This window comes from Kryptolebias marmoratus, linkage group LG22 (assembly GCF_001649575.2).
Source record: "Kryptolebias marmoratus isolate JLee-2015 linkage group LG22, ASM164957v2, whole genome shotgun sequence".
NCBI classification, from domain to species: Eukaryota; Metazoa; Chordata; class Actinopteri; order Cyprinodontiformes; family Rivulidae; genus Kryptolebias; species Kryptolebias marmoratus.
In genome coordinates, this window is record NC_051451.1 from 14,852,111 (window position 1) to 14,908,962 (window position 56,852).

The 56,852-nt window shown below is 37.9% G+C and overlaps 5 protein-coding genes across 9 annotated transcripts; 2 read left to right on the forward strand and 3 right to left on the reverse strand.

Annotated features, from left to right (window-relative positions):
* Positions 1-3,243: 3,243 nt before the first annotated feature.
* Positions 3,244-9,675, reverse strand: chst3a (carbohydrate (chondroitin 6) sulfotransferase 3a). 2 transcript variants are annotated; one of them, XM_037973731.1, is made up of 5 exons: positions 9,525-9,675; positions 9,141-9,379; positions 7,513-7,673; positions 5,704-6,246; positions 3,244-5,055 (listed from the first exon to the last, which is right to left on the reverse strand). In XM_037973731.1, exons 3-5 carry the CDS (start codon positions 7,590-7,592, stop codon positions 4,359-4,361), a joined length of 1,320 nt encoding a protein of 439 aa, XP_037829659.1. In that variant the 5' UTR covers positions 7,593-7,673; positions 9,141-9,379; positions 9,525-9,675; the 3' UTR covers positions 3,244-4,358. The 2 variants fall into 2 exon arrangements, with proteins under 2 accessions (XP_037829659.1, XP_017283806.1); XM_017428317.3 differs by having other exon boundaries at positions 9,141-9,644.
* A 6,974-nt stretch (positions 9,676-16,649) lies between these two features.
* cdhr1a (cadherin-related family member 1a) lies at positions 16,650-28,470 on the forward strand. Of its 3 annotated transcripts, none has more exons than XM_017427936.2 (18): positions 16,650-16,801; positions 17,361-17,456; positions 17,854-17,999; positions 18,092-18,142; positions 18,570-18,659; positions 18,799-18,885; positions 19,263-19,268; positions 19,407-19,517; positions 20,109-20,252; positions 20,617-20,695; positions 20,783-20,883; positions 21,027-21,230; positions 21,813-21,965; positions 22,093-22,257; positions 23,107-23,174; positions 25,505-25,733; positions 25,818-26,075; positions 27,817-28,470. In XM_017427936.2, the coding sequence occupies exons 1-18, from the start codon at positions 16,723-16,725 to the stop codon at positions 28,369-28,371; spliced, it is 2,622 nt and encodes an 873-aa protein (XP_017283425.1). In that variant the 5' UTR covers positions 16,650-16,722; the 3' UTR covers positions 28,372-28,470. The 3 variants fall into 3 exon arrangements, with proteins under 3 accessions (XP_017283425.1, XP_017283442.1, XP_017283435.1); XM_017427953.2 differs by having other exon boundaries at positions 27,079-27,928; XM_017427946.2 differs by lacking the exon at positions 19,263-19,268 and having other exon boundaries at positions 19,410-19,517.
* A 3,096-nt stretch (positions 28,471-31,566) lies between these two features.
* On the reverse strand, positions 31,567-37,110 carry lrit2 (leucine-rich repeat, immunoglobulin-like and transmembrane domains 2). Of its 2 annotated transcripts, XM_017428431.3 has the most exons (4): positions 36,929-37,110; positions 35,927-36,711; positions 33,482-34,227; positions 31,567-32,801 (listed from the first exon to the last, which is right to left on the reverse strand). In XM_017428431.3, the coding sequence occupies exons 1-4, from the start codon at positions 37,036-37,038 to the stop codon at positions 32,775-32,777; spliced, it is 1,668 nt and encodes a 555-aa protein (XP_017283920.1). In that variant the 5' UTR covers positions 37,039-37,110; the 3' UTR covers positions 31,567-32,774. The 2 variants fall into 2 exon arrangements, with proteins under 2 accessions (XP_017283920.1, XP_017283911.1); XM_017428422.3 differs by having other exon boundaries at positions 31,567-34,227.
* Positions 37,111-37,833: 723 nt separating this feature from the next.
* Positions 37,834-42,510, reverse strand: lrit1a (leucine-rich repeat, immunoglobulin-like and transmembrane domains 1a). Its single transcript, XM_017431656.3, has 4 exons — positions 42,133-42,510; positions 41,305-41,765; positions 40,193-40,498; positions 37,834-39,883 (listed from the first exon to the last, which is right to left on the reverse strand). Exons 1-4 carry the CDS (start codon positions 42,276-42,278, stop codon positions 38,817-38,819), a joined length of 1,980 nt encoding a protein of 659 aa, XP_017287145.1. The 5' UTR covers positions 42,279-42,510; the 3' UTR covers positions 37,834-38,816.
* Positions 42,511-44,622: 2,112 nt separating this feature from the next.
* Positions 44,623-48,206, forward strand: rgra (retinal G protein coupled receptor a). The gene is made up of 7 exons (XM_017431668.3): positions 44,623-44,999; positions 45,297-45,453; positions 45,804-45,925; positions 46,123-46,276; positions 46,510-46,627; positions 47,778-47,891; positions 48,046-48,206. Exons 1-7 carry the CDS (start codon positions 44,813-44,815, stop codon positions 48,187-48,189), a joined length of 996 nt encoding a protein of 331 aa, XP_017287157.1. The 5' UTR covers positions 44,623-44,812; the 3' UTR covers positions 48,190-48,206.
* The last annotated feature ends 8,646 nt before the right edge of the window (positions 48,207-56,852 follow it).

The following is a 56,852-nucleotide window of genomic DNA, read 5'->3' on the forward strand; positions in this document are numbered from 1 at the left end:
TAGATTTAACATTTAACATTTAGATTTAACATTTAGGATTTAGATTTAACATTTAGGATTTAGATTTAACATTTAACATTTAGATTTAACATTTAGGATTTAGATTTATATTTAGCATGTAGCTGTAACAATTACATTTAACTAGCTAAATGTAAAAAGTGACATCAGAAAATCCACACTACATTTTTAAACAGTGTTTGAAGCTAAATGTGACAAAATTTAGGCATGAATTTTGAGCACAAGCTCGTTTACAAACGGCGCCCCATACTAGTTTTATCTTTTAGAGTCTTACTTTTTTGACACAATTCGTTGAAAAAAGCATAAAATGTTTCAAGATTTTAGTCAAAGTTTCTGTTTTTAGGTTTGACTCATCTTCTTGGTGCTCCGCTTGCAGCAGGCTGACTGAAGCTTCTTTGAAGAGACAAACACAAGACCTCTTTCAGCAGCAGCAGAGCCATATGTGGACACTATGTGCTCCACCCCATCCACAGAATTTGTTTACCTGCCAAAGAGCTAGTAAGAAGAAACTTAGTGTGTTCTGAGAAAGGTGGAGCTGAACGGTGTTTGTATTTGTATTTAAAAGTGTGCCTTTGCATGGGGAGCAGGACTGTAGTAGCTTAGTCATGCTGTGATGCTGAATGACTTCAGATGGAAAGTGAATTCCATGATCCTAAAAGGCAGAAAAATACAGAAAACAAGTTTACTCAACATCACAGTCATCTTTGCAAAGAATTTTTTTTTGGGGGGGGGGAATAATCATTTTTAAATGACCTACTTCAAAAGTGTGATGAAGAGATGTTTCAGAGAGGAGGAACATAGATGGAAGCCAGAAATGCTAAACAAGGGAGGGTGGGTTTCCTGTTTTTTCAGCCCTCCCTTTCCCCTCCCTTACGCAGCACAAGTGGAGTCATTGAGTCGGTGTGCCTAAAAGCACTCTGTGTGCATCTGTACACCAGTTTCATATCATGACGGTTGAAGCTAGACTAACCCTTGGGGCAACGGGTACAAACGGCCTGTTAGACCAAACGTTCGCCGTACAGCACTGAGGCTTTCTCATTTTGGGCAACAAAAATGATCAAACCTAACATGTAACTCATGAGCCACAATGAAAAAATGTTGGCATGTCACACCAAGACTTATTGAATTTTGTGAACATAAATCAAACAGAAACTAATATTGACTGTTTTAGGGCAAAGAGAATGTTCTTTTTATTGATATTCTAATTATTAATGGCAGTCAAGGAGCTGAATATTTGAGCATCAGTAAAAGCATTGTATGGTAAACCTTTAGTTGCATCCAGATTTTGTGAATACAGTATTGTTGTTTAGATTTTCAACTTCCACAGCAGGATCAATTAACACAAAAAGTAAAGATGACACCTTTTGTTTTGGTGAGTTTAGAAACCATCACAGGCAGTAAATTGTTCGTTAATTTATTTCCAAGTTTAAAGCACACCAATCATGCTTGCTTTATCAGCTTTCACTTGTGACTCATTCTAAACTATTACCTCTAAACATACAATCAGGTTCCGGCGTCGAGCCGTGGCAGCTGCTACTTGTGATGGACTCACTCGTCGCTCCCAGACCTCCACAGCATCCCCAGCGGTCTTAAGGGGAACTTGGAGGGAAAAAAAAAAAGTTCAAATAGCTTTCTTGTTGTCAGCCTCATAGAAACACCTGCTGCGCTGCTGTGGAAATACCATCAGTGATGTGCTTGACCAGCAGCTGTTAACTCCAATGTGCCTTCCCTCAGCTGGGAGTTTATTCAGACAGAAAGAATGCAGATCTGAATGGGCTCCCTGTTTCTGCGTAATTCACACTCTGGCTTTGGGGGATCCTTGGCAACAGCCTGCATTTAAACAATCCCACATTAATCCCCATTTTGTCCGGGCAATTCTCATCCACTGTGTATTTCCAGGCTTGGAGTCTACAATAAACACGTGTTAAATTATCTTTTTTTGTTTGTTTGTTTGTTTATTCTTTTTGAAAGTCCATTATTGAATTGAACAATACTAAAATATCAAAACAACTAAGAAATTTTTATTTTTTTACCATCTGTCTTAATAGTGGTAGTGGTAACTCGGTTACATCAACAGAAGCATAAAAAACTATTAATTTTAACTAAAATGAAGATCTTCCAGGCAGTCACAATTGTAATAAAAATAATAATAATAATAATGAAAAAAATCATTTTATTATAAATCCTTGAACTGGTAATTTCTTTATTTGACAGAAGCTTTTGGTGAATTACGAAAACACCATTTTTTAACATCTAAAACACCTTTATTTACCATCTATCCATTTTCTTTCTCTTTTCCGGACCATAAGGAGTTGGTGCCTATATCTGGCAGTCACTGAGTGAGAGGCGGGGGACACCCTGGACAGGTCCCAAGTCCATCACAGGGACACTCAGAGACAAATGAGACAAACAACCATTCACACCTAAGAATAACTCAGAGACAACATGTTGCATGTTTTTGGTCTGTGCTGCCCTCCCTTTATTTCCCCCCCTAAAATTGATCTCATAACTATTCCAGGAAAATGTTTGCATCCGTGTGATACATTTGCAGTTGTTTAAGTAAAATCTATGAATTGGCTTCTTATTTCTTCACTAAAAATTAACACCACAAGAAAAAAAATAAAGAAAAAAATTGTTAAATGACCAGTCCATTATACTCCCTCCATTTCATGTCAAACTGCTACACAATAAAAACAACCCAATTAAGCAAAATTGGGATATATACATAAATACAAGTCTATCAACAAAATTATCATTACGAATGTCACAATAATTGAAATGTTCTTAGCAGAATACACATACTGACCATGGATGAAGAACAAAGATTTCCTATGGGCTAGAAACGTTTATTTGCATATAATTTAACTTACAACAACTAAAGACCATGATATATGTGATCACCTGAAGCAAAATATGAATTATTAAGACATAAAACATTTTGTGTTGACAAAAATTCGGAAGAAAAATGTCAGTTATGAGTTATTAAAGGCAATCAGAAATATTTACATTATACAAAGTTGAACTTGATGAACAAAGATTTCAACTAAGACTTATAAGGGTAAAAAGTGACACTCAAAACATAAAAACAAAAGCATTTTTTGTCTACATGAAAACTTTGAGTTCAAACTGATGTTAGTATTAAACTCAAGCTACTGGTGTTTGTACAGATTTTTTGGTGACTCTGACAACTCAACACCTTCTGAATGTATTTATCTTTTTTTTCTCTTTTTTTTAAACAAAACCAATATAAACTGCCTACTATATAAATCTAGGAGGCAAGGTTCTTTCCATGAGCAGCATGGCAGTCCCACTGGGGCCTCAGCCAAACTGAGCACAATGCTGCCATTGAACCATATATACAGTGGTTACCTTTATATACCATCAACACCACCTGGGAACTACTTAAAGTCACACACACTGTTGTCAAAAAACACACACAAGATAGATTTTTAAAGGGTGAATTTTGTTGGTCTTGTTATTTTTGATCATTTTTATCACTTGCATTCTGTAAACTGAAAATAAACTCACTTCCCTGAATACTGGTCTAACGGCAGCGTGGTGACAGGAGCAGCAGATCATCCGATAAGAAAGAGCTTTTGTCAACAACATGCTTGTTTATTTAGAGGTAGGACAGAAATGGAAGATATGGTATGGCACTATGGTGGCTCCAGTGTAAAGCAACGCTGGAATAGTTGAGGACTTACTTGAGGTAAGGCATATTCCATGAGACTCGCTTCAACAACTTTGGTCAAATTTGCTTTTTACACAGCTTGTTGCTAGAAACATAATAAAGCTTCCCATTAAGACACAGAAAAGTGCCACATTCAGTTTACCTGAGTAGGATTTGTAGAAAATACAACACATTATGTGAGGAATAATACGATGATTTGCCAGTAGTTGTCCAAGTATACTTCCAAAATATGAACATTTTAATTACAAAAATCCCCCTTTTAAATCTGCGAACACAAACACAACTTACACAAAAAAACATTACACTCTAAAAATCCCAACCCTGCAATCTACCAATGAAACCTCAGGTCAAACTTGACATCAATGCTTATTTAGTTTTAAATGAAATAAAAGTTAATGTAAAGTGTCAGGCTTTTTGGTGAACACAGTATGCAGATAAGTTATGTTCTTTATAAAGAGGTTTCTGATGTTAAAAATAGGCACTTCATCAGTGAGCATGAATATTACCATAAAGCCTAAATGTTGTAGTCATCTGTTAAACACTGAGTATGGCAGCCTTGCTTATTAGGTTTGGTTTGTGAAATTTTGGCTTCTTCAGATTCTGATCTGCTGTATGCGTTTTTGTTTGTTTTTGTAGATACGCCCCCTGATTAATAAAACGATTTATCTTCAAGCAAACTAATAGACTTATTGATCAGCGTCCTTTCGTCATCCACAAATTTGTACCCAAACAGTTTCATGGTGGGGCCACACACTTTCTGCACCACCTGAGCCAGTGTAAAGGGAATGCTAAATCTCCATTTCTCAGCCTGCTGTGATGAGTTTTTCTGAGTGGAGTATATTCCACTGGCCTCCTTCGTAGTCTGCGTGTTTGTCAGAATCCACTCCCTAGCTTGGAAACTAAATGGTATCCCAGCAAACTTGTACATCTCCTCAGCTTTCTCCATAGGGTACCGAGCAATATCCTCATAACGCACCAGCATGTAACGTCTCCTTAGCCAGTCTGGCTGGCTCAGTCCCATCTCTGCAGAGATCCTAACTTGATCACAGTTTCCTTTGAGCCTTTTCACCTCCTCATCATTTTCAGGTACCTGGCCACCCTGTGCCCAGGCCTTCCATGTCTTGTACTGTGAGGAGAAAGCCACCATACGAGATGCTAAGATGGCTCGTGGATCTCGAACCAGCTGGATAATTCTGACATCCAGGCGAGGGTCCTGCACCAAAGACTGCAGTGTGTCCAGCTGTCGCACACGGACAGTCTTTATAGTATGGTGTTGTTTAGATAGGCAGGACTGAGTCGCAAGTGTCAAGTTCAGTGGCCCACAGCGACGAATCTTACAGTGATACCTAAAAAGAAATAATATAGTTTTACATATAAAAAAACATATTTCAGAGTGTTGCAAACTAGGTAGTTATTTAGAACCAATAACTGATTATTATTGTAGAGTAACAGTGTCCCGATTAACACAGATATTTTGCAAAACAAGATTTTTTTACCGCTTTGTTTGCACATCTTAACACTTGCAAACAACAACATTTTTGGTGGGAAAAACAATTTTTACCAGCACTTCCCAAAGTGTGGGTATTAAAAAATAAATAAATAAATCTCTATTCTTAGTGAGTCTGTCTTTACAAATGGAGAATTTTGGCAAATGATGATGTTACAGTCTACTTCACATATGACCACTATGGCTTTATGTATTAAGCATGCAATAGAAACCACAATACCAGCACAATTTTACAGATTTTCTGTCTGGAGAGATTTGTTATGACGTTGTAACCAATAAAACTTACTTATGTGCTAAACAGGATAATGCTAGAAGGAAATAGTAAACAGTGTCAAATTGAAAGCAACTTTTTCAAATATATATTTTTTATATAATTATTTTAGAAATGCTAGAAATCTTTTGAACCTTCTTTTGTTGTAGTTTGACCAGTTATTGCTTTTGATGTTATTGGCCAAACAGCAAACACATAAAAGATTAAAAAAAATACCTCTCAATAACATCCTTGTTCACAGGGCTGCAAACAGGTTCGTCACAAAGCGATAAGCTTGACTCTCTGCGAAAAAGAGCAGGGGTGACGTGGTTATTTGGTGGAGGAGAGATGAACTTCTCTAGGGGTGAAAAATCACACAGGAAGAGCGCCTGGAGTACGTCCCGGTAAATCCATCCTAAGCCCGTCGCGTTGTTCGCTGCTGTGGCCAGCATGCGTTCAACGTGCCACAAAGGCTCAAACAAATAGAACATGTTCTCCCCGTGCTGGTTGAAAAACTCCCCCACAAACGATGATCCTGTTCGCGTGCTGGCCATGAGCAGCACGTGCTTACGGCCGCCGCTGTAGCTGTACATGTCTGAATCATCCAGTTCTTCGTCTTGCTCTTCAGAGAAGTTTGTGCGATTCCCTTGTGAAGCAGGCCGTTTAGAGGGCAGCACTTTGAGTACCGTCAGCAAGTGTTTTTGTGTTATGTTGCTCTCATCTTGAGGAGTCTGTGGGGTCTGGTGCGGACTCTGCCTCTTAATCAGCCTATCAGATACCCTGTGGAAACACAGAGTAGATCAAGAATTATCACATATGCACCTATGTGGTAGTGTTAAACGATATGGGTAATGGGTGACATGAGATTAATTCTAAATAAAGGCTACAGGAAGGTTGATTCCACAGCAGTTATCTAATGACACCTACACATATGAATGACCAGCTTCCAGATCCAAACTAGAAGTTTTAACTGTGTACACAACAACATTACAAAAATAACTTCTGTAAGATGATTTGTTTCTTTCCTAAGTCAGTATTTGTCACCTCTGACACTAAACTGGTCAGATCATGTCTCCTAATAAACCTGAGTTTCTTAAATCCAAGCTCTTTTTATTTTTTATCCTATTTCCGAGACTGAATGAAAGGAGGTTTCTGTGTTAATACCTTCCTTATTTACAGAGTGGTCACACCGTATCAGCACAAATATCAAGTTTGTTTTTTAAACCACCACTGCTGGTCTTTGCATTTTTTAACAGACCGAACAGAGGTAGCTTAGTCAGATGCATCTTGTGTTGCAACATGAGTCAACAATGTCGTTGAGTGGAGGAATGACTCAAAACGAGAGTGTGGCTGCCCCATTACACACATACAATGATTCAGCTCTGTGACAGCCTCTGCTGCCGACTCAGAAGTAATTAAAGCAGAAAGAGGATGGACCCGGGCAACGACCACAACTTGAAAATGTAATGCGTAAAAGGTTGGTTCACATGGGCAACAGCTTTGACAGTTGGTCCATTTGACTCAGTGTGAGATGATACTTGTTATGCTTTGAACACTATTGTTTAAGTCTATTATGAGTCTTCTGGCTTGTTCGTGTATTCTTGTATTTTTTGATTAAGTTCAAACATCCAACTACCTGGTCAGGCTTAGACAAAGATCCTATCAGTCTTTTATAGACAGTTATTAGGCTGATGCAATCTTCACAATGTTTGATCTTACAGGGTTAAAGGACTAAGATTGTTAAATGTTATTTAAATTAATTTAAAAAGCTCTCACATATCTACAGACCCAGGTCTTTACATGCTCATAACATTTGCTGATCTATTTAGAGACTAAAACCCGCAGGCTTCCTGTCTCTTTGTTAGTTTCTGTTTTGTTCGTTTTAGGAGGAACGGGCCATCATTCCTGCATGCTCATTTCAGATAATTTAATCTTTACCATAGCAGTTTTTTTTAAGGCATTGACCACAAAGGGTATGTAGGGAGATGAGGAGGGGGGTAGGAGTTACAGGAAGCTGGAAATACTAACATTTAGTCATCATCTTACCTTGAGATGATGTTGATTTCTTTTTCAATGATGACCAGGGCCACAAAACAAATAAAAACAATTGCATACTTGGTCTTCATTCTTGAGGTTCTTGCTGTTGCTGCAGAGGTTTACAGTCTGGACTTTGTGTCGGTCATAACCTCTCATGCAAAGGCTTCATTCTGCAGGAAAAAATACTATTACAGCTTGTAAGAAACTGACTTCTAAAAAGTATTGTCCACACAAAAGCATTATAGAGGATTAAATATAGGTTTTTGACTTACATTCTGTCTAATCTCTGTCTTATCTTTTTAACGTGACACCAGCTGCAACACTTTCTTAATAACAATGAAAGAGTAAATTGTGTTGCTGAACTGAGTCATCTTATCAGAAAATAGAACATTTATAAAAAAGTGGTATTTGCTCACATCACATATATGAGGTTTCAGGGAAACAAGCTTTGCACACAAGCCCCGGCAGGTTGGTAACAACTGATGTCAAACGCTAAACTTGCGCAACTTGATAACTGACATTCCTATGCTCCTGGGATTTTTTGATTATCATTTCCAAGTATAAACATTACGCAAACAGAAAGTAATAAAAATGCAGATAAATTTTGCAATACCTCTCATCTTATGATGTGAAATTATGCAGTTACATTTGCTTTGGTATTTCTGAAGTGAGAAAGCTCCTTGGAGCTATACCACTTTGCAGCTTTTGTGGAGGGCAAATAAAAGAACACATGTTGTTTGGCCCTGCCAAAAGATGTAATATCTATTACAGAATGCATCAGTAATAGAAAAGACACCTTTTTTGGAACAGTTGTAGAGTAACCGTGTCCTCTTTGAGTAAAATATGACCTGATTATCTGAGCCTTAATACAGCCCAGCTCTCAAACTGTCAGACTAAGGAGCTTGAGCTGAGTGTTTTATATTCAAGAGTCACTGAAGCGTTTGGCAAATCCGACAAGATAAGTATCAACACACATAACTCTGTGTATCATCCCACTGCAAATTACATTAATGACTGCCTGCAGGAGCAGCGATTTTATCCTCAGAGTCTTATCATTCCTCGAGGCTGCAGCTGGCAAATAAAAAAAAATATAAAATATTTTTAAAAACCAGCTGTTATAATTTATACAGGTCCTGATAATTCGATTTTAGCTTGGATGTCACTGCTGCTGACCCCCATTTGAGTGTGTGGTTTCATTTAAAAAAAAAAAAAAAGCATCCAGTCAGTCAGGGGGGAGGGGGCACTCAATTCGTCTCCTACATCCACTCAATCCGAGAATTTTATTATGCTATTAGGATCTAATGTGCAGGAATCAGAACTCGATGCTTTTTTATTGAATTAGAAAAACAGTCTATGTAAGTAAAAGTCAAGTATGTAAAAAATTAATAAGAGACCTAAAAGACCTAAAGCCTCCGCTTTCCGTTGTTCCATCGATCATCACACTGAAGCGCACTCAGAGCACCGATCAGAGAGACATCCAAGCATTTCAACGCGCACTGATGTTCCCACTGAGCTCCGTTTGTGCAGCGGTTGTTCGCCTCGCGCTGTTTCTGCGTCTGAGCGCTTTGCTCTGAAACCATTTCCTGCCGGGAAAGAGAAAGCACGCGGGGTTCGCCCGGGTCGCGGACGGAACAGACCTGCAGTTGTTCTCTCGGTCTTCTCGCGGTCGTGTGAAACATCTCTGGTCCTTCTGAGAAAGCGTTCGCCTCCTGGTCGCATCTCTCCGCGCCACCTCCTCATGCCGGTGCTCGCGGGCGCGCGGCGCGGCGAGGCGCGGCGCTCCGGCCGCAGCGCGGAGGCTCCGGCGGCGCGCGGCGCAGACGTCGATCGCCTCCACGCACACGGCAACACGAAGCTCGAGCGGAGAGGATGTGATCTGAGTTTAAAAGTCCACACGAATATTAAGTAAAAAAAAATCTCAGATAAAAAAGTCTCAGATAAGTAAGATTTTACATCACTTTAAACCTAAGCGGTGTATTTTTCTTGAGTAGATTCTGTCGCTCTACTTGAACTTTTCTCACGTTCTGTGCCGACACTGCACGAGAAAGCTGCGCGTGGCTCCAAGACACCCCTAACTCTTCCTGGAGAGGTCACGTGACCTAACTGTCGGCGATTCTGCACACAGAGCTCCTCTGATAGTGAGGAATGCACATTTTATGGCTCTTTGTGCCAAAGATTTTTTTCCCCCCTTAAGGTTTAGAGCGTAAAATGTTCCACCAACCCACTGTATTTCGCAATAAAGAAAAATAAACTATATAAACATGTATTGACAGGAGCGTTTTTATTAGTTGGAATGTTGCTTCAAGCATCACTTGTGTTGACAAATAAAGAGTAGGTTTGCACACTTTGGTACATCTTTGCAGACTAAATTTGTTATAAAAAGTTATTAAAATATTGTGGATGTGAAGAGAAAAGTGTGACAATAAAAAGCAGATTTTTTTTCTTTCTTTCTTTACTACTGAAAGAAAATGTGCTGTGTTCCACTTTGATTGTATCTCTAAAAGCACAGTAGTTTTAGTGGATGAAGAAAGTGGTTTAATATCGCATCATATAATTAATAAAAACCTTTCAGACAACAGCATTTCTTGCTCCAAACTTTGGCATTGCTCAGTTTTTTTCAAGAAAGTGGAATATCTCCATGTCACGTGCATCAAAACAATCTGTTTTTCATTACGTATAGTTAATGAAATGTGGATTATTTTATCATTTAAAAGCAGAGTTTTAAAGAATGTGTCTTTTCATAAAAGGCTAAACTTCTTCCCAACTTGTAAAACACTCATTCATCGTTTCATATCTACTGGAAGCTGTTCAACGTGTCCCTGGGCAAAACGTGGGATACAGTCTGAACAAGCTGCTAGTCTTTAAAATGTCTTTCACAGACACACACTCAATTTAAAATGAACCTAAACTGTGTATTTTGGACTGTGAGGTGGACCCAGAGTACAAAGAAAGAACAGTGCAGACACAGGTAGAACATGCAAATTTAACCCAGAGCATTACGCAGACTAGAAACTGAAATCTTTAATCACCACAGATCATGCACTCCTGTGATCAGGGAATGCAAATGCTCAATATAATGTAATTAGAAGGGTTTTTTTCATGCACCAACAGCATTCAACCACTTTGAGGAAGCAGGGTAAAGAACAGTACTCAAGTTACAGTCTTATTTTGAACTCCAGCATGATAAATTCCCTTATAAAATGTTTAATTTGCCCATTTTAACCACACATTCTTAGCCACAAAGGCTAAAAAAAAAATCAAATATGCTTTCTCTATATTGGTTGAAAAACTTCCCCTCAAATGTAGATGTCGTTCATATTTAGACCATGAGTAATACATGCTCACAGCCACCATTGTAGCTATACATGTCCAAATCATCCAGTTTGAGTACTGACAGCTAGTCTGGGATCAGTTTATCAGAAACCCTAAGGGGATACAGATAGATCAAATAAGTTACAACTACAGGACATGTGTCACTCTGGTAATCATTGACCTCCTATAACTACCAGTGACTGTCAGAATCTAAATGAAGACATTACAGGGTCATTACTAATAGCTATCTACATTTGGTCATATTGACATTTCCTCTTCTAGATTAGCCTGTTCTGCTTTTACTTTGCACTTTTCTACTTGTTCCACATGCTTTTGCCAGGGTCTTTCAGACAGACACACAAACACATACACACAGACACCAGCATTCACACACACACACACACACACACACACACACACACACACACACACACACACACACACACACATATATATATATATATATATATATATATATATATATATACCTAAAGACCATACCCTAAAGATCTCATAGGTCCAGACTGGCCCAACAAAAAACTTCTCTCAGACTGGAGTTTCACTTGTGGTTCTTGGTTTTGTTGCAGAGTGCACCACCAACATGTTCCCACTTGGGGGTAGCATGGTAAAAGAAGTGTATTAAAGTTGTACAGGAGGCAGCCTTAATTTGAATTATATTGTTTTGTCAAGAAATGTATTATATCAAATATACACTGAGAAGGTATTTTGCTCACTTTTTTACACAACACACATTTGTATTTGTAAATATGTAACTTTTATATTAAAAAAAAGATCAAATCAAAGGATATTTAGTGACAGAATTTTCATTAAATTTGCTGTTAAAATCGTCATTTATTTTGGTGTATTTGAATAAACCATACAGCTAGTCACTATATTCTTTTGGTATGAAAAGTTTGAATGGTAATTTTGAACCTTATTTGGATTGCTTATATTTATATTTATTGGTGTTAGTGTTAGTGGGTGGTGAGTAAAATCCCAAACAGGCTTCCAGGCAGGAATGTGAAGACACCAACTTCTCTTTCCCAAATTTGCTGCTACAGAGATCCCACAGCAGTTACAGAGTTCAAGGCACAAAACCCTGACAACTGCAAGCAACACACTGGTGAGGATCTGATAGAGAGCAGAAAAAAACAGGGAGAAAGGGTAAGAAATTATGCATTGTGGGTGAAATAATTAGCACAATGATGCTGGGAGTATAGGATAAGCAGAAACAGAATACCTACAAGGGAATGGAGTCTGGATACACAACAGAACAGAAAATTAGGGTTATTCTAACCCAAACCAATACAGATTCATAAATACAAAGGCTTGTAAATAAAAACAGCTTTAAATGTTGCATTTAAAGTTAAGCTTTATTTCTCCTGCAAGCTGACACATTGCTATGGAAACTGATGAGGATCCAGTAACAAAACTACAGATCTATAAAGGGCTGATTGCAAAGATGGAAACATGAAGTAGTATAGGAATAACATGCTTATGGATGATCACAACTCCACAGTGGACAGCTGCTAATAATCATTTCAGTTGAAGCAGTGTGTCATACCTTTTAGGGAGTGTATGTTCACTCTGCTTTAGCACTCTGAGGTTTATGAAAATAAAAGGCTGCTAACCTACAGTGTACTCTGCACGGAGAGATTAAAGACATGACCTAGTTTTAGAGTGGACCAGGACTAAAAGCGGACTTCTGCCCTTGGCAAACCACACAAGAGATTATCAATAATAATCCAAAATGGCAAAGCTGAATTGGGTATCTTGACAACAGGTGCTCATACAGACAGAGGGATTCTGCAGTGAGACAAGCACCGTTAAAATGATCCAAAGTTTCCCTTTCTGTATTTCGTAAATCTTTTTTTATCCAGGTAAATATTGAAATATTGTTTTCAGTGGAGGATAATCTATGGCCTTTTTTTTTACTTGCTTACCTGTCTATTTAAACAAGATTTAAGTAAAACATACTGAACATTTCATCAGACATTGCTTTGTTTAAAAGATATGCTCTCAATGATGATGCTTATCAAGAACTGCAAAAGAATTCATCGATATGCAAGTTTTGTTTTCTTTTTTACATGGAATTCATAAAGTCTAAGATATCCTTCGTGTCGTAGTGATAAACTGCTTCTTAGTAGTCAACATGTTTACTTGATATTTCAGAGCCACAGACAAGACCAAAGCCAAACTAATTCTACTTGCAGCTGTCCCTGTTAACATTGCTTTTTGATAAGTAGCCAGGAACGTGCGCTCAAATTCTGACAAATAATGTAATCTTTCACAGTGAACCAAGATGTTGCTAAAAAAACATTTTCTCATATAATCATTTCTTGTAGTAGCTACTCAGTCAATCTAGTTTTTAATGTTTGTTTGTTTGTTTGTTTTATGATTTCTCATCTGATTTTTTTTTGTTACTCTAAATGACCTTTTCTGTTTTTATATTTACTTTAAAAATTTCAAGTACACTATTTCTTTGAAAATATAAAAAAAGGTAACTTTATTTTCTGATGTTATGGATTAGAGGCGAGTCTTTGCCTCAGTTAGAGGAGTTTAAGTATCTGGGTGTCTTGTTCACAAGTGATATTAGAATGAAACAGGAAATAGATATACAAATTGGGACGTCATCCACAGTAATGAGAGCACTGATCTGGTTTGTTCTGGTGAAGAAAGAGCTGAGCCGAGAGGCAAGTCTCCTGATTTACTGGTCTGTTTGCGTTCCAGCCCTCACCTACAGTCATGAGGTGTGAATCATCACAAATTGAATGAGAACCCAGATCTAAGCGGCTGAACGTCCTCCATATGAATGGCAGGGTTCAGCATTAAGGTAGTATCTCACTGAGCTGGTGACGAGTTGGCACATGGCATTCACAATGTGGTCTTCACTATGTTTCAAAACATTTGATTCAACAAAAAGGCAACAAAATAATGTGCATTACTTAAAATTCAATTTTGCAAGCCATACACACAAAAATAAGCGTTTTGGGTTTTTTTTTCATTTGTTTTTTTAAGTTGGCCTATCAAAATATGGACAGACTTACTGGTTGGAAACATGCAGAATTAATTTTTCTATTTCCTCTTAGTTTTTATTTATTTATTTATTTATTTATTTTAATTTTAAGTCACCAGCTAGACTCCAACAGCTCCAGCCCAGTGAGATGAGGAGCTCCTTCATCCAGGGGGAGCTCCTCCACATCAAAATCAGTTGGTTGAGGTGGTGCGGACATCTGATTAAGTACCTCCTGGTCCCCTCCTTTTGGAGTTTTTTAAAGCCTACTGGGAGGAAACCTAGGACAGACACTCCTGATTTCTTGAACTGTGTTTGTTTTCATAATGCTGCTAAACGTTTTAAGGCCTGTAACGCTCATGCATGCCAGTAAATAAGTTCAACTACTTCAGGATAGACTGTGCCCAGGCAGATTCAGGGTTAGCCATGTCCATCTATCTAGGACATTAATCTAAATGTAATGATGCACATGCAGCCATATGCTGAAAAGATAAAACCGGCTCTAAAGTTTCCCCTAGGAGGAAAGGGCTTTGTCACCAAGAGGACAAGAGATCAGCATGTGTTGCAATGATTTAACTCACAGGATTAGAAACTAAGAAGATGGCTAAAAATGAGAAGTGTGTTGTTGGTGTTGTTTTGACTCACATCTAAAGGGTTAAACATTTGAATCAATAGTCACATATGTTATGCGAATTTATAAAAAGAATAAAAACTCCATCATGGTCACTGGGTTTTGAAACTCTATATTATTGCACACAATATGTTATGTTACCACATGTGTCTTTAGCATGAAAACATTGTGCGCGCTAATTGCGCGACGGATTGTATGACGGAGTCTGAGTTTCCACAGGGAGGCTCTGTGCATGACAAGATGAGGAGAGATTAGAGCACAGTGGGTTAATCTTCAGGCCCGCCATCTGCCAGTTTCATGAAAATAAAACCTGAAGGTACAGCTTCAACTTTACCCACAACATACAGAAAAAAAACATGACAGGTGACTGATACCAATAAATCAAACATGTTGTCATCATGAGGAGATCATGCAAATCCCCATTCATATTAAATGGAATCATTATTATGCCTTTGACAACTGCACACTTGTGTTACCATCATAGGAGCAGTCACTGTGATGGCTGGGGATTTGACTGCAACTGAAGGTCAAAGATCGTATATTAAACTCCAAAATAGGACTGTTTACCCATTTTCTGTGTCTGTGCTGTTTTCAGTATCCAAACTTAAAATTTAGACAATAAATAGACAATGGGAACATAACCCAGTAATGTACTTTTTACTGTGCTGCTCAAGTCACAGAGTAGATTTAATGTCTTTACAATAATAATAAGACATGGGTTTTCTCCAGGTACTCCGGTTTCCTCCGACAGTCCAAAAACTTACATGTTTAGGCTGCCTTCAGGCCCAGGCTTCACTTGAAAAAGAGATCTGAGATCTCAATGTGATATGTCTGGTTGAATAAAGGTTAAATAAAAAATATATGTATTAATGTTTAATATATTTGTAAATCCTCTTGCATGTTTTGACAGTAAAAGAATGACACAATTTATTGTTTCTGTAGTTTTTCTGAATGAGGAAGGCAAAATATGTTACCTGAGTGGTGAATTGAAGTCGCAAAAATTTAAGTTATTTCTGGTTTGTTTGCTTTTAGATGACAATTTGAAAAAAAAAATGACAAAGCAAGGATTTAGTAATTTTATATTGAACAGGAAAAAAAAACATAAATAGGCAGTTTGAAGAACTTGGAGTTGTAGGTATTTTGTGTATGAATAAAAAATATATGAAATATGCTTCTATAAAACACACAACGATCAGCAAATAATGCAAAAGGATTACACCAGCAGTGACCAATTTTAACATAAAATATGTTCAAACACCAGATAAATTGCCCATGTGGTGACATATGAAAAAATGTAGGTTTAAAAAAGGGGTAAGGTTGGAAAGGACTTGAGGTCTTTTGGCTACCATACCTTTGTCACGGATAGGATTATCTGTGAGTCAGATGAACAGATAAATATTTATTTTAATTAGTCAACCTTTGTTAAGTTTAACGGTAACAGCAGCACATCTCTCCAAAGAGACACACAAGCTGAAAATAGCAGTAGCCACACCCTTTTGTTTAGCGATCTCCAGGTTGGTGTTTGTACAAAGACAACTTGTGGTCGAAATGGGCGACCATTGTTTCAGCAGTGGTTCACGAGAATCTACCTGGTACAATATGAGATTAACAAAGAAAATGACAAGCTCACTTTGGTGCTTAAATTTGTGCTCAAAAATTCCAGAAGAGGTAATCAATGTCATTTTAATTTAAAAGACCAAGCAAAAAAGAAAAAGCTTGTTTCATTTCCATTTATTTTGTGTATAAACAGAATACAATAAAAAGTCTAACACTGCAAAACTTCACACTCATCTCTTTAATATAAGTGAACAATTTCTTATTGTTACAGCTTAAAAATTGTGTGGTGGTTATTACAAAAATGTGTAAGCAAAGTATTACAAAACCTGGAATTGCAATTATTTAAAAATATAAAAAACATAAATAACAAGGTGTTTAATGACGTAGTTATAAAGATGCAAAACAGAATATTTCTGTTTGACCAGAGTGACACAATTTTGTCAGCATAGATATTTAATAGTATTAAAAATATACAATATTCCTGCCCAACAAACGTTGTGAATATCCTTATTTATGCAGACAGAGGCGCCTTGAGTGAATTTCTGCTTGATGAAGCCCAGCTGCACTGAGGGGGGTCAGGAGTAATTCTTAGGAGTCATTGGATTAGCATGTAAGCATCTGCTTTTAGCCTTCCACACGAAAACACCTTGAGAGCTGTTTCTCATGTACAGAGCTCTCGACGGAGCCGTCTTCATGGTGCAGTTTTATGGCTTCATTCTTTAGGATGAAGAATGAGAAGCTTTTAAATTTGTCACTGCTTTTTGTGTTTGTGAACGCCTGTTTTGGTAAGTCTCCCTCAATGATTGTTTGTGTGTTCTTGATCTAATTTGATTAGTAATGCTCTTTAAACAAATTTAAAATTGTAGATAAATGTTAGGATTATTTTATTGGTTTTGATTTGGAATTTGTTCACATAGTGGCTAAATTAATGATATAGATGCTGAAAATAGGTTGTACTTCTGACTGTGATTGCTTCGATTTATTTTAGAATTATTTTTAGGGTAAGATATAGTTCAGTTAGCTAAAACTGTCCTAGTGTTTCTACAATATTCCAGAGAAAAACATACAAAAAACAATCTCAGGGCTATGTTTGATGAGTTAGCTTACTGGGTTTATGTAACTCACTTTTAATCCCAGTTAAAAGACACAATAAGGTTAGCTGTATGAACATTTTACACTGTATTCATTGATCAGTTTTTAGGAGAAGTGAAACTCTAACTTGTAAAATTAATCAAATGAAGTTAAACACAAAGCGTTAATAAAACTTCTACCCCGATTCAGTCATGGATTGATGGTGTACATACAGTAACGCACCACCTGATGGATTCATGTCTCTGTCCTCAGCACAGGCCGACTTTGCCCCCTATTTCTACGACAACGGACCGTACAGCGACAACGGGAACCTGGCCCTGTTTAGCCTCTCAGAGGACACTCCTATTGGTGAGACTGACCAGGCTTGTGCATTTATTATAGTGAACAGAGCCATAATGAACCAATTAGCAAAGTGGTTTGCTTTAGTTGCTGGTATTTGAAAGTTCAAAATGGTAACTAGTTCTTGGTAGATGAGCAGATGTTGCGTGGCATGTGCGAGCTTACACCAGCATGCTTGTCTGCTGTTGCCACCTGTTGTTGTTGTTGGCTGTGAATGTGATGCACCTTACATCAATTAGGATACTCATTACTGGAACTTAGTGTGTCAGACGCAGACTGTTGGTTTGTTTTTCAGAGTGTTATTTCCAATAAAATAAAGCTTGACATTTTGTACATGATTTGTACGTAAAAGACATTCATTTGACAGTGGAGCCTGCTTTAATTGCATTATGGTGTCTTCTTTCAGGTACACAGATTTATTATCTCAATGGCACAGACCCTGAAGGTCATGAGGTGAGGTACGGCCTTTCCGTTGATCCAGGGTCAAAAGAGTACTTCAGGATCAACCCAAAATCTGGTAGTATAACACTGGTGGAAAAGCTGGACAGAGAGGTAAATGCAAAATTAGGACATAAAGTATAACAGCAAACATTTTGGTTTTTAAAAAGATAACTGAATTATTCTGTTTTCTTTTTCTTACTCAGAAACAAGACTCTATTGATTTTAATATCAGTATCACAGATGGAAAAAGCAAGGTATTTACATAATATATAATGAATCAGAAAAGTCTGCCACAACATTAAAACCATTTGCTTTTTTAGTCCCATGTGTCCATTTAAGCCTTTTCTGAAGATCTTCAGGCAGTTTATTGTCCAGGACCAAATATGTTTTAGCAAAACATTGCATTAAAATATAATAATCAGTGTTACTCAATGTTCCTGTTTTAATGTTGTGACTAGAACATGATATAGGAAATCATACACCAAAGTGTCCCTGTTTCCTTCAATATGTGAATAAGTGTATAAGTGTTTATGTGAATGGGTGAATGTGTCTTGTGTGGTAATATATACTACAAAAGTACAACATACTGTAAATGCATTCTATTTACCATTTACAATCATAACCTTCCTAAAAAATATCTTGATTTGAACAAGTCATGTAATTTTCTTCTTCTTTGTTTAGGTTGTTGAAAAAGTTACTATATTTGTGATGGATGCAAATGATGAAAAGCCAGAGTTTCAAAACTTGCCAGCAATTATTGATGTAGTGGAAGTAAGTTGAATGAAAGTAAAAGTCATTGTCTATAATTTATTTATATTCAAAGTTTCAGTAAATGCACATTCAGTGCAAAATCACCATCTGACAGTGATCGTGTCTATGCTTAAATTACTTTCTGTGTTGCACAATTTAGACAGCTGAATCTGGAAGTAGCATCTACAAAGTGGAGGCTGTGGACAGAGACACAGGCTCAGGAGGCTCAGTTACATACTATCTCCAGGTATGACTTTGACAGGAACCAAAAAAGCATTTTTGTTTCCTGAAAGTTGACAGTTCTGCTGTTGGTCTGAATGACATACTCAATGGTTTCCCTTCAGTTAGATTTTGTGCTGAACATTTGAACTTCATTCATTGTTCTGTTGCTTGAATGTGGTGCATTGTGAAAACAGGGATTACATCACAATGATATTTGTGTCAGGTACTAAATGATTAGATCGATGCTTTGGAAGCAGGTGGCAAGAAATACTGGCTGGCAGTTTGAACTATTAGGTCTGTAGAGTAGCTGGCCGGGGCATGTTAGAGCCTGATGAGTTGGGGGTGTTCACATGTGATCAGAGCAGATTTCACCAGTCTGCTCTGTCCATGAGTATATTTTAAACACCTTGACTGGCTAAGACATACATAGAAATTAGCCATTAGCTTTTTTTGTATCTCATAACTGCGTTAAAGGATTTTGGGGTTGATCATATTTGCACCTTTTTTGTGGTTTTAAACTCATGCTCATTGTTCTGTCCTCCGTTACAGTCCAATTTGTTTGCCATCGACAGACATAGTGGTGTCCTTCGTATCAAATCAGGGGAAACGTTGGATTATGAGAAAACCAAAACTCATTTTGTCATAGTCATTGCTAAGGTAGGTGTGTCACAGCTCATTAACATTTTTATTTTGAAATGTGTTTCTGTGAAATGATTGTAAGTACTAAGTATTGAACCCTTACAGACAGCAGTCACGGTGATATTAAAACTGGGGCCTAGTTCAGAGTAGATTTGTGCTATTGAAAAACAAATTCAAACCTGAGATTATTTTAATGTCATTTAATCAAACATTTTATTTTGTATCATTATTTTAGCATCACATAGATACATGGACTGAGTTTTGACTTGTTCCATTTTGCAATTTGTTTCACATGGAAAGAATTGCAATGGACTGTGTTCAAACATAGTCCATGAAGGAGTCAAACTCCTCGCTTGTTCTGATTTGACTTTTAACAGCATTCAAAAAGTTTTTCAGGGTAATAAATATTTTGTATCAAGTAGTTCATCTTCAGGATTCCACTGAGTTGTACCAAGAAACTTTAAACAGTCTCAGCAGAGATTTAAGAAAGGAGACTGCCAGCTATACCATTATAATAAAATGCAATAATAAAATGCATACCTTAATAAATAAATGAACTTCATACGATTAAAAAATTTGATGTTTAAAGACTCCTTTTGTTTTTTTCAGGATGGTGGTGGAAACTTCAATGGCAAGGAGCAATTTCTGTCATCCTCTTCTACCCTAACCATCAATATGATCGATGCACAAGACACTCCTCCATCTTTCATTGGGACGCCCTACTTCGGCTATGTTTATGAAGTCTCAAAGCCAGTGAGTGTGGACACATCTCCCAGTGATTTACTTTCTATTAATTTAAATACATGACAGGTGTTTTGGCAACTATTCATCCCACAATACTCTTATATTTTATGTTTTTCTATATTTAATATATTTCTGTAAAGTAACTCTTTTATGCAAGTCAAAACTACAACAAATTCTTGGGTTTTTTATGAAAAAAACTGCAGTACATCAAAAAATATCCCTCCATTTTCTATACCCGCTCCTCCATTCCGGGATCAAAAACACCTCACTTCTTAAAATGAAATAAGTGTATGACAGTTTAAAGTACCTTTCAAATAAGTGTAAAACTCACGTTACTCACAAGTTGTTTCTGATTTTATTTATTTTTCCTCAGGGATCTGAAATATTTACTGTTTCTGCTGAGGATGGTGATGTGGGAAACCCTAATCCGGTCCAGTACTCATTTGATGAAGGTGGGTCGTTTTGTAGAATAAATTAATAAATAAAATATCGGAATCAAAATGCTAAAGTATCTACCTGTCTTGTGTTTGTTTGACCAGGTGATGATGGTGTTTTTGGTATAAATGAAACAAGTGGTTGTATCTCACTGCTGAGTCCTCCTGTTTACCTGAAGAGAGAAATATTCAACATTAAAGTCAGGGTAAAAGTCAGAATTTTTTTTCAGCCATCATATTTCACATAATTTATAAAAAGTTGACATTTTTATAATGCTGTTTGTTCTCAGTGAGTTTTCATCATCATAAAAACTCCTTAAAAGAGGATGTGAACTTTAACTCTGTCCAGGCATCAGAAGTAAGTCCTGAAGGCCAGCTATTGGACTACGGGGTGACCACAGTGGTGATCCGTGTTGTGGACCTAAACAATAATCCTCCCACTTTTTATGGAGAAAATGGCCCACAGAGCATATTTGAGCTGACCATGTACGAGCATCCGCCCGAGGGAGAAATACTACGAGGACTGAAAATCACAGTTAATGACTCTGATCAGGTAGCTATGAAAATGTATCCTGTTGTAGTTGATTATTGACATTTTATTGCAACAGGTAGTTTCATTTAGCACTGAAAAAAGCATCTTAGCTTAGTTACATAAAAACCCTAATTTTCGAACAGTGTGACAGTTTTATCTAATCAGGGGTGGATTTATTCAGCCTTCATCATATCATGGTTCAGGTTGATGTCTGTCTTGCTGTTTACACAATGGCATTAAGCCTGCCATTATCACAGACAATCCCTTTGAATTACATGAATTAATAGTAAACAAACAGAAAGGTGCATGCCATGTTCTATATTATGCAAGTATTCTTATGCATAATGCTTTTTAAAGATTTTGTCTGATTATATTATAACAGAGTCAACTCGTTTTGCCCATTAATGTTATGTTTTACTTAAAGTATTACTACTTCTATCGATATAATTTACACCACATGACTGATGCAACTGAAGCTTTTTAAACTGTCTAAAAGTACTGCCTGCAGCATATTAGTTTTCCTGATATAACTCTATAAAAAACAGACAAATAGACAAAAATAAACAAGTCAGTGCATGATGACATGTCTGTGTGCTCCTGCAGGGTGCAAATGCTAAATTTAATCTGCGACTGATTGGACCAGGAAGAATGCTACGAGTTGTCCCCCAAACTGTCCTCAACGAGGCCCAAGTCACTATTTTAGTGGAGGACTCTGCTGCCATGGACTATGAGAAACACCATTTTTTAACATACAAGGTTATATTTGTACACCAACTTTGCAGATATATATTCTTGTCTCATTGATTAGCATCAAGATGTGACATCCATCTTTTGCATATTCCACTTTTTGCCTATCTATATTTTGAATATTTTGTTTTTTCAGTTACTTGCAATGGAGATTGATACTCCTGAGAGATTCAGCGCCACAGCAGACATTGTCATTCATCTCTTGGACACCAACGACAACGCTCCCAAATTCTCCTTGGATTACTACATTGCCAGAATTCCAGAAAACTCGCCCGGCGGCTCAAATGTGGTGTCAGTCACGGTGAGCCGGTCTTCATCCCATCTAAAAATACACACCATTGCTGACGTACATCAGTCAGAGCTCAAACGTAGTGGTGATTTTAACAAAATGTTCAAATGGGGCATTAATTCTCTAAATGTAGACTTTTTGGACAGTGGGGGTTGGGATAATATGTGAAATCATGTAGATAAAAGCTAGGCGAGGTAAGCTGCCAGATGGCTATCACTTTCATTTTGTTGTGTAACAGCAAATTCCCTGGCTTCTTTTTCCCCACCCAGTGCTCAGTGGCTCGTACAGCTACAGCACAAAAATATGTCCTGAGGTAGAGTGAACATTTTAAAGGACATGCTAAATTGATTGGTGTTTGATCTCTCTCTTTTCCTCTGTCCTTGTCAGATCATATGAGCTCTGCAGAGGCAGGGAGTCTAACTAATAATAAGATCTGCCCCTGTGTGAACACCACAGAGGCTCTTTGCCTTGACCCCTGGCAATTTCAATCAGATAAAACAACAGCAAACAAGTGACCTTGGACATATGGAGACAGTGAACAGACATCCCAGCAGCTGCAGACAGACAGATTAGCTGAAGCCCAGGATAATATTCTAACATCAAAAGTCACTCTTTTGAAGGCTTAGCCCTGTAACATCATGTTCCACTGCTGCACTGATTCATCCAGTTTACTGAGTGCTTTTCCGCTTTGTTTTCTTCATTTAAAAAAGAAAAATCCTAACAAATGCAACCTTTAATATGCTGAGAGATTACCCCAAACAGAAATATCCAAGCACTGACGTGTTGAATTGACTGAACAACAAAGCATAAAAAAATATTTTCTTTGTTCTTCACTTATGTGTTGCTGTTGTTTGTCTGCAGGCAATAGACCCGGACTCAGGACCTTGGGGTGAAGTGAAGTACTCTATCTATGGATCAGGTGCTGAGCTGTGAGTATGAAAGTACAGCTAAGCTCTGCCAGAAGTAACAAAGAAATTACTTCTGTTTTTATTTTAATAACATCTCAGCAACAAGCCAAATACACATCCACACTATTGCTTACTGATGACTACACATGGGTACTCAAACAGCATTATTTTACTGCAAGAATAAGGCATTTTTAAATGAGATGAAATTAAAAAATGGAAACAATATTGGAATTATCTTTTGTTGCTTCATAAATATGTATCCTTGTATTTATTAATTTACTTTTATTTAGACAGGTAATCTCAATGAGACAAGTAATCTCATTTACAAGATAGACCTGTAACACACAGAACATCACTTACATAGAAATAAAAACACAATAATCATAAAACATTGACATTCAACATTATAAAATGAACAGTTATTGCTCTTGTTGTTTTTTAGCAAGAGAACAACTAACTATGTCAAAAATAAACTAAATGTTCAACTGGATTTGAAACTAGAAGTGACATTTTTAACTACAGACCCCTGAATGATTCAACAAAAACAATTCTTACTCAGTGTGGCATTCAAATGGGATGCCCAATTTTGTTTTATTATCCTAAAATTTAATTCTGTTGAATAACTCTTTGCTTTTTCATTGATTTTTTATTTGTTTCCCTGTACAGCCCTGTTCTCTGTAAATATACTCTTTAAAACTACTATACTCTATATCCAGTCCCACTGATTCCCTATATCACACATTTTAACAAATTTTACAGGAAAGATGTTTTTATTTGTCTATGTGTATCACAAAGGCTTGAAAATTAACTTTTTTATGTTCAGCCATGGGGTTAATCTGTAAAGGTTGTTCTCCATAACCATCTCAATTTATCAAATCAAACGTAGGTGGGAAAGGGTTTTTTTTTTTTTTTTTTTCATATTTGCTGCAGGTTTTAAGCTCTGCAGTAATGAGTTTAAGCAGATATGAGATGTCACATGGCATAGAGAAGGATTTCCAAAATAACCAGCAGAGAGAGATTTGAAATGCTAAAGCTTAGTTCATGCTTGTTTAATCAAAATCATTTTGAGGTTGTGTCTCTTCAGATTATTCTCAAAATGCTGCTTTGAAGCAAAAAAAAAAAAAGATGTTTGATGCTTTTACATACCAGACCTTTTAGACTAGTTTTCAGAATGTTGTGGTACATTTGGACGAGCACAATAGCACATAGCTTGTATCTCTGCTGGCTCAGTCTGTTTTAATCCTCTAATAGGATTGGAGGAGAAAATAGACTGCTCTTTGCTTCTGGGTACCTTACACTACAACAAAGTCACTGCAGGGCAACTAAACAAGTCTGCAAATAAAACTCTCACGTTCAGCTAGAATTCTACTGGGTTTTTAATTAAAATGACTGTGATGGGACAGTGAAACACCATTCCATTGACATTTGAGAGGTAATGCAAAATATTCAAGTTTTCATGTCTCTGTATGAAAGTAAAACCAACCAATTTAGCTGGAAATTATATTTTTACTTCCTTTGTAAAAGCAACCACATAACTATTTTTTTAATCTTTTTGAGGCCTTAATAAATTGAAAAAAAAGAGTCATTCCCCTTTTTCAAGAAGATTTATGGATTCGCTACATTTCATTTTCTCATGTGCTCAGAAGATGCCTTTTAGCTTAAATCAAGTACCTGAAATCCATTCCTGACGGTCCAATTTGGGCATGCATAGTTGCTCTTTCCATGTCAAAATCAAATAAGTAAGTAAAATTCAACCTTCATTTGCTTCAAACTTGACTGCATGCAGCATGAGGTCTGTAGGGACTATGTTCTGTTTGTCAAGCAAAATAAGAACCAACAGAGACTCTATCATGAATTGCCAGACCAGTTCCAATACATTTAAAATATTATCTTGCAGGCTGGATAAACTTGTAAAAAGGGCCTGATCAGGCCTGCTTACCTTCAGTTTGTCACATGTGCATCAGATCAGAAGACTGTAGGCTTACTACTTAATCAAACCAGTTTCCAAGCTCTTCCTGAGATCTACTTTAGGAAGAACTGCCCTTTTGTCTTTTTAATCACTGACACAATTATCTTGTATTTGATGCTACAGATTTCTGCGATGTGTTATTGAAGTCAAAGTCAAACCTAGCTCATGTACATTTTTTCCAGAATCTCAGTTTTAATAATTGCTTTGTTGTCTTTCCACAATTTTGTTGTCAAATGTAAGGTGTATGAAAGGTTTTATTCATATTTTTCAAAATGTTCCAAATTTTTTTATAAAATGTTTCTTACTCTATGAATCAACTTAGCTCTGCTAGGTACAAATAAGATGACTCATGGGTTTAAGGAAGACATATCATTATTTGCAGGTTTCTGATCCAGCCTACATCTGGGATTATATACACGCAGCCCTGGGCAAGCCTGGATGCTGAGGTGAGGTCCAAGTATAACTTCTATGTGAAGGCAGAGGATGCTGAGGGAAAGTACAGCCTGGCTGAAGTCTTTGTGACTGTGCTGGATCTGAACGACCATCCTCCTGCTTTCAATGACAACTTCCTTGAGAAGACCATGGTGATAGGAGCGCCTGTGAAAATAGAGGTAAAGACTGTTGTGTAGTTTTATACAAAGAGAAAATCAAATTACTCATACCTAATTAAATTATTAATCTAACCCTCTCCATAGGCTGTAGATGATGATGCAGAAGTACCAAACAATGTTATTGAGTATGCCATCATGAAAGCTGAGCCAGACAACAACATATTTGACATTAACACTGACACGGGAGAAATCAAACTCAAGTCATACATCAAGTCAATGGCCATCATTCAGAACATCACTAAAAAGAGAGACTGCAGCTGGTCCCTGGTGGTTCAGGCCCGGGACCGAGGGCAGCCATCCTTCAGCACCACTGCAGTCGTCAAGATTGACATCACTGAAGCTGTAAGTCACAACCATAAATCTGTTTAAATGGTCTTTAAATTATTAATTAATTGAATTTACTTTTTCATGATTTTTGCCTAATATTTAGGAAAAAAAATACAGCAGATATGTTTCTCATGATTAGCTTGAATCAATTCCAAATAAAGCAAAACTCCAATATAATAACATTAAAAATCTTCATATGAATAGAGAAATTGCCCTGTTTTTGTGGTTAGAGCAGTCGTCCTCCAACAAGAGAGTTGGAGGTTTGATTCCTGGTAGCAGTCACAGGTCAAAGTGTCCCTGGGCAAGACGCTGAACCCCTCATTGCTTTCGAAGTGTGCCCCAATGGTGTGTAAATGCAATCCAAAGTACTGATTAGACTCTATAGTATGATTCATTCTGATTAGCTTTGTAGAGATGTTGTGGAGGTCTGTATGAATGTGTGTGGATGGATAAATGAGGGCAGAGATTGTGTTGAAAAGTGCTTTGAGTGACCTGAATGGCAATTTACCATTTTGAAAGAATTGAAGACATCTCAGTGCATTTCTATGGGAAAAATATTTGTAAATAAAATTAAACATTTTCAAAAGCATAAAAGTTGCAAAAACAAAAGGTCATGGCACCATTTTTCTAAAGCTGAACATTTTGATATATGAATTATTAAAATACCACAAAGTATGAACAAGTAATTAGATTGCAAGAAAATGTACAGGACAAGAAAGAAAACAAAAAAACAGGAAAACTGTGAATGTTAAATCAACATTCATACACTGAACTCAACATATATCTTGTTTGGATGTTTTAAATAAATGTTTAGGTAACATTTTTTAGAAACTAAATGTTACTTAATAATATACAAAATGTAATAATTTTACAACATTGTGATAAAATGGTAAGTTTTTATGTGAAGATATGTAAGCAATAATCACATTGTCACAGTATTGTTTTTTTTTTGTTTTACTGATTAGCTTGAAAATTTATAGTCAGAAAAATCTCATAAATGCTATTGTAATGTTTCCAGGTCAAATCCAGGTTTTTCTCATACTTCCTGGGCCTAAGGAAACGTCCAGGGACAGTCTTTGGAATTTGTTTGACCCTTGTGACTTTCACCATTTCACTGACAATCTTCATTTCAACTCTTATGTACTGGAAATCTGTGAAAAAGACCCGTATACAACCTCACGGCAAGATCAGAAAGATTGCACGGAGGCCTGTGCCATAAACGGAGCTTGCCTTGAGATCAGCAGAACAGCAGTATTTTTGGTTTTACTCTGTTGTACCAAGAATTATTCATTTTCAGAGGACTTTTCTTTTCTAGTGGAACAAGACTGCGTCTGTAAAAGAGTACATGCAAGAGCACAATATCCTCCCAAAAAAAGTATTTTCTTGAACATATTAATTTAGTATTTGCACTATACCACCACAACAATTTAAAACAATATTTAGGCTTTTTAGTTTGGGATTTTATTTATTCTCATCTTCATTCTCAGATGATGAATGGTCTCAGCTATGGGTTCCTCCATGAACCTCTCTGATCTTGTCTTGACAAATTGTAACAAAAGAGATTTCTTGTATAATCACTATTTTAAACAAAGAGTAATAGTTGTAAAAAGTTTTTTTTTTTAACCTTTTACATAATATTTTACATGACTATACAAGTACAGCTGCATACCATTTTACTAAAACCTTTTTAAAAAGTAAAAGAAAAATGTGTGATTTCAGTCCCATGGATGTGAATTCTCCTTGTGCTCTTTTACAGACTAAAGAAGGGGGGCCTTTGGGATCATTTTTATTGCAGAATAAAAACAACCCAATGCAAATTATAGGTATGCTTGCTGGTATTATTGGTCTCATGGTCGTAGTCACCGTCATCATCTCAACTGCAACGTTCTTGCGCAACAAAAAGTCCAACCGGATCCTGCCTACCCGCAGAGTACGGAGAAGGCCCCAGAGACAGCCATTTTGGAACTTCAGAAACCCCCTCAAGACATCGTCAACCACTGGAGAGAAATTCAAAATTAAAGAGGAAGAGCAAGAGCCAGAGGTTAACGTGGAGAACGTCAACTGTAACAACAACTCCCCCAGTGTTGTGAGACACTGGATTCCACCTCCACCACCCTGTGCACCGTCTCTGCCCCCTCCACCACCTAACTACATCCACAAAGACCGGCAGTGGACTGTACCAACAGTCTCCACATCGGTGGCACCCAAACCTAGAAAGAAGCTGAATAGACAGGACACTGTGAACAAAGCACTAGTTTCAGAGCTCAAAATGAAACTGGAGCAGAAGAGGATGGCATCTAATTTTACTTAGGAATAGTTCAGATCTTTTGAAGTGGAGTTCTGTGGAAAGGTTGTGAACAATTAATGTCTTACCTGCTATGGATAGCTCTTTGAATGACCTCAGTTTGGAGAAAAAGAGTTTAATTTTGATCAGATTGATGAGCAGCACCAAGAAACAAATTCTGTTTGTCCAGACTGAGGTTGTTCAAAGATATTATTTGTTTACAACCTTTTCACACAACCCCATTTAAAAAGATCTGAGCTGTCACTTTAACAAAACAAGCTCATCATAAGGTCCATTTAGTAGCTGTTGAAAATGCATGTTAATATTCAAATCTTGTGTTTGGGAGCTAAAACATGCAGGGCTGCAGTTCCCAAGGAAAGAGCTACGAGCTGCCACGAAATTATTCACCTTGTGATGAGATTGTTGTTCAGACTGATATCAAACCATGAACTCAATCATTAATCGTGCTTTGTGAGTGCATATCTGAGTGTATGTCCGCACGTTTAAGACGCTCTGAAACTGCAGCTTCTCTTTTTAATCACGTTTAAAATTCAGATTTTGTTTTATTTTTTAAATCTCTGAGTTATTGTTTAGGAGTTGAGTTCTGCTTCCTGGTTTATGTGTTGACTCTTTATGGGCCCTCTTTGACCGAAATTCCTTGTTGGGTATTTAGTGATTTAAATTTCAGGGAGCATGAGTGTTTGTTTGGGAAATAGCCACGCTTCGCCTGAGGGAATTTATTGCTCTTGAACTGACTAAAAGGATCAGACTGAGGGAAGAGACCCAAAGTGATCACATCAGAAAGCCCGTTAATCCCACTGTGCAGATGTAAAGTGCAACATTATCATTTGTTTGAATGGACACATTTGATCTATTTACTATGTGGTGGTATGTGTGTTTCAATTCATGTACTTCTTTTGTTGGATTGTCTGTTTTGTTTAAGCAGTTATGCTGTCAAAAATAATATGTGAACTTTACTATTAATAAACATTTTTTCCAACTATAATGCTAAATTATTTACCACTAGTTAGCATAGCAAACTACAAAATTCTACATTTAAAATTATTTTTTTAGATTATTTATTAACTAAAACACCAGTTTCCATAAGGATGTAGCCCTTTAAGTCTGTTGCTACTGGTTTTATGGGAAAATTAACAATATAGTGTGCTTAATATACTATATTACAAATATTAATATATGGCAGTTGTTTGGAAGACAACTTCCCAATTTTTAAAAGATTCATTGCTGTTTCAAAGGCATCATAAGATAACAATTCAGTTTATTGCAATTGGTTTAAGTTTTGAGATTATAGTCTAAAGAGCTTATAAATGTTTTCCACTGCACCCTTCTGAAAACAAAATCTGGGACTCAGTTGAAACCCAAACTGTTTCAATAACTAATACAGTACAAGTTATGTATAAAATGTATTTTTAAAAGTAGCTTCATATTTAAGTTTTTCTACCTATCTAATTTATGATTTCATGAATGATGTTCTTACCTTGACTGCAAGGAAAAAAGCATTTTTAGTTACTGATCTTTCGCTGATCCAGCCACTTTTTGTCTGCTACATCAACCAGACTCAGAATGGAACATCTGGTTCTGAACTTACCTTATTAGCAAACACAAAATTGTAAAGAAAATGAATCAAAACTGGGAGCATTCTGCTTCTACACTGCAAGTCAGATGGGTTTAATGTAGACTTTATTAAGCATCAGTTTCAAAGGCATGGCTTGAGATCACCTACAAAGACATTTTTTCTTCTAAATTACTCAGCTTCTGCTAAAAATTAACATATGATAACAAAGTTCAGCAACATAAAAGCATCTTGGTTGAAGTAGAAATGTAACCTTGTTGCCTAATCAGGAGTAAGCAGAAGAATCAGTATGTTGTTGACTCAATGTGTTCCCCTTGGAGTGAGCAAACATACATTTTTGAATACTTATATTTTCCTGCTAAAGATTTAAACTACATTCCAAGTACATTCAAATTATTTCAGTGTACATTTCCTACTAAATCTTCAACACAGTAAGGAAAAACAACTTCTCGTGTGTTGCCAGTTATTTTCATTACCAGCACAATAATTTTTTGAAAGTGCTTTCAAAAAATAGGCATGGGTTTTATTTCTTTTTTTTAACCTACAATGACCTTAACTGGAGCCTGGCTGAATGTTTAGTAAATATGTCACTCAAGAATCTCACACAAACCGTTTTTTTGCTGTCTTTTGCTAAGATGTCAGTGTTGGTTATAGCAACCATGGCATTGCACCAAAACACATGCAGATAATTTATGTCGACATCAGCTAAGCATGAACATTTTTAAAGTTACATAAAACATGAAATTTACAGATTACCCCCTCTAATCCAAATACCAACTTGCTCATCTTTGTGCAATATTGAAATGTTGGCTAAAAACCAGAAGTCCATCTGCTCTGATCTAGTTTGGAATGACAAGATGTGAGTGACTTTTCTGCAGCCTGATTTTCTGCACATTTTACATGAGTTTGATCATGCAGAGGGTGACTGCACTGCATGTCTTGCCAAACACCTCTGCCATGCAGAGCTCCTGATCATCTCTTTGGAAGATAAATACTGTACTACTGAGCTTCACCTAATTCACAAACTTGCAGGCTGGTGATGCTCTAAAACCAAATAAGAAAAAATTAAAGAGCAGAACAAAAAGTATTCATTGTGCCATGTTACAGGTAGCCAGTTTGCTAGGAGAATTATGAAAGGAATTCAAAGCTACAAAGGAGCTCTGATGCTCTTCAACTGAATAGACTCCAATGAGTTTTAGATGCACAGCAAATGAGTTTCACTCAGATATGTTCAATGGTTTATGAGGTATTTTGCTAACAGATGGTGTTGACTCTAACAGTAAATGGCAAAGATCTTTGAGCTAAGAATGTGTGTTGTGAAGGACTCGCCAGTACTAGCACGCCAAATTTTAGCACAATATCTGTAAGATTAACTGAGTATTTGCCAAATTAGCTGTGCTGGCCATCTTGAATTGGGTGACTTCAAAAGTTATTCAGTTGTAGATGTATATTCATTGATTACTAATTTGCTAACACTATGACAAATGAACACAAGCACACAGGCATGAGATAAAAACACTATCCTCTCACATTCAGTGGGAATGGGGGATTGGGTTTCATCTTTACAAACTAAAATAAAAATAAAATTTGACATCACCCTGTGTTTCACACAGTGGATAATTATTACAACAAAAACAGCACCTTTACCTTCAACATCATAAAAAAGATGCATATGGGTTCTCAAAGAAGAAGCTAATAATTTCTGCATGTTTGTTTTGAAAAATCCTGATCTTAAACAAATACCAATCTCTTTCTATTGTAAGAAACAATGAATGAAGATGGACGCAGGAGGTATGTATGATCTGATCATACAAAAATACATCATACATCATGATGATGAGAGAGGGTATATTGGAGAGGATGTCTGTGTTTGAGTATTATGTCAAATGAACAAAGCTATTGGCTGATGCATATCTGATGTACCATCTGTCCCAGTTGGTCAGAATGTGACGCTGTGCTGCATTCACAGAAAAAAAGAGGCAAAGAACTATGATGTGCATGTACAATGCAGGGACACACAAAGGATTAAAGAAATGTTGACAAAACTTTATTGTTCCCTAACAGAGATTCATCAGATGCATTCAGGTAATTGAGACGATATGAACGTGAACATCCCTGTGATCACAGTTTTCAGTCCTCACAGAATAAGATACTCTTCACAACTTTACCGATAAAGTCCATTTGAAGAATTTTTGAGTTTCACAGCGCTCATAGTATTTACTCTGTTTAGTTTATGACATTTTTAAAAATCCTTTAAAATCTTTATTGTTCTGAACAAAGAGTTTCCAAAGAAGAAATCGTGTCTACTCAGTACACTCAAAAAATGTTCAGAAATGTTCTGGAGCACAATAAACTATAAGTTTGACGGTAGTAGCAGGAATTAGCAAAGATATATCATAAAACTGCTGCATGAATGCTAGGGACACAAAATGCACAACACATGCAGAAAATACCTACATACAAAGAAGGATTTAATGTAAAATTTGAAAAATGACATTTCTTTTTTCTTTTTTTTTTAAAGAAAACAAAAAATACATTTCTCTTTACAAAATCTATTTTTTTCATATATCAGCAGAATAAATTAATAAAAGGGGTGACATTTAAATTGGTAGAAACTTTAATATATGTGTTTCCAATCCATCACATCTTTGAAAAAGATTGTTACAGAAGATAAAGAAGTTAAAGCAAAAGCAGCTTTTCTGAATGAAGGAAAATATCCAGTTAAAAGATGTCAGGACAGAAGAAACATGTTGTGTTTCTAACAGAATCAAACATCTGCACATTTCCTATAATGGTGAAAATCCTTGAATTACATCGTTGCCATAAAGGTCATTATTCACATCTTTCCGACAATCTCCTCGGCCTAGAATAAAGGAAGAAATAAGATTAAAACAAAGACATGTGATGGTGTCTGTCCTCTGAATATTAAAGGTGATTTTACATTTTGTGAATCATTTTTGATCCTCTACTCAAGGGCTAAAGGAAAAATCAGATTCCTAAGTAAAGGAAAACTAATTAGATAAATTGTAAATATATTATTCTTCTTATTTTAATAATTAAGAAAAAAGATCAAATATTACTTCATTTAATACTTTAATAGAAAGTGTGCGGTAGGTTGGAGGATGTATTGTGGTTTGCTTCTGTTACACTGTACTCAATATAAAATCAGAGTGATATATGTAGTAAATTTCAAAGTTCCATTAAAATGTACTAAAGATTTTGAATTTCAGCTGAATGTCAAACTGGTTTGCTCAAAAAAAAGTAATTTTGTAGTTGTCTTTTTCTGCATCAATGACTGTTGTGAAAATCTAAATGTGTTTTAGGCCACATGAATGCAAAAACATATTAAATTTTAAGCTCTTAGACTTTTAAATGTACTATCTGAATTAAAGTCAGCACCACACTTCTTTCAAAACTGTTTAATACTGAATGAATGCCTTTCCCTTTATATTCTCTGTTCATTAAAATTTAATATAATTCGGCTGTGAGTCTGCTGTGATCAGCTTTGCCTTTATGCAGCATGTCATCTGACCTCCTCCTCACCTTCCTGTCTTCACTTGAATCTTTATTGACCAGCCCTTCATCGCTGGCGGCCTGTAGACTGTCGAAGGTGCCCTGCCGCTCTCGCTCCATCATGTGGGAGTTGCTCTCTCTCTGTCGTCTCTTCCAGGACTCCATGATCACCTCCAGACAGGCAAACCTAGTGTCGGTGGTGCAGGCGTACATGCCTATAGGCACGGCCAGCACCATGGCTAAAACTATCACCACTATGTGAATAAGCTTCTCCCTCTGCTCCATCTCAGTGATGTCACTTCCTGTCACAAACATGATACACTGGCCTGGGAGTGGCATCCGGTTCTTAAGGGTTACACAGATTTCATATTTGGTGGCTGGCATCAGATCTGAGACGGAGTAAGAGTGAATCCCAGGTCCAATGTAGGTCGTTTCTTTTTTACCAGCATCTGCACGGCCAAAGTGGATGGTGAACCACGTTTCTGAGGGGTGTTCCAGGGCAGCAAACCACTTGATAGCGATACCACGCACTGTCTGTTTAGCAATGCGAACGTCAATGAAGACGTTTTCATCTCCAGCTCCTGGTGCAGCTGGGTGACCTGAAAGGTGGGGTGACTGGCTGCTGTCAGCAGAGAGGATGTCCAGGAAGATACTGACTGAGGAGTTTCCTATGAAGTTCACTGCAGTGCAAGTGTAGACACCCCGGTCAGCTGCAGTGAGGGAGGGGATCACCAGCAGGGATCTAATGGTGTCATCAGCCACTCTTTCCTGAGATTCTGGGGAGATAAGAAAGTAATTCAGTATTACCCAAAAAAAACATTTGAATTTAAAGTACCGGACGTGCTACCATGCTCACTAAAAGAAAAGGCATCCAAATTATTTTATTTTCACAACGCACTGATCAAAGTGTCATTTAGATCTAATGCCTGAGTATTGTCATTTTTCTTAGATTGTTTTTCCAGCACAACTAGGACTGTACTGATGTAATATTCAATTGAAAAGCTGAAACTGAAAAAGTTTTCCATAACCAAACAGCTGGATCAAGACAATAAAGTTAAGTAAAAGTTATTGGGCACATAATTAATATTGTAATTTGTATGCCCAGGGACCCACACTCTCCTTCATCCTGACCTACAAATAACCATATACAAAAGTCAACTCTGTTATTCAGTTTCAGACTATTCATGTCTCTTATTTGTCATAGACTAAGAAGAAAACAGACCTTGTCTGATACTGAAATTGATTATTAGTAATTTGAGCAGTTAATCAGAGCCTTTGAAAAAAGGGGGAATAATAAATAAAGTCTCGTTTTTACACACTTAATGCAATGATTGTCAAACTGTAGTCACATCCTAACTGTTTCATTTCAGACCAAATTTCTAAAAGTCTGAAACTTTGCCTATATTTACAACCCTAATTTAAAAAAGTTGGGACATTGTGCAAAATGTAAATACAAACAGAATGTAACTATTTGCAAATCTCACAAACCCATGTTTTATTTCCAGTAGAATATATTAAATATGACAAATATTTAGAGTGAGAAATTGTACTTTTTTAAATAAGGTAGATTAAAGTTTGTGTAAACTTGTGAACTTCTGTCTATCTTGACCTCAGAGATTCAGACTCTAAAATGGTCTTTTTATACCCAGTCTTCTTACTAACCAATGAATCTAATTCACTGCAAAATGCTCCTCCAGCTGTTTCTTATTTGTACCACTAACAAACTTTTACAACTTTTTGTTGCTCTTGGTTCATCTTTTTTTACTTATGTTGCTGCCATAAATTTTAAAATTATCTAACTTTTTAAAAAAGGTATAATTTATTAGTTTCAACAATTAATATGTTTACTATGTTCTGTTGTGAATAAAATATGGGTTTATGAGATTTGCAAATCATAGCATTCGGTTTTATTTATATTTGACACAATGTCTTTGTCTTTGCAAATCTGATCATAAATACCTAGAAAAAAATATAACACAGGTAAAGTCCTGAAGTCATTAACAGTTCTGTGTATGTTTTAGCACCAATGTGACTTTTGGAATTTATGTGCATGTCTTCCTTAAAAAGTCACAAAGTAGCTTTTTAATTTATCTCATTAACTATTTGATATTTGATCTTTGTACAACAGAGAGATAAAAAAAATCAGGAGCAGAAATAAAGACTTATTAGTTTCTATTTTAGTTGATATTTTGAAACATTTCCTCTCTAAAGGTCAAGTGAAATGAGCTTTACTTTGTAATGACCCAACTTTATGCAAACAGCTGCGCTGCAATTTCTAATCATCTAAATCAACTGTGATGATTTAGGGCAGATTGGCAGAGTGGTGGTGATTATTTATAACTGTGTGCCAAAAAATGTAAACCTCCTCATCTTAAAGACGCATTAAAGAGATCTGTGATTAAAAATGTAAGTTTAAGTATCTAATTTGTTCAAATTCGTCGCCTAGGGGACACGCTATGGACATTACACTCTTACCATGAAATCCTCTGATTATCTTCAGGCCATATGTCCACCACACGGCGGGCTCCGGCCTGGCCTTGGTGATGCAGTGCAGGGTGAGGTTGGAGCCCTGCGGCAGGCTCATGTTGGTCGTGGAGGAGCTGACAGCGGGCTTCATGCACGCCAGGAGCTCGATCTCATGGAAGAACTTTCCAGCCCTAAAGTCCGGCCCTGAGCAGGTCAAGTAGGAGTTCATCAGAATGATCGGGGGGCTCAGGGACAAGACGAACTCCACGAAGCCCTTCAGGCGGCAGTCGCACAGCCAGGCGTTGTCGTGCAGAGCCAGGACGACGTTCGGCCCGGACACCTCCCGTTCCTCCGCGTTCTGCAATTTTTGGTAAAGGGGCCAGTTCTGAAAGACCTCCCTCGAGATGACCGTGAGCCGGTTGAAGGACAAGTCTAAGTATGTGAGACCTGGCAGGAATTTCAAGGCGTGTTCCGGCAGGACGTCCAGCTGGTTGTGCTTCAGGTCCAGGATCTTCAGAGACGGCGTGTCCTCGAACGCTGTCCATGGTACTGAACGCAGCTTGTTCCCCTGCAAACGGAGCTCGGTCAAGTTCCCCAAACCTTCCAGACCCTTTGAGTTTATAAGAGTAATATCATTAAAGTTCAACCACAGGTTCTCCAGGGAGGTTGTTTGTGAGAATGCCCCTCTGGGAATTTCAGTAAAGTGAGATTTCTCTATGCGTATTTTGGTCAAATCATCTGGGAGATTCTCTGGTATGGCTCCAAACGCGCTCTCCTCCATACATATGAGCGACCTGGGATTTCAAACATGATCTGTATGTAATTAACAAATTACAAAAAATGATAATTCTCTTTGATACACAAAGTGACGCGTTAGGGTAACAACCTGAATCGCCAAATTCCAATTTAAACAATTCTCGGCTTTATTTTTTTATTATTATTCATACCACTGACCTACTCCATCGACCCAAATAAACAGGTTAAAAATAAACACATTGAAGCAGGTCTTACCTTCCGTGCCGGTCATCAACACAGCTGCACCCGCGTAAACACCGAGCGGAACTTTCATACGGCTGAGTGCTGAACACAACTACAACAAGAAGGTAACAAATTGTGTCCATAGTCTGCGGAAATTCCCAAATTTGAGGCTTACATTCGTACTAAAGAGCAGCGCGACAGACGAGAGAAGCCTATTAAGCTTAATCCCTGACATACTGAGCAGGAACAAGTGACATCTAATTCTTGGGAAAGACGTGCGTGGTTAACACTTTACTGTGCCTCAGTCAGAGGCAGCTGCCTTTCACTGGAAACCACGGTCTATCGGTCAGTGCATTCTGACTGCTGCTTCCGTAAGAAATTTACCATGAAGTTATAAAAGGCTTTACAGAAAGAAAGAAAAACACACGAACTTCACGTTTGCAAAATCACGTGTTTTCACATGCGAAATATGTTAAATTAGCATGACACATGTAAGACACATGTTATGTAAACACGTTTTGCACGTCTTTCCAACTTATATTTGAAACAATAAAATAACCAAGGAACTTTATATATGGAAAATTACATGTTTTCACATGTGAAAAAAGTTCAAATAATAGCACAAAACACATGTTTTGCACATGTGACATAGATGACAGACGTGTTTTGTACATCTTTTCTTATGTAGACTTGACCTCTCCTAAAGCTATAGCCCCCATTACAGATCATTTTACCTATTTAGAATAATCTATTACTGAACTCAGATCTGGTCTCTTTAAACAAACTGCCTGTCATCTAATTCCTTCGAGCTTTTTAAATTCAAGCCTTTTGTGATGTGTTTTGTTTTAGTTGCTCTGATTCAAACTATTTTGTTAAACTAAAATCTTTTAGTAAACATCTGAAAGTGAACAGTGAATGATTGCGGTGTAGTACAAATATACAAACACAGTATTGTTACTCGGTAACTTGATATAAAAGTTTATTTATTTATTCAAATATGATTGGAATGAACAGATCTACATTAAACGGTGATGCATCTATTCCGCATTAAATGGGTATTTCACTATGTTTTTCATTGCTGGGAATAAAAATATCTAACATTTCCTTTTACTTGTTCTCTTCCACCCTTTTTACATTGTGTCGTAGTTCAGTCTTTTCTGTACTTCTCTCCAGCTCCAGCTTCTCTCCGTTCACCAGTGTTGAACCATGCCTGTGTGTATATCTTATCTGTGAACTTATGACAGATATATACAGAGGCACAGGATTAACTCTATATGTAAGTGTGCATAATCCAAGAAATATTTACAAGTCATACACATACATATATGATGGAAACATACAGTATTTAACATTGAGTTCCCTTTAAATCAGGTTAGGTTGAAAAGGTTCCATTTTCTGCTGGGATATGCAAGTGCCATAAAATTAATTTACAGTGTTTGCTATAATCTGACTCTTTTTTTTCTTACAGGCTTTGTGATAAAAAAACAAACATTCTTTTACATGTAAAAACAACTCTTACTTTTCATGAGTGAGCATGTGTGCACTACAGTTCAGGGAGTATTCATCTGCAAGAGATTTTCTGGAGTTAAATGAATTTTCAAACTGATATTTCCATTATAGTGCAGCGAGCAAAAGTCCTTTGATAGAAGTTGGCTCTCTGTGGTGGTGGAGTTGGTGGTGTTATCCAGCTAGGAGGAACCGGTGGAGGGGAATTCCATTGTGTGGGTTTATGGGAGTGAATGGGAGGGGAATTGACATCAGGATGTTGAGCAGGGGCAGCGTATGGGTAGTGATGGGGATGTTGATGTGGGTTGAAATGAGGGCGGTGATGGGGATGTGGATGGGTGTTAGGTTTTGGACTGAGGTGCGAATGTGTGTGAGGAAAATAATGTGGAGCGGGAGCCGGAGCTGGAGCATGATGTCAGCAGAAGTACTCATTAGGCTGTCCCTCTATCTTTGCTGTAGACTCTGAGTCCAGGCTGGAGCGGGCCGACAGCAGCCTGTTGGACTCCTCTGGGTTCAGTCTGTTTAAATACTCGCCCTCGAGCCCTTTGGCCTTTGTGCCGGGTGAAAGTGTCTCAAAGGTCACATATGAATCTTGAATGTCCTTTGATTTCTTTCCCCAGTACTTCTTAATGCGCCTTTTCAGGGCTCCGCAGCATACGATGACAGTGAGCGGGACTGCAATAACACAGGCCACGGTGATCACAATCACATTAATGAGCTTCTGGGTGCCGGTAGCACTCGCTGCTTCATCAGTGGAAAATATCACACACTGTTCTTTCTTGGGGATCAGCCCCTTCACACACACACAGGCAATGTACTTGGTCCTTGGCACCAACCCATCAATAGTAACCCGGGTCTGCCCGGCTCCAACATTGATCTTTCTCATGTCCCTCTCTCCAAACACTGCATACAACACGCTGAACGCTGTCGTGTTCTTGGCTTTAGGGGCTCTCCAGTTTAGAGAGATTGTATTGTCTGTGTCTCCCACCACCTTCACCGAGCGGACCACCCTGTCAGGGTCCTGCTGCAACGACGAAGCGTTGGCCGACAGGTTACTCAGATTTGTCTTCTCCAGATCCAGCAGTGCATCAGAGTTGGAGGAGGTTCCTGGCTCTTGGGTGGCTCTGTCTGTCAGACTGTAGCCTACTAGTCCAGGATCAGAACCAAGACCAGGTATGAGGTCAGCTTCCATGGCAGGCAAGGTTGAAGGGGTGGAGGTTGGGACTACATATCTGGCCACCAGTTTCTCCTGGTAGGCTGCTTTGCCCATTTGATTTGGCTTCTTGACTTTAGCTTTCTTGTCTGTGTTGGTCTGGTTTCCTTCCAGTTTTGGTGAGTTAGACACCATGAGAGAAATGACAGCCTCGGCATTCCCCGCATAGTTTGTTGCCTTGCAGATGAATTTCCCTGAATCACGATGAGACACGGCCCGGACACTGAGGATGGACCAGGTGATTCCCTCTTTAGATGTTTCCTGCTGGACTGTGGAGGCAAAGATTGAAGAATATACTTATTGTCTAACAAGTGCAGATTAAAATAAAAATAAAAACATGAGTTGAAATTCAATTAATATCCCTGCATAATAAGTATCAGGTGATGACACAATGTTGCATTTATTGATCATCGTGTGTAGCATAACTCCCTGTGACATCCTCAGCTGTCAGTCAGACTTACACTGAACACAACTCCAGTGGCAGCTCTCTGTTTAATTAACAGCAGCACTGCACAGCATACAAATCGTCTTATCTCATCCACAACACACATTACGAGCCATCTCAGCTGCCAACTCACCTGTTCCATTAAGGATTCGTCCATCTGCCCTGCGCCATGTCAGGTCTGGAATGGGGACTCCGATGGTCCCACAGCGGAGCAGCACATTGTTCCCAACCGCACTCCGGACTCGTGCCACTGCAGTGTGGATTCGTGGGAGCTGACACTGCCGCAGCTCTGCGTCGCTGAAAAGGACTCCTGACAAACTTTCAGGGGCCGAACAGCGGAGCCTCGTATCGATGAAAGCCACAGAAAGAGAGGGAGACTTCTGGAACTGGACCAGGTCGTAGAGCCGGCAGTCACACACCCAAGGGTTGTCATGTAGACCTGAGTATGAGGGGCAAAAGTGAGGCTACAGGAGGAAGACGAGCGTCCAGATGTGTGCAAAGTGAAAGAGCAGCATGCAGATGGCTGCTGTGGATGTCATGATTATAATCCTGTAAGAGGATTGATATTTAATTCATAAACTACTTCATGGCCATGATTATGGCAATAACAATGATGATGATTATGGTGGTAGGTGAAGTAGTTTAGTAGTCAGGCTTTTTGCCATTTTACTCTCTGATTGTTAAGCAATACAGCATCTGGAAGAGCTTTATGTCTGCTTTTATTTTTAGCAAATACTGCATTAAGTGAAGCAAAAGCCCGCTGTTAGAAAATGTAAAGAAAAAAAAACATAAGTTACTTGTATTTAACCCTCTATCTCTCCTCAAAAGAGAGATAGAGAGAGGTAGAGAAGCTGTTGTAACTTTGGGTCAATCTGACTCAAAGTTAAAAAGTTTTACTAATATTGTATGTCAATGTCAATGAGAAGTTTGTATTCCTTATTTGGAAAGTATCATTGGAAGCTGCCTGCAAATAAGTTTACTAAATCTAAATTTCCTTTCGGGTATGCTATATTTACTGAGCAGAAATGGCTGTTAGTATTAAACTGGGACATTTAGTCTTAATGTTACCCTCTACCTTTGAAAAAATACAGCATGTTTTTGATCATTTTTGTTTTTTATCAAGATAGCTGATTATCAAAGATAGAAATAAGGATTTTATATCTCTGAACAAACTCATAATGCACAGGAGCTCCAAATAAGGCATAAAACATTTTAAACTGGAACACAGGGTGTGCTGTCCCCTACCGAGGATCATCTTGGCGCTCTCTGGTCCTTGTGTGGGTTTAGCAGCCAGCCAAGTGGACAGCACCTCTGCCGGCAGAGTCACCAGGCTGTTACTGGACAGATCCAGGTAGGTGAGGTTCTTGATGTAAATTGTGGCCTCCGCGGGCAGCGAGGTGAGCTGGTTGTTGTGCAAATCGAGGAGTCTGAGGCTGGCCATGTCCACGAGAGACTCCCAGGGAAAGGCAGTGAGGGCATTCCCATCCAGACGAAGCTCTTCCAGGTTGAACAGACCCCGGAAACTGTCCGGGCTCAGCGCTGACAGCGTGTTAAAGGACATCCATAGGAATTCCAGACTGGAGAGGTAGATAAAGGCTTCACTTGGAATCTGCTGGATGGACGTCTTCTCGATGCGCAGCTTGGATGTGTCAACCGGGAACCCAACAGGCACAAGAGATATCTCTGGGTCATTGCATATCACGCTCCTTAAAAGGGGGCAAATGACCCATTAAATGAAAATACATCAGTTGATAAGAAATAATTTACATAAAAAGTGCATCAAATAGGCCAGAGGAGGTGAAATGTTGTGGATTATAATTCAGAAAAAAAATCCTAAACAGGTTTCTAAAAGTGCCTTGGAGCTGTAATCCTGTATTAAATAAAATTGGATCAACATGGACTTTCTGAATTATTTTTGTGCATGTGTAGAAACATTTGTACATGAAGAAAAAACTGTCCTGAATGCACAAACTAAAACACATAATTGTCCATCTTTTTCCTTTTTTTTTAGTTAGTTTTGTTTTTTGTATGGGAAAAAGGCTAGAAGTACTTTCTTTTGGACAGTTTTCTTACCTGGCCTTGGATCCATCACTCAGGTTGTGGTAGAAACAGCTGCACTGCGAAGGGCAGCAGCTCACTGGGGAGAAAAGTTCAAACGTGGCCACGCCGAGCCCCAGCAGCACCAGGACGGAGAACATTTTGGCCCCACTTTTACGCATACACCAGTTTGCCTACATGCGCCCTGTTTGTGCCTGCCTGAGTCAGAGAGAATTACTTTTTCCCCCCCTTTCATTTACTGGACTATCATCCGCATGGCTTTGTCCCGCCGCTTCGCTGCCCCATAGTGATCAGACTGCTGTGAATCCTGAGATAAAAAGGATAGACAAGGATTAGCGAAAAGACTGGCGTTCGTTTCAACTGGATGTGTTTTGCATCCCCGAATCTGATAGGCTGCACAGAGACGTCCCTATTTATTATCACGGGGAGAAAAAAAAACACTTCCGAAATAGTCATAATCCACTGTGATGCTTTTTTTTCCTCTCTCTCAAATGTTGCATGTTCATTTCAGCCCTGACGTGACTGTTAAGCTGTAGGCAAACAATGCTGTTTTACCACAAGGTGGCCCCTAAATCACAGTCTGTGACAGAGGCAGTGATGGTGGAACATTTAAAGTTTAGGCTAGACAATTTTTATTTCTTATTTTTTATGAATTGTGATTTTAATAAATACTGGATCATTTTCAGGCTTTTTAAGTATAAATATGTACTGCAGTCATTTGCATTGCCTGGCATTTTTTTAAAGAAGATCATAGCAATAAAGAAAAACTATAACATTAATTAAAAAGTCAAAATGCACAGCAAGTAAAATTAAGCAAGAAGTAAAATTAAGCAAGGATGAAGTTTGGGCCTATTTTAAGGCACAAATACTTGGTCAGAACAGTCTAATAAAGAAGATGAGACATCATAAGTCTGAGTCTAGCTTTGGTTGGTGCATGTGTCCACAGGTTCAAAAATGCCATTTAATTTTATTCTCTACCAGTGTGAGCAACTATAGAGTTGGTTTAATCCCGTAAAGGTCAGTGTGTCTTTCAGAAGTTGATTCGCTGCACGAAAAGATGTCAACAAAACAAAGGTTGACATGATTCAGAGGGCCAGGCCACAAAGGATGAAGGATTAAGATACAAAACACTGTAGTGCATTCTGTTTCATATTCGCAATAATTACTTTGCATCCATCAGTGGATGGGTAGGATTACTGTCATGAGTTGAAATCTGTATGTCAGTATGAGCAGAGCTTATGCTGCCAAACATTTGGACACATATGGGCAAATAATAAACTCTTAATAATGGGAACAGTAGTGTGTTTTAAGCTGTCTTGCAGGTAAAAGCACACGACAAATGTTATTGCAATAATTCATTATGAACGCAATCTAGAAGTCCTAGCATTCCTTGAAGGAATGCATATCCATATCACCCGTCACTTTCCATGCCGGAGTTTTAGTCTAAAATAATCCTATCTAGAGAAATGAAAGAGTTGTAACAGTTTTGGTTAAACTCTGAAAATACCATTATGGGAAATCCCATGCAATGTTGTGATATCTTTCATGAAGTGTTAGTGCTTGGAGTATGTGTTGTAAATGACTCTCAGCTACTTCCATGCTAATATTTAGCTCAATGTTTGTAAAATTCACTGAGATGTAGGCGATTTTTGTGTTGGCTAAGATTGATTAGCTGTGGGGGCCATCTTGAATTGGGTTTGACTCCAAAAGGTAATCAGTTGTAGATGTACATCCAATAATTATTTTTTGAAAGTTTTACTAAAATGCATCAAGTGGTTTTTGTGATATTTTGCTAACAGAAAAATAGGGTTAAGTCTAACAGTTATTGTCAGGGTTTTAAGCAAAGATCTTTTACAATGTGTTGTACTTGGAGTTGTTGCTCAACTACTACCACAACAAATTGCTGCTCAATATCTGTAGCTGTTTCTGTGTTTTCTTATTTCCATTGACTCTAACAACCATCTTAAAATAGGTTGAGTCCAAAAGTCAATGAGTTGCAAATATCAACCCAATGTTTAAGTTCTGAAAAAATCTATAAAATCCATTCAGCTAACTCCAACAGTTAGTGGCAAAGTTTTAAACCCAGATTTCACTCGATCAGTTTGCGCTCACAGTATAAATTGGGCATGACTCTCAGCTACTACAACATCAAATCTTAGCTCAATGTCTTCAAAATCGCTGTGGTGGCCAACTTGAATCAAGTTAACTCTCAAATTGAATCAGTTGTAGATGTCAATCTAACGGTGACTTCCTAAAAGTCTTACTAAAATCCGTCAAGCAGCTTATGAGATATTTTGCTAACAGACAGACAAGCAAACACGTGCGCACGCGGATACAAGCAAAAACGCCGTCGCGCTTTCGCCTCGGGTGGCGGGCGACAAACATAAATAGCGATCCGCCAATGGATGGAGGCACGGTTTTCTCTGTTCTGATTGGTTGTTGCTTGCGTCCATGCAGACACCTGTTGGCTTCCTTAAAGCCACACAGGCGGCTGCAACAAATCCATCAGGCAGCCGCTGCATCCTCCCCAAAACGCCGAGGTTTGTTGTGTAACTAAACTGAGGGCTCCATTGTTGCGCATTAGACGTCCGTGCGGTTATGTTCATTAAAACATTCCTGCGCGGATTGGGGGCGACAGAGAGAAGGCAGAGAGGAGGGGGCTTTACATAATGAGCAGCGTGCTTTTTCACGTGTAATGCTCCTTTATAAGCGGCCTCTCCTCGGCCACATCGTGAGCGAACGGACCAAGAAGGGGGGCGAGAAGTCTGCGCCAGCCGCAGCTTTTTTTTTTTTACGCGTCAGGATGGTGTCGTCGCACCCTTTGCCCGAGGGCTTCACCGAGTTGGATGTGTTTTCGCTGGGCTCGTGTCTGCTGGTGGAGGGTGAGTGTGTTGTCTTGGAATTCAGCCAGGGATACTCCAGTGGGCTGTGCCCGCCGCGAACAGCCGTGACAGTGACTCCTCGGTCACTGGCGCTTTAAAACAGGATGCGATTGTTTCCGTAAAGTCACAAATTAAATAAAAACTCCACTCTTGGTGCGCAAACACACAAAGAAATGAACGCAGTTTGAACAGAGCATCTTTTCGTTTTGACATGTCATGAGCGCAGCCGTGCGCCCTGGCTGGCTTTCGTCCTGCACCCAGGATTTTGTAACCTTTTCGTTTGTTGTTCCACTAAAGGGCTGCTGGGCTTCTGTCTGAATGCGGTGACAATCACCGCTTTCCTCAAAGTGAGAGAGCTGAGGACCCCCAGCAATTTCCTGGTGTTCAGTTTAGCCATGGCTGACATTGGCATCTCCATGAACGCCACCATCGCAGCTTTCTCCAGCTTTCTGAGGTGAGTTAAGTAAACCCCAGCTTTCAGAGTGTAAAGGTCTGTGCACCTGAGGCCAAATGAGAAGTAATCTAGGGACATAAGGCTGTAGAGCTGGATAATAATAGAGCCAAATTTGTCACTGTCAGATGTTCAACCTGTTGAAGATGGAAGCTGCTGCTTTCAGCATTCACTGGTTCTGAAATTAAATACATATATTTGTATATATTTGAAGTATGAAAACTAAAAGCTGCTCAGATTATTTCAGACATCAGTTCTGCTCATGTTTGAGCAAGAAAATAAAGTCTCTCTCGTTGTCACGTCCTGCTGCCAGGAATTTACCATCTCCTAACAAGCTCATCTTTGGGCTCCAGGTACTGGCCTTACGGCTCAGAAGGGTGCCAGACTCACGGGTTCCAGGGCTTCATGACAGCTCTCGCCAGCCTCAACTTCATAACGGCCATCGCCTGGGACAGATACCATCAGTACTGCACTAGTAAGCTGACCCTCTGAGGTAGTACACAATGACTTGTGACCTGAGGAGACCAGAATGTACATTACTCTGGTATAACAAAGCTGCTCCAAAGGACGAGATTTATTCTTAAAGACTTCAGAGTGGTGCAGTTGCTTTTGCACGGCATTGAAAAATGGCAAAAGCACACAGTAATGTCGGCTGAATCTTGTTCTCGCCAGGGACGAAGCTGCGGTGGAGCAGCGCCATCAGTCTGGTTGTTTTTGTCTGGATGTTTGCCGCCTTCTGGGCAGCCATGCCCCTCCTTGGCTGGGGAGAGTACGACTACGAGCCTCTCAGGACTTGCTGCACACTGGACTACAGCAAGGGAGACAGGTACTGCACATGTGCAAACCGATTACTCTGAAGTATAATACTTCTTTTTCCTCACTAGACAATTTCAGTTGGCTTTTAAAGTGTGCTGTTTTGGACTTGACACAAACAATGGTACACATTTAAAGTCGAAGCATATAATTTGTTTGTGCAAAACAAAGCAATATGATAAGCAGCACTATCAATCATCACCACTGCATGTCCTCTCATATCTGGTCGCATTTTTCTCTCAACAGGAATTATGTGTCCTACTTGATCCCGTTGAGCATTTTCAACCTGGGCATTCAGACGTTTATTGTCCTGTCCTCCTACCAGGCCATTGCACAGAAGTTCAAAAAGACAGGAAACCCCAGGGTACGTAATGTAATAAAGCATGATCCACCAACATGATGGGATTCTCTTGTGAGGATTTCAATCTTTTCTGCTACACTAACACTGTAAACACACAAAAAAGAGAGAGCTTTGAGATTCAAATTGGCCACGAGGCAAACATTTGTGCTTGATTTGATCAAAATTTAGGTAAAAAAACACACAACTCATAGTTGTTTCAATCTAATAAACTAATGTTTTAGGCAGTGTAACATTCCAAAGTGATGAATAAGATTGCACAAATACTAGTTTGTGCTTTACAAGGAGCCTTAGTGTACTGAGAGCGTCCTTGCATGCTTGCTTTTCAGAGAAACAGAGCAGGCGATAAGAGGCGTGCTTGCTGTGACAGATATAGGTCGTTGCCACAGGGGAATGACCGAGTGTTTTAGTTAAGAATGCAGACAGGCAGTGGCTGGTGTTTCATTGACAAGCACAGTGTATGTGCAAAGTTCAGTAGAGGTCTGTGGGGATTTAATCAGATGACCCCACGTTATGTTGCATAAGCCCATTACTCACAGTCATCTGAGCTGGCTGCAGAGGCTTTCATTGCACAGTGTTGAGAGCAAGTATTCCACCATGCTATGCAGTAGTTTAGGCAATAAGTAATTTTTGTTGTTGTTTTTTGGTCACTCACTGACCCATATAGTGAGAAAAAACATGCATAAGGTTTAAGTCTTATGCACACATGGGTCTTGGCCTGAAGGTGTTCTTTTGTTATCTCTGCACAGACAAAAAAAAAATCATCTTGTGCAGCCAAAAGTTGGTTAAACTCAAAGAACCATTATTGAATACCCAGAGAGAAATGTTTCAACCTCTTTGAAAACTGGAACAAAGAGGGCAAGTGAGTAACTGCATGTGTAGACTGTGTCTGCTTCGACTTAAAGGATATAACAACCCCTTCACTCAGTCCCTTTTGTTCCAATTTTTTAGCTCAGTCATAAAGATCTTAACATACGCACACTTGTTCTCCCAGGCTTTATTCCAGACATGTGATTTGCCGGCAGGTGAAAACCCCTCGCGACAAAAGGCCTTTTTGTCTCTACATTACGGCTGATGGTTGACAAATCCTTCTTGTTCCGACTTTGTTTTCGTTTTCTTTCACTTTTTCTTGCCTTGTTTTCTTTTGGCTCTGCAGTTCAACCCCAACACTCCTCTGAAGGCTTTGTTGTTCTGCTGGGGTCCCTACGGCATCCTGGCTTTCTACGCTGCTGTTGAGAACGCCACCCTGGTGTCCCCCAAACTCAGGATGGTATGGACAAGCAGTGCATTCTTTCACACATAAAGTTTCTAATTTTATGAAGAAGCCTTGTCAGATTACCTAAAAGTTTTTACACAGCTGCACAAAATAACCCCACATTTGTTGCCTTTAAGCCCTGAAATCCTTTTTGTGCTTGTTTTTGCAGATCGCTCCCATCCTGGCTAAGACTTCTCCCACCTTCAATCCACTCCTGTACGCTTTGGGAAATGAGAACTACAGAGGAGGCATTTGGCAGCTTGTTACTGGGGAAAAGATTGATGTGCCTCAAACTGAGAATAAGTCCAAATAAACAAAGCTTACACTTGATGTTTCTGTCTGTGAGCGTCTGTCCGTGTGTGGTGTCTTGAGCAGTAAAAACCTCTTGTGTACATCTGTTTCCCATTGCCTTTGCAGCTGTGTTCCAAGAATATGAAGATATAATAAAGCAACATTGAGGCATGTTTAACTTTTTTTGCTGCTAAAGGTGGGCTAAATGAAAGCAGTTTCCCAAGAACAGTGCATATCTATCGTATTATATGATGCACACAGTAAAACAATAGATGTGGCTTTCATTATGTAAAAGTGATTTTAATTTTGAGCTAATTTTATTTAATGCTGAAACAGATTTTGTCCATGTTGAAGGTACCTCTATTTTTAAAAAGTGGCCATCCGAGATATATCTTTAGTATATTGGTATTCATTTTTATCAGAGGTTGCCTGTGGTTGAAGAGGAAGTCTCCCAAAATATATTTTTTAATCTAACTGATTGTGTTTCTTTATGATATTAGTAGACCTGAGGGGCAGGAACCTGTGAAAGAAATGTGAAAGTGCACAAGCCACATGAATCTTTGCTTTTTGAGTGATTTCTGCATACAGAGTAAAACTGCAGGAGTCCCCTAAACAAAAGGACCATTCTTAAATACACAGTCCCCACGATAAGTTGGAAATCAGTCAGTTGCCGCAGATTAACAGACAGATAAGAAACCTATGAAATGACCGTGGCTGCTTAATTACCTGAACAGATTTAATGCATCCTTAGATGAATTTAGACTCACTGGCTTTTTCTTGGGGTTTGGAGACACATTCTGAAACTTGAACATCCTATATATTACCTGTTTTACATATCAAAACAAATATGTTTTCTCATTTTTGCACAATATCTGACTTTGTGAATGGGGCAGTTCAGCATTTCATTGCATTTATTACATTATCGAAATTTTCACAGAACATTTTAAAACACCACTTGTCCATTCTTTTCTTATATAGTAATGTGCAATAAGGGGTGTCTTGTAACTGTGCTTCTAAATTGATTTATTTTGTTGCAGGAGCTGCTGGTGTTAAATGGATGTTTTTAAATACACGTCAACCAGAATATCTGCTTTGTGTTGCACACGTGACTCATTGCAAAAAGTAAAATCCAAACAGCACAAACAAACTGATGCACACCCACTCTTTCTAAACCGATTAATATTTTTAATCCTATGAAATTAAATATCCCTTTAATATTTGTGCTTTTAATGTTAGGTAACAATAATAATGTTTAATGTAATTATATGTACAGTGGGTTTTGTATTGTTAATGTTTTCAAAAATGTTGTTATTGCTTGTAAAGATTTCACTTCTGTCTTAAATAATAATAAAGTATTGCAAATATGAATTCTTTTGTTTGTTTTATTTCTACTCAAACAGTGTTGTTATCCATCACAACTTTAGTGACTGCAGTTACTGCAAAATAGGGTGGTAACATATATTTTGTATTTTCTGTTACTTTTTAGACATCTGTATTCTAACTGAGGATGCAGATAATTATTAGAAAATGCACCAGTGACCGTTTTAAGCAATTCCTGAGGCAGATTTTTTTCAAATCAAACCTTTGTATGCAAATATGTAAGTGTACACTCTCAACTATTAAAGGTTTGAAACTAAACTCTCCTCTAAAAATCAGGCAATGACGCTGAAAAAACGAGAATTATGTTTTGTCATAATAGTAAAACCAACACAAACACCACACTTCAAACAAAGTTTTGGAATCTGAAAAACTCTTTCAAGGCGCTACAGTAAAAACAAGCTAAGTTTCTTATGGTTCGTCATCATAAAACCATCTTTACAAGATTCTCATCAAGTCTCAGACTCTACAGTCCCACTTCATTGTAGAAACTGATGAATAAATAATAATAATAATAATAATAATAATAATAATAATAATAATAATAATAATAAATAAAACAACACATAAAAAAGTGTTCACCACCCCTTAATATGCCTCATCCACTAATTACAACCATCCAACAAGATCTCTGACTTTGTATTTGTTCCATTTTTCTTGTTTGTTTTATTTTTTCTTTTTTACTTCCTTCTTTGTTTCCCCCCCTTTTATCATCTTATTCTCCTTTATCCTCTACCGTTGTCTTCATATTTTCTCTTTTTCTTCCTTTTCCTCATCTTCTTTTTCCATTCTTTTCTTCTACTCTTTCCTATTCCCGTTCATGTTTCTTTTCTTTGTCTCTAGTTTTAAAAACAATGGATTCACTGGAGGAAGGAGAGGAGGAAGACAACAATGAGTCAAACTAGACACAACAATACATAGAGTCTGAGATATCAACCAGTGTGTTTTAGACAATACCATTGTTACATAAATAGATTATCCAACAGTATATTTTGTCTGAAATGTGCCACTACATGTTAGGACTATTATTAAATGTAAATTTCGATCAGAGAACCTCCTTCCTTGATGGATGTATGCCGGTGTAATCCCAGTGAATGAAGAATGTGTTCACTCAGGATGATGAATCTAACACCCAGAGGTCGCATCATACAGTGGTAGCACTCAGTTGGACTTTCTAAGCAGATTAATTGATGACAGCGTGTCTTTGGATCGAGGCATTGCGTAATTATTTACTAACGTGCTGCGGGCAAACCCACCTCTTATATCATGAGCAGTTCTCTCATTTATTCCAGCCAAGTCATACCTATTTAAGGACCCCTGCATATTAGGATGAAAAAAATAGCATTTAGGATAAACTTAGCTTCCTGTCCTGAGCAGATCATTTTGCCTATGACCAATGACACTGAAGTCCTCAGACACTGACGAACATATGGAGCTGTTACATCCTGAACCACTGCAGGCTATGATCAGCTCCCTGCGGATTTTTAGGGATTCAAAGAACATTGTGCAAATAAATAACAGCAAAAATAAATCTAACATCAAACTACATTTGCAGCAAAATCATGTTACGAGACTTTTTTTATGGCGAGGTGCAACCTATCCAAGAAAGAAACCAGCAGAACGTTGCTGACTTTTTGAATCAAATGCTCTTACAATTATTGGTGAAGGCAATGATTTTATGTTTTATTACTAATTTAAACCTTACTTACATAATATGTTATGGCCTTAAAAGCACATAGATCATGATTGAACAATTAGCAATGATTAAAAGCAGTTTTTAAATCTCATTCAAAGAGATTATTAGTAGCTAATATTAATGTGTCATCATAGATGATGTCGACAGATTATTTATTTAAAGCACAGGCTTAGGAATTTACATGAAATGACAGCTGGATTATGTTATACTTTGAGTCCAAATGTCTGGCAGGAGACCATGGTTAGCTTTTTTTTTTCTCTCTCTTTTTTTTCATCCGCTTTCCCTCTCTTACAATCAAACATATTCAGGTACTTAGAGTTCACTGAGGATTATGTTTGGTCAACCAATGAAGTTTTCATATGGGCTTTTTGAGAGGATTACACAGCAATATGAGCACGAGTGCAGCAGCAAAAAAAGGAATCAAAGAGAGCGAGGACTATTCGAGAAACACAGAGACGTGTGAGAGAGCATGTTTCTGAGCAATGAGGGGAAAATGAACCAAGTCACCATCGTCCTCGTGAATATATAGGTTCTTATCATGTGATTTGTGTAGGTTGCATCTCAGGTTAATGCTGTTGTTGAAGTATGCGGGTAAATAAATAAACAACGTGGCAGTGGAATGTTGGGGAGCAACTTGAACCTAAAGTGTTGGTTTATATCTTTTAAACTGGTATTCTGTGAGAAAGTCATGAACAATTAATACCTTACCTGTCGTAGATAGCTCCTTGAATGACTTCAGTTTGGAGAAACAGAGTTTAATTCTGACCAGATTATTGAGCTAATTGCTCACCCGAGCAAGACAGAGACCAAAATAGATTGCTGCCGAGTTGCTAAACAACTCCTCAAAATTGTCTAGTGGTTCGTGCAAACACTATTATTATAAATATTTAAACAACTGTCAGTTTGACATTTCACAATAATTTAGAAACATTTCCATGATCATTTGCGAGCAGCAGCAGTAGCTAACTGTAGCAATTCTTGTGCAGCGTAGGGCACCTCCACCAGGAATATCATCATGTTCTGCAATGATAACAGTGTAATGCAAAGCTGAAAGTGCTGCAAAGGTTCGTAAAATCTTATTCACATGAATCACTATAATATGTTTTAGAGAGTTGCTTTCATATGGAAGCAATTCATTAAAGTCTTGGACATGCTTTGATACATTTTTAGCTCATCAATCTAGCCAGAGCTCATCATTATTTCCTCTGTTTAAAGTTTGAATGTCTGAACTATCCCTTTAACTCTTCAGGTTAATATATTTGATATGGCCTAAAAAGGATATATTGAGGTTGTAAACTCAGCTGCTTGTATATAAGAATAAAAAGCTGATTTGTAGCCATCCTGGTCTCATGAAATATTGTATGACTAAAGAACCAAGCTGGACTGTGAGACGTTAGTTCTGACAAAGATCTAACAGAATCAAAAAATACAACAAGAAAAGTGTAGCCAGCAGCAGTTTTCCATTTTCAGTCCGTTTGATTCTCATTGATTGAGAACCACGAGCCGTTTTTCCAACCTGGGTCACAGTTTGTCTGCTTAGTACCAGCTGTTTTATCATCACATTTAATGCAATCAGGGTTATCTTTCTAACACCTTCTGACAGAACTGAAGGCCAACAAGAGCCAACAAACTGAGGCGAACTGTCAGTCTGCTGCCTCAGGTGGACCACACTCTCCTTTAATGATCCTGACTGTCTAATGTGAAGCCGATTATATAACCCCGACAGCAAAAGTCTGCAGATTTGTGAACCACGATGCTCTCTCTCTCTCTCTCTCTCTCTCTCTCTCTCTCTCTCTCTCTCTCGTTGAGCAGCCACAGGATGATCAATGCTAATGCTGAGCACAGCTGCTCTTCCAATCAATTCAATGCATGTGAAAAATCCCACAATACGTGCTGAAAATAGAAACATATATACCAAATGTAGAGCGACACAGTGTTCACATTCAGTGCCAAAACAGCAGAATTCACCCAGGCACGTCACACGTTAGAAAAACATATTTGTGCATGAAGAAACAGCGTTTATGCAGGATTCTCATTTCAGTGTAATCTGGATTAAAGTGGAGATGTGCGTCACTGCTCTTTAAAAAATCGCTGTTTTAAATCAATAAAACACACACTGGGAACAACGCTGGGTGGAAGATAATATAATCACTTCAGGTCACAGTTCTGTGACACACATCCACACACAAAAATTACACATCTTGTCCTCGAGCCGTGTCTAATCATCTATGACTTTTTTTATGTTTTTCTTTTTTTTTTTACTGCACTAAAAAAATACTTAGGACAATTTCTAAACCTTTTTGAGCTTTTTTGAATTTATTACCCGTCACCCTTCAGTCCACACATGAAGACATGTCGATTCTCCATGACACTGCTGGGTCACTCAAACTGTTGACCAAGCAGCACTGATACAGGGTTAGTATGTGTATGTGTGAATTATCTTATTTTATCAGTTTCAAAACAACCATCAGCAACAGGTATGCTTTGATTAAATCAACAGTTCACAAATAGTATTTACACCATTACTAATTGTCTCTTTCTTAACAAGTCAAAGCACTTAAAGGATGCACATTTGACTTTTTAGACTTTGCATTTCCATGACTGAGTTTCTTTTGCAATTTATTTTAACTGAAAAGCAACCAAAATTACAACTCTGATCATCTGAAAAACTTGTGAATTTTCTTTCATGTGCGTTTCGAAAGCAGTTGATGTTTTGTATCATGTCCTTCAGTACTTTAAAACAGCTATTTCAATAAAACACAGATCTCTTCATCTTATTTGGTTATATTTAATATTGATGCTGATTTTTTTTTCTATGCAGCATCTTGGGATTTTGTCTGCCTGCTATAAATGAATACTGTGCCAAATGCTCAGCATTACTTGGTTATCTTTAGTCTCCTTAGCAAGTCTCAGATCACATCAGAGTAAAATCAAGACAAAAAAAAAACCAGCAAAACCCAAACTTCTTCTGTGTATATTTAGAAAGTTGGTGTTTACATTTCAGCCAGTGCATAACTTTGTCCTTTAAGAGTTCCAGCTGCAGTGCATTCACTGAGGGAAATAAACATGATTATCAAAACATTTTTTTCTCTCTGACGTAACATTTAGTCTAAAAATAAAACCGAAGCATTCTAAGCCTCCTTTTGGTTCGACTCCCAGCATTTATTAACTGGGTTTTAACTTGTCTACGTCACATAAAGTTCAGAGAGTAAACAGCAATCTGCATTTTTCTGATTTGCGTGCAAAGTTCTGGAAATGTGCATATATGACAAATTCCCTGAATTCAGCTCAAAACTACTGAGCTGCTTTTCCCTGTCTTCATCTTTATCTGTTTGACCACACCATCTAACCATCAAACAGCAAAAAAAAACTGTTAAATTTTTCATTTAGTCTTGTTTTTTTATGCTTATTAAAAAACTAACGTTGGTCAGTATGTGGCCTATGAGTATATTTTATTGTGTTTTGGCGAATAAAGTGCATTTTAAGTGGATTATACAGTTTGGTTAGGAGAAGATAGTATCTTTACAATAATTTCATATTGTTTGTAACTTCATATACTTTCATCTAGTTCTACTTTGATAAGATGAAATTATTTTAGATGTCTTTATGCAATGAAACGTGGTCACATAAATGGCCGAACTGAGTTCCTGATCAGGTGACTGATATTTTAAACAAAAAGTCTCTAAAATATACAAACTACTGGCAGTAAAATAAAGAATTAATCTTTAGTTTTTCAAGTTAAAAAGGTACAGAAACACATAATAAATCTGTGATGTAGTAGTAGTTGTTTTGCTGTTTTGTTTTTATTAATATTGGGAATGGACTGAAAAATGGGATGGGGTATGAGGACATCTGGTGGCTGAAAAGAACCGACTGGACCACAAAAAGATCAATGGATTTTTTTTTTTGTTGTTTTTTTCTGTTTTCAGCTTGACATGATTGATTCTAAATGTTAACACACAAATCTCCTAATCACTGAAGACTATTTGAATAATGAACAACAAAACAGCTCAGTTTTAATTACAACAGAAGTATACATTCAGGGAGACTGAGAACAGTATGTTCAAGGTTTTAGTGGTTCTTTCTCTGATATATTTCTCCTCCACTAGATGTCAGCAGTGCTCTGACAAAAACCTCTGAGGCTTGTTGCAGAAAATATGTTTTGTCTCAGAATTCAAACTGCATTTGTTCCCAAAACATGACGTTTTATAAACAAAAAAAAACAAGAACAGAGAAAGAAAAATGTACGTTTTCTTTATGCTCTTTGTGTTAATTGAGTTCAGCATCTGAAAACCTGCCCATATTGTCAGGTTTTTGATAAAAGACGCATTTATCTATATCTATAAATTTGAGTTACATGAGAAAAGACTTCATTATTCTTCCATCAGGCCGAAAATACACTGTTTTAATGTTGAACAAACTGGTTCAAGAAGGCTTTCATTTTTTTTTCATTTTAAATGTAATGTAACTGTAATTGTGTGTTGTTTATTTATGTTCTGTGTTTTACTGCCACTTGTGAACCTGATCTTTTGGTGATAATAAAGCTGTCTTGAACCTTGTGAAATATCTGATTTCTATGTGCTGGTCTATGTGCTAACACCAATCTACAAATTTTATTTATGCATATTTTGACTACACTTTCTTTGACAATAAGATTGCAAAGTATAGGAAACGTTGGCCAGGACTGCAGTGCCTTATCTTTACCGCTAGATGACAATGTCCACCTGACTGATGGGGGCGAAAAAGGCTCAAACCGCTCACGACTCAACGATGGAAACGGAATAAAGTGAGGATGGATGGATGGATGGATGGATGGATGGATGGATGGATGGATGGATGGATGGATGGATGGATGGATGGATGGATGATCTATTTGTTTTATACAGGCTTAAAACTGAATAAATGCGCTCTTTTGGTGAATTACAGCATACTATCTCGTATAATATTAAGGCCAGTTCTACTAAAACATTTGCAATCAGCATCGTCAAAACCTTCAAACGTCTCAGTTTACCGTTGTTGCCCTTCATGAAGAGAAAAAATAAAGGGTTTAGAAAGTTAAGCCTAAGAATAAAATCATGGTAGCATCAAAGTAAATCGTTCAAAAATAAATAAATAGTTTCGGCTTTTTTTACCAGTTCCCGATCAGCCTCTAAAGTTAGTCGAAGGAGAAATTCCTCTTTACAGTTATCACACCCAAAAGAGTTGGGTCATTTTTGTTGAATTTTGGCTCCTCTTAAACAAAAGTTCCGTTTCTTTCTATCCGAGAGGCAAACTTATTAGTTTAGGAGCAAAATTAGAAGAAAAAAAAATCCCATCCAGTCCCTGAGCTATCCACTGAAACGAGGTGCTGAAACTAAAACATATGTGTGCCTGTGCGTATTTTCCCGCAGCAGCCTTGGCAAAAATCGGTTTGTACAATAAAAAGAATTAAGTTTAATTTGTTTAAAAAAACACACACACACACACTTGTTACAGAACCATGAGCTCCGATTTTACGCAGCTGACTGGACAGCAGTGTTCGCTCGGGATTTTGTGTTTAATTAGCATAAAAGAGCAGCAGGGCTGTGCGTCACAGCCATGGATGAAGATGGGAGGGGAGGGAGCCGGAGGGG

What these genes read in the sequence shown, in the direction of transcription:
- chst3a (XM_037973731.1), bottom strand. Translation starts at nt 7,592, where the DNA reads ATGAAGACCAAGTATGCAATTGTTTTTATTTGTTTTGTGGCCCTGGTC. An exon ending in GAAATCAACATCATCTCAAG is followed by an intron (nt 6,247 to 7,512) that starts GTAAGATGATGA and finishes GTGTTTCCACAG; the next exon opens with GGTATCTGATAGGCTGATTA. An exon ending in AACAAGGATGTTATTGAGAG is followed by an intron (nt 5,056 to 5,703) that starts GTATTTTTTTTA and finishes ATTTCTTTTTAG; the next exon opens with GTATCACTGTAAGATTCGTC.
- cdhr1a (XM_017427936.2), top strand. Translation starts at nt 16,723, where the DNA reads ATGGCTTCATTCTTTAGGATGAAGAATGAGAAGCTTTTAAATTTGTCA. An exon ending in CTCAGAGGACACTCCTATTG is followed by an intron (nt 17,457 to 17,853) that starts GTGAGACTGACC and finishes GTCTTCTTTCAG; the next exon opens with GTACACAGATTTATTATCTC. An exon ending in TCACAGATGGAAAAAGCAAG is followed by an intron (nt 18,143 to 18,569) that starts GTATTTACATAA and finishes TTCTTTGTTTAG; the next exon opens with GTTGTTGAAAAAGTTACTAT.
- lrit2 (XM_017428422.3), bottom strand. Translation starts at nt 37,038, where the DNA reads ATGGACACAATTTGTTACCTTCTTGTTGTAGTTGTGTTCAGCACTCAG. An exon ending in GTTGATGACCGGCACGGAAG is followed by an intron (nt 36,712 to 36,928) that starts GTAAGACCTGCT and finishes TTGAAATCCCAG; the next exon opens with GTCGCTCATATGTATGGAGG. An exon ending in GATAATCAGAGGATTTCATG is followed by an intron (nt 34,228 to 35,926) that starts GTAAGAGTGTAA and finishes TTATCTCCCCAG; the next exon opens with AATCTCAGGAAAGAGTGGCT.
- lrit1a (XM_017431656.3), bottom strand. Translation starts at nt 42,278, where the DNA reads ATGCGTAAAAGTGGGGCCAAAATGTTCTCCGTCCTGGTGCTGCTGGGG. An exon ending in AGTGATGGATCCAAGGCCAG is followed by an intron (nt 41,766 to 42,132) that starts GTAAGAAAACTG and finishes CCCCCTTTTAAG; the next exon opens with GAGCGTGATATGCAATGACC. An exon ending in ACGAATCCTTAATGGAACAG is followed by an intron (nt 39,884 to 40,192) that starts GTGAGTTGGCAG and finishes TTGCCTCCACAG; the next exon opens with TCCAGCAGGAAACATCTAAA.
- rgra (XM_017431668.3), top strand. Translation starts at nt 44,813, where the DNA reads ATGCTCCTTTATAAGCGGCCTCTCCTCGGCCACATCGTGAGCGAACGG. An exon ending in GCTTTCTCCAGCTTTCTGAG is followed by an intron (nt 45,454 to 45,803) that starts GTGAGTTAAGTA and finishes TTTGGGCTCCAG; the next exon opens with GTACTGGCCTTACGGCTCAG. An exon ending in GACTACAGCAAGGGAGACAG is followed by an intron (nt 46,277 to 46,509) that starts GTACTGCACATG and finishes TTCTCTCAACAG; the next exon opens with GAATTATGTGTCCTACTTGA.